Below are 72,089 nucleotides of genomic sequence, written 5' to 3' on the forward strand. Positions count from 1 at the left end.
TGACCTGACTTTCTGGGAATGAACCTTCCCAGGTCTGAAGGAACAAGATCTAATAAAAATCAACACATGAACCAAAGATTTATCATCAGTGCTTCCTGTTAAAGAGATCATGATCAAAACATAAGAAATATGAAAATACAAAGAAAATTATAGTGAAAGCAACATTGAAAGTATTTCTCAAAATGGAGGCAGGAGGCCATTATGAAAGCTGTACTAGCAGCTTCCTGGAATGTGAATTGTGGTTACCCACACACTTTGACCACAGACATCTGGAATGGTCTAAATTATTGGAAAATTAAATTGTACCCAGAGGCTCAAAGTATATATCAAGAGATTATTGGATATTTCTATTCTGTTTATACATTCTTTTTTTAAAATCTCCTATTGGTCACATAACTCATGTTCCTGTTCTTATTCCAAATATAAGCTTCACTTTTCCTTCATTCCTTGGAACACTGATTCAGAAATATCTGAAATCATGTCTCCTGAATTGCAGTTCATAAGATCCCAAATAATGTCCTTTTACTTAAAAATCTAGAGATAATTTATTTTACATTCATGTATTATTACAGCATAACATAGAGAAATCAAAAGAATGTCTTGCTGGCAATGTTCCTATGATAACATCAAGTGAGAGAGTATTTCCTTTTTCATCACAAATTTTAGTAATTTAAGTTTTCTTTCTCTTTTTCTTCTTTTGCATAGTTAAGAGTTTATCAATTTTATTTATTTATTTTTCAAAGAACCTTTCATTTTATCTTTTTTTAATTGTTTCTTTTCTTTTGATTTCATTAATTTCAGCTCTGATTTTAAATTATTTCCTGTCTTTTACTGCTTTTGGTGTTGGTTTGTTCTTCTTTTTCTAGAGCTTTCAGATATAATGTTAGGTCATTCATTTGTTGACTTTTATTATTTTAATGAATGAGTTCAATGCAATAAACTTTCCTCTTAGACTGCCTTCATAGTGTCCCAGAGATTTTTTTTTACATGGACACAATACATTTATTTGGTTTATTTATTTATTTTTTTGTGGTGCTGAGGATTGAACCCAGGGCCTTACATGTGTGAGGCAAGAGCTCTGCCACTGAGCCACAACCCTAGCCCAGAGATTTTGATATATTGTATCAGTGCTCTCATTTACCTCTAAGTATTTTTTTAATTTCCTCCCTGATTTCTTTTGCTATCTATCCGCCATTCAATAGCATGTTATTTAGTCTCCAGGTGTTGGAGTAGCTTCTATTTTTTATTTTGTCATTGATTTCTTGTTTCACTCCATTATGTTCTGATAGAATGCAGAGTAGTGTTTCTGTTTGTTTGTTTGTTTTTTTTTTTTTTTGTATTTGCTAAGAGTTGTTGTGGCATAACCTATGGTCTATTTTAGAGAAGGATCTATGTGCTGCTGAGAAGAAAATGTATTCGCTTATTGATAAATGAAATATTCTATATATGTCTGTTAAGTCTAAATTATTGATTGTATTATTGAATTCTATAGTTTCTGTCGATCTTATTTATTTTTTCAAAGAACCAACTTTTAGTTTTGTTAATTTTTTCAATAGTTTCTTTTGTTTCAATTTCATTGATTTCCGCTCTGATTTTAATTATTTCTTGCCTTCTGCTACATTTGCTGTTGTTTTGCTCTTCCTTTTCTAGGGCTTTGAGATGAAGTGTGAGCTCATTTATTTGTTGGTTTTTTCTTTTTTTGAGGAATGACCACCAGGTGATGAATTTTCCTCTTAAAACTGCTTTCATTGTGTCCCATAGATTCCGATATGTTGTGTCTGTATTTTCATTTATCTCTAAGAATTTTTTGATTTCCTCCTTTATGTCTTCTGTAACCCATTGATCATTCAGTAACATATTGTTCATTTTCCATGTGATGTAGGATTTTTCCTTCCTTCTTTTATCATTGATTTCCAGTTTCATTCCATTATGATCAGATAAAATGCATGGTATTATCTCCACCCCTTTATATTTACTGAGGGTTGCCCTATGGCATAATATATGGTCTATTTTTGAGAAGGATCCATGTGCTGCTGAGAAAAAAATATATCCATTTGATGATGGTTGATATATTCTATATATGTCAGTTAAGTCTAGGTTATTGATTGTGATATTGAGTTCTATAGTTTCTTTATTCAACTTTTGTTTGGAGGATCTGTCCAATGGTGAGAGAGGTGTGTTGAAGTCACCCATAATTATTGTGTTGTGGTCTATTTGATTCTTGAACTTGAGGAGAATTTGTTTTATGAATGTCGCAGCACCATTATTTGGTGCATAAATATTGATAATTGTTATGTCTTGTTGGTGAATGGTTCCTTTTAACAGTATATAATGTCCTTCTTTATCCCTTTTGATTAACTTAGTCTTGAAGTCGATTTTATTCGATATGAGGATGGCCACCCCTGCTTGCTTACGAGGACCATGTGCGTGGTATATTTTTTCCCATCCTTTCACCTTCAGCCTGTGTATGTCTTTTCCAATCAGATGTGTCTCCTGGAGGCAGCATATTGTTGGATTTGTTTTTTTAATCCATGATACCAGCCTATGTCGCTTTATTGGAGAGTTTAAGCCATTAACATTCAGAGTTACTATTGATATATGGTTTGTACTTCCAGTCATGTTTGATTATTTATCCTTTTTTAAAAAAAAAATTTAGTTTGTTTCTCCCTGATTATCTTTCTCCTCGCCCTCTGTCTTTACCGAGGCCCTTCCCACTGATGGTTTTGGTTATTGTTTTTCATTTCTTCCTCGTGTAGTGTTTTGCTCAAAATGCTTTGCAATGCTGGTTTTCTGGCTGCAAATTCTTTTAACTTTTGTTTATCATGAAAGATTTTTATTTTGTGTTGTCATACCTCAAGCTTAATTTTGCTGGATACAGAATTCTTGGTTGGCATCCATTGTCTCTCAGTGTTTGAAATACATTGTTCCATGACCTTCTTGCTTTCAGTGTCTGTGATGAAAAATCCGTTGTTAACCTTATTGGTTTACACCTGAATGTAATCTGTCTCCTTTCTCTTGTAGCTTTTAATATTTTCTCTTTGTTCTGTATATTGGATATCTTCATAACAATGTGTCTTGGCGTTGGTCTACTGTGATTTTGTGTGCTCGGTGTCTTGTATGCATCTTCAATTTGTATATCTGTTTCCTTTTTTATTTCTGGAAAGTTTTCTGTAATTATTTCATTTAGCAGGTTACTCATTCCCTTGGTTTGAATCTCTGTACCTTCTTCTATCCCGATGACTCGTAAGTTTGTTTTTTTTATGTTATCCCATAACTCTTGGATGTTTTTCTCGTGATTTTTTACCAGCCTTTCTGAGTTGGCTAGACTCTTTTCAAGATGATATATTTTGTCTTCATTATCTGACGTTCTGGCTTCTACTTGCTCCACTCTGTTAGTGATACTCTCAATTGAGTTTTTAATTTGGTTTATCGTTTCCTTCATTTCTAGAATTATTGTTTGATTATTTTTTATAATCTCTATCTCCTGATAAAGATGCTTAACTTCTTCTTTTATCTGTTTATGTAATTCATTCTCAATGTGTTCTTTCGCTGCTTGAATTTGCTGTCTTGTATCCTCTTTAAGGTTCCATTCCATCTGTCTAAGGTGTTCCTTGAGTTCTTTATATGACCATTTTTCTGATGACTCTAGGTCCTCCTGAATATTTAGGCTGTCCTGCATTGTTTGTACTCCTTTTCTTCCTTGCTTTTTGAAGCTGCTCATGTTACTTCTTGTTCTGTTTGACTGATGAGTTACTGTTTACTTCTGTAAATTTATTTGATGCTGTAGCCGCAGGTTTCAATGAAGTTATCTCCTCCGCCGCAGTCTGATGATGTCAGTTCTCTGCCATGGTGGTGTCTCTTGCAAATGGCGACAGTTCGTTTCCCTTTGCCGGGCGACCAATGCAACGGGTGGGTCCTTACTGTCTCTCCCAAGCCCCGTTTCAAACCTGTGGCCACTACCTATGAAGGCTCGGTAGGCATTTACCTCTGTAGGATCAGAAGGGCTGACCAGTTGTTTCAGCCAGATGGATTAGTGCTAAGTCACAGCTGTTTGTCTGCGGGAAGCAGGCAAACGGGAGCTTGAATTCAGCCGATCTGGGCTCAGTGTGTGTTCTGAGAGGCCCAGACTGTTCGCCCCAGATCCATGTCAGCTCAGCATTGCCTAGTGATCCTGAGCAAACAGATTTAGGTTATTTACGACTCCCTATGCCTGCACAGCTGTAGAGGTCAGGGACTTGATCTCTCTGCGCCCGCTGCCATGTTGGAATCTCTGTTGCTGTAAGTTTAATTGCTGTATAATATTGAATTGTACAACCACCACAATTTATTCATCTACACTCCAATTGACAGGTATTTGAATTGTTTCCAGGATTTTTCCCTATTTCAGTGCTACTATGAGCAATTTTGTATAGGAGATTTTGTACATGTATAGGCATTTTTCTCAGGTATGTATCTAAAGGAACTGTAGGATTATTGGCTGTACACATAGTTTAAATGTTACATATACAAAATGTATAAACAATCTGTAAGAAATCTTGTGGACAATCCTTTGTATTGTCATATTTTAATTTTGCTACTAAAATTGGTATATAATTGTATCTAATTTTTGGGATTGATTTCCATTTCCCCAATTCCTAATGACATTGAATGCCTTTTTAAATGTTTATTAGCACAGGGTGTGGTGAGGCACACCTGTAATCCCAGAAGCTGAGGAGGTTAAGGCAGGGGGATCCTGAGTTCATAGCCAGCCACAGCATTTTCGTGAGGCTGTACACAACTCACCAAGACCCTGTCTATAAATAAATATTAAAAAGGGCTGGGGATGTTGCTCAGTGGTTAAGCGCACTTGAGTTCAGTCCCTGGTACCAAAAAAGAAAAAAAAAAAGTTTGTTGGCTTTATGGGTTATCTTGTATAAAATACTTATTTATAACTTTAGTCATTTTTTCTGTTGGGTTGTTAATTCTCTTTTTTAATTATTATTTTTAAATTGACAAATAAAATTGTATGTATTTGTCATGTACAATGTGAAGTGTTGGAGTATATGTACATTGTGGAGTGGTTGAATCTAGTTAATCAATTACTTCATATGATTATTATATAATATCCATTCTATCTACATTTTTCAAGAACTCAATGTATCATAATTAACTGAGGTTACCCTGCTGTACAAGAGATATCTTGTGCTTAGAACTAACTAACACTGTCCACAATGCCCCTTGCCCTGCAACCTCTCTTTTTTGTGTGGTGCTGGGGATTAAACCCAGAGCCTTGTGCATGCTAGACAAGCACTCTACCAATTGAGCTATATCCCCAAGCCACTCTGTAACCTCTCCAGACTCTGAAAACCACCATTCTACTCTCTTCTTCTTTTGAAATGAAATGGAAAAACATGTATTAAAATATCCACAGAAGAACAATTGAAAAAGAAAAGTTCAAAAAATAATAATGAACTTATTGGGTTTTTTTTTTCTAGCTGGATACATTTCCATTGAGAAACTAGGTAGTTATGAATTTTAATATCTTAAGTTATTTATTTTAGGTGTTCCCTTACAAATTCACACATAATTTTAAGAGGTCTCATTCTGCCAGTAACAAGTCATGGGAAGGGCAGGTCTGCCACATGGATGTTGTCTACAGCCAGGCACCAGAATGCTGAGGCACAGGGGAAAGGGAAAAAAAATCTAAAGGAGGTGGTTTGTGGAAGTTAGAAGACCCTGGAGTGAGAGACTCCGCTTTGAGATGTTTGCAACAGGGAAGCCTGCCAGCAGACCAAGCGAGAGATACTGGAAGCTGACTGCCTTTGTGGTGTAGAGGGTTTACTGTGAGGGCCTGGAGAAGAAATCTTCTGCCACTAGGGAGAGTGATTACATTACAAGATGTCTGCTGGGACAGGAAGGCAATGAAGTCAAGCACAGGAAGGAGGTGATGTGGGCAGAGAGGGAGAAAAGACTACAAATGTCATTTGAGGGCTGGAGATGTGGCTCAAGCGGTAGCGCGCTCGCCTGGCATGCGTGCGGCCCGGGTTCGATCCTCAGCACCACATACCAACAAAGATGTTGTGTCCGCTGAGAACTAAAAAAATAAATAAATATTAAAAAAAATTCTCTCTCTCTCTCTCTCCTCTCTCACTCTCTTTAAAAAAAATGTCATTTGAGTGTACTCTCCACAAAGCACCAGCTTCACAAACACACCATCTTGGTACCAAAAGAAGAAATTAGGGCTCTTGCTGTGAGGAAGTATCAGGAATGTATAGTTCATTCACAGGAACATCTTACAGAGAATGCCCCCTTTCTCAGTAAAAGCTGTCAGGAAGTATCACATTTTGTAAATGCACACACTTGGACTCTTGACATTTGTACCATTTCCCCCTTAAACATGGCCTTTATCAGCCGCATCATTCCCAAAGTCTCTGGAAGTGTCACTGTCTTGACATGATTTTGAAGAATGCATTCCTTCTCTCTTTCCCCTTGAAGCACATAGAAGAGGTCTTCTAAAGACTGCTATAGTTTTCAAAATGGGTGCAAAAAAGCTTTAGGGTACAAGACAAAGGATATCACTTTGCAGAAATGGCTAAGAGGAGGCCACAGAGGAGGCACAGGACACAGGATGAATGCCTCTGATTCCAGGTGGAATGTGCAGGATGGCCCACCCATTCTTGCTTGCTTACATATACATGTAATAGCAACAGACAATTTCTCAGAAAATAAAAGACTTCATGTACAGGACAGTTAGTTTTAAAACTTCTATGGCCTGTCTCTATTTTATCATCTCATGTACCTTTAAACCTAAACCTTACATTATTACCTTTATAATCCTCTTAGGATTCAACTTTCAAACACTCTCCAAAAAGTGACTGAGGTGGGAAGGAAGAGAAAGCAGCACATGGGGGAGGACCTCAACTAAATGGGAAGAAGCCATTCATTACCTCTCATTCGCACTTATCAACATATTCTATAGGCCAACTAGATGGCATTAATCCCATAACCATGGGCTTCCAGACAGTTTTAATGGAAAAATTATTTTAAAACATTCCTAGTAAAACATGAATACTCACAGACTTTAGGTGGGGAAAGAGGTGGTCAATGGTAGAAAATGAGTTTTGGGGAGAAAAATCACCTCTATTTTTCTTTTTTTAAAAATTTTTATTATTAGTTGTTCAAAACATTACAAATCTCTTGACATATCATATTTCATACATTTGATTCAAGTGGGTTATGAACTCCCATTTTTACCCCAAATACAGATTGCAGAATCACATCAGTTACACATCAACACTTTTACATATTGCCATACTAGTGTCTGTTGTATTCTGCTGCCTTTCCTATCCTCTACTATCCCCCCTCCCCTCCCCTCCCCTCCCATCTTCTCTCTCTACCCCATCTACTGTAATTCATTTCTCTCCCTTGTTTTATTCTTTTTCCCTTTCCCCTCACTTCCTCTTATATGTAATTTTGTATAACAATGAGGGTCTCCTTCCATTTCCATGCAATTTCCCTTCTCTCTCCCTTTCCCTCCCACCTCTCATCCCTGTTTAATGGTAATCTTCTTCTCATGCTCTTCCTCCCTGCTCTGTTCTTAGTTGCTCTCCTTATATCAAAGAAGACATTTGACATTTGTTTTTTAGGTATTGGCTAGCTTCACTTAGCATAATCTGCTCTAATGCCATCCATTTCCCTTCATATGCCATGATTTTGTCATTTTTTTGTGCTGAGTAATACTCCATTGTGTATAAATGCCACTTTTTTTGTCCATTCATCTATTGAAGGGCACCTAGGTTGGTTCCACAGTCTAGCTATTGTGAATTGTGTTGCTATGAATATCAATGTAGCAATATCCCTATAGTATGCTCTTTTAAGGTCTTTAGGGAATAGTCCGGGAAGGGGAATAGCTGGGTCAAATGGTGGTTCCATTCCCAGCTTTCCAAGAAATCTCCATATTGCTTTCCAAATTGGCCGCACCAATTTGCAGTCCCACCAGCAATGAACAAGTGTACCCTTTTCCCCACATCCTCGCCAGCACTTGTTGTTGTTTGACTTCATAATGGCTGCCAATCTTACTGGAGTGAGATGGTATCTTAGGGTGGTTTTGATTCACATTTCTCTGACTGCTAGAGATGGTGAGCATTTTTTCATGTACTTGTTGATTGTTTGTATGTCCTCCTCTGAGAAGTGTCTGTTCAGGTCCTTGGCCCATTTTTTGATTGGGTTATTTGTTATCTTATTGTTTAATTTTTTTAGTTCTTTGTATACTCTGGATATTAGGGCTCTATCTGAAGTGTGAGGAGTAAAAATTTGTTCCACCTCTATTTTTCTTCATCTCATTATTTATCAATTCCAAGTAATGGGAGGGCAGTAGAAAAAAAAACAAAATAATCAGAAAGCTCCCAAATGGGAACTGAGAAGAGAATCTTAAAGTAGCAGTCCTGGGCTAGAGATGTGGCTCAAGTGGTAGCGCACTCGCCTGGCATGTGTCCGGCCCAGGTTCGATCCTTAGCACCACATACAAACAAAGATGATGTGTCCGCCGAAAACTAAAAAATAAATATTAAAATTCTCTCTCTCTCTCTCAAAAATAAATAAATAAATAAATAAACTTTAAAAAAATTCTTTTTTTAAAAAAAATAAAGTAGCAGTCCTAACCCTACGTGAGTTTTAAAAATGGTTTTTACAAAACCATTTGTAGTTGGGTCATCTGGCCCAGTCACTGTGGCTATAAAACCAGGGCTAAGCATAACTTTGAAAGACACTGAAACTGGAGGAAACTTGTCACAAACACCCTATCAGCTGCGAAACTGCTTGTGTCACCAGCAGACTGGTGTAAATATTCAGGGTCTGACTAAGACTCCAGAGCTGCTCAACCTGATCAGCCATGATATTTTTCCCATGCTTGAGAATGCAGAGCTGTACTTCAACATGGAACATGGCTACCTGGAGGGCATGGTGTGAGGATGCAAAGCCAGTCTAGAAAGACTGTATCAACCTGGTCCAGTGTGAGACACTTGAAGATCTGAAAATTCATCTCCAGACTACTGAGTATGGCAACTTCTTAGCTAATCAAGTGAATTCTCATACTGTTTCCAAAACTGACACTGAGATGAGGAAAAAGTTATGCAGAGAATTTGACTATTTTCAGAATCATTCCCTGTAGCCCCAAGGCACATTTTTAACTTACATGATGTAAGTTATGGCAGGAAGCTCTAATAAGCCCCATTGTGCCCATGCAGATGCCCCTAACAGTAACAGCAGGGTATTAGGCCCAAAGGGACTTAAGACTTTTCTCATTATTTGTACATTTGAATGCATTTAAATTTTAGCAATAAGCTCACAGCCACATTTTCACATTATAAAAAATGTATCATAAATTTGTAAAGATTTTGTAGGTGATACTGGCCTCCTTATAAAGACATGTTTTCATTTTAAAGATAATTAAGTGGTACTTTATGCTTAAGGCAAATTTTATGTAGCACTTTTTACATTATTTGTGAGAGTAGGGTTGAACAAACTGTTCTTCATGTTAATTCTACCTCTCCTCATTCCCCTTGGGACAGTATAAGTGTCCCCTGTCATAGTTACATATGTGTTATTTTTATCCATCACCGGTGGTTCCAGCCTTTTAATGTATTGGCTCCTCATTCTAATAAACCTTTGGCAATAATAAATGCTAGAGAGGATGTAGAGAAAAAGGAACACTATTTACACTGTTGGTGGGAATGTAAATTAGTACAACTACTACTATGTATTTTTCAAAAGACTAGGGATGGAATCACCATATGACCCAGCTATGCTACTCCTCAGTATTTAACCTAAGGATTTAAAGTCACCATAGTGTAGCAATACATAAATGCCCATGTTTATAGCAGCAAAATTCACAGTAGCCAAATTATGAAACCAGCCTATGTACAGTGGATGAATCAATAAAGAAAATGTGGTATGTATACACAATGGAGTTTTGAGCCACAAATAAAAAGAAAATTATGGCATTTACAAGAAAATGGATGGAACTTGAGAACATTATGTTAAGTGAAATTAAACTAAACTTAGAAGGTCAAGGGTTGTATGTTTTCTCTCATATATGGTAAAAAGGGAAAGAAAGGTATGGGTACATCTCTTAAAAATCAAAGGGAGATCAGCAGATTAGAAGAAAGGGACCAGGGGAAGGGAGGAGAAGAGGGAAAAGGGAAATATTGGGAAATGATATGGGCCAAATTATATCATTATATTGTGTGCATGTATGAATATGAAACAGCAAAACCCACCATTATGTACAACTATAATGTACTATTAAAAAATAAGGGACAACATTTGAACTCCCACATCATAATAAATTGTACTTCTATTAATCTAATGAATAGATTATATCCAGTGCCTAAATGAGCCATTTGAAATACCTTTGTGCCTCTCTAATTCTCCTAGCTGACAAACTAGGGAAAAAGGTCTGTAGTAGACAGGTTGTTTATTATGTAGATAAAATTTGGATGTGAGGTAAAAAAAAATGATGACTACTAGGTCCAAGCCCTATATTTGTGCTGGAAACCCAGACACTCAATATATTTGTGGAAAGATGTTAACAATGAAGCAAAGGCTGGATTGTATAAGCCAAAAATTAGTCAAAAGGAAACAAATGAATAGGGCTTCCTGGCAAACTCTGGGCTCAGCAGTAGAGATAGGAAATTAGAAAAATGTATATAAATAAAAGAAACTGGGCCTTGGAGCGCATGAGTGCAAGAGGGCTCTGGGAGATGATCTAGGATGTTTAGAGGCAGATTCCAAGAGAAGAGAAAGGCTAAATGAGCAGATTGAAGAGGCACCTTCTAAAGGGTAGTTTCACATCTGCATCTTTAACTGGTATCATGTAAAATAATGGTGCTGCCTTAAGGATCAGGCAGAAGAATTAATTTTTCTGATCAGGAAGATGCTCCTTCTGTTCCCCTATCCCTTCCTCCATCCTTCCTTTCCTCCATCATCCATTCTTCCTTTTTACAAATTTACAAATTCTTCCATTTACAAGGGGTTTGCCCTTGAGTTTGGTAAACAAGAGATTGCAATTAAGAATATCCAAATGTGTCTGCTGAATTGAATAAATATAGATGAACTCTAATTGCTACATATGATTTTAATATTGAGGGGAAAATAATATGCCAGTCAGCAAGATGTCTCACAATGTAGCAGATACTTCTTGGAACCTAAATATGACAGCCAGAAAAATCCGTGGACCAGAACTGAAATCCCAGGGGTTTGGACATGAAGAAAAATCAATGTAAACATTATATTATTCATATTGGTCAAAACCAGAAGGAAAGAAATTCTCTCCTGTTCAGGATTTCATATTACATTATGCTATGTGAGGATCAATTTCATGAATACTATCATTTTAAAGATACGTTTTTCAATTGTAGTTGACCCAATACCTTTATTTTATTTATTTCTTTTTATGTGGTGCTCCTCAGCAAACCAAACCTAGTGCCTCATGCATGCTAGGCAAGCACTCTACCACTGAGCCACAACCTCAGCCCTGAGCCACAACCCTAGACCATGAATACTATCTTTTAAACAAAGGGAGGATTGAGGGTGTGGCTCAGTGGTAGGGTGGCAGAAGCCCCTGCATGGCACAATCTCTAGCACTAACCCCCCCCCCCAAATGATTATAACCTTCCAAGACTTTAGAAAAGCATAAAATTTGTTATTATTCTGCCCTCCCCGACCTAGGCTTTGCCCCCTCTCTAGAAAAAATATTTAGCTTATGTGAGTCTACTGGTATACATTCTATCTTCTCACCCCACATTTCAAATGTATACAAATAATATCATTTTCCTTCTTTACTTTTTCTCCTCTAAATAATTCTTAGAAATATCCTTGCAAACTTCATTTAAAAAAAATAACTGCAGCATTCTGTTTTGTAGGTGTAATGGGTTCATTTGCCAGTCGTCTATTGACAAGTAGCTAAATTATCTTTTCTATTACATTTGCTAATTTCTATGAAGTTATTTTTTTTTTCAGTGCTAGAGATTAAGCCCAGGGCCTCAAATTTATACATACTAGGTAAGCACTCTACAACTGAATTCCAGCCATCTATGCAGGTCTGTCTACCTTCCTTCACTCCTTCCCTCCATCTCTCCCTTTCTCTCTCTCTCTCTCTCTCTCTCTCTCTCTCCCCCTCCCTCCCTCCCTCTTTTCTGTCTTTCTTTCTTGTTGAGAGCCATACCCGAAGGGGCCCCAGCAAACTTTCAGACTGCCAGCTGATGATTGGCTCACAGCGGCCCCAGCAACATCTAGCTGATTGGCTCCTCTGCGGTGATGCTCATTGGGCTGTTTCCCCGCCCTTTCAGACTACTGAGCTGCTAATTGGGGGACTTTTTGGCTCCGCCCACACGACCCAGCCAATCGGCCTCAAGAGCAGGAGGAGTGGGGGAGGTTGAGAGGCTTGTGGGAAGCCGGTGGTGGCAGTTGGGCTCTGAAAGTTTTTCCTGAGGAGCTGTTTTGTTTGGCGTGTGTGGTTCTAAAAATAAAGTTAGTTTCTTTTGACAAGTGGCTCCTGAATTGTGCCCAGCCAGACTGCAGCACTTTCTGATCAAACCCAGGGTCGCTCTTTTATTTCTTCTGAGATAAGGTTTTGCTAAGGCTGGCCTCAAACTTGTGATCGTCCTACCTTTGCCTCTCAAGTAGCTAGGATTACAGGTATGTGCCACAGTCTGGCTGGGCACAATTCAGGAGCCACTTGTCAAAAGAAACTAACTTTATTTTTAGAACTACAAACGGCAAACAAAACAGCTCCTCAGGGAAAAACCCTCAGAGCCCAACTGCCACCACCGGCTTCCCACAAGCCTCTCACCCCCACACAACCCTCACCACCTCCCACAATCCTCCTGCTCTTGAGACTGATTGGCTGGGTCGCATGGGCAGAGCCAAAGAAGTCCCCCAATGAGCAGCTCCGTGGTCTGAAAGGGCAGGGAAACAGCCCAATGAGCATCACCGCAGAGGAGCCAATCAGCTAGATGTTGCTGGGGCCGCTGTGAGCCAATCATCAGCTGGCAGTCTGAAAGGGCGGGGAAACAGCCCAATGAGCATTACCGCAGAGGAGCCAATCAGCTAGATGTTGCTGGGGCCGCTGTGAGCCAATCATCAGCGGGCAGCTGGAAGTTTGGTGGCAGCTGGAAGTTTGCTGGGGCCCCTTTGGCTGTGGCTCTCAACAGGTATGTGCCACTATGCCTGGCTATGCAGATCTTGAATTTATTTCTAAGTTCATTTTATAGCAACAGAAGTGGTGAATCAAAGGAATGTGCATTTTTATTTTGGTAAGTGTTGCTAAATTGTTCTCAGCAAAAGTAGCACCAGTTTGCTTCCCCAAAACTTTACATGAGAAGGCTGTGTCATCACACCATGGCCAACACTGGATACTCTTTTAGGTTTTTGCCAGCCCAATAGGCTAAAAAATGGTATCCTTTTGCTTCAATTTATAATTCTTTATAAGTAAAATTGATTATTTAATATTTTTAATTTGTGTACTTGCTATCTGACCAAATTACCTATTTTTATTGGAGTTTTCAGAACTTCTTAATTGATATGTAAGTTTTTTTGTAAATTAAGAAAGATAGCCCTTCATAGTACATGTTTAAAAATCATTTTCTTGGTTTGAGACAATTTATAGTATTTATTATTATTTTGCTTTAGAAACATTAACATTTTGGTGCTGGGGAATTAAACCCAAGGCTTCATGCATGCTCAGCAGGTGCTCTTCCATTGAGCTGCCCTCCAGGGAGCATTTTTTAATTAGTTTTAGTGATCAGTATTTTCATCTGTTGGCTTCTGGATATTTTATAGTATCCAACTTAGAAAGGCATTTTTAATTTCAAAATCATACATAAATTCACCTGTCTTTTCTTCCTTTCAAAAATACCTTGATACCCAAATATATGTTTATATTTTTTCCCCTAAAGGTTTTTGAGGTATAGGGAAGCTGTTGTGACAGCCAGGCCCTGACTGCCTGATGCTGCCTCTGAAACTTTAGGAGGGAAGGTGATCCTCTGCAGAGTGCACTGGGACACTGGGAAATGCAATCTAGCAAGGCCTGTTTCACTTACTTGGAAGGGAGGCAACTCCTTTCTTTGGCTTCTTCTGTATGATGACTGACTTCAAGCAGGAAGAACCTCAGCAAAGAATGAACTGATACCTTTTGCCTCCAAACAGTGCAGTAATCCTCAAGCAAAACCTGGATTTTCTGCTTTAATCATCTTTATGGTATTGCTCTAAAGTACCTAGAAGGAGGGACCTCTGGCATTTATTATTTGCTAACCTTGCTATTATGAATCCATAAACTGATTTTATATGATTAAAGGGTTAAAATAGGTTTACATAACATTTAAAGCTAAAAGTTACCCCATATTTTAGAAAATCTTCAACACAAACTTCTCAAACTGTCTTCAAGTGGCATAGTTAATTGATGCTCTCTAATAGGTATAACCAAATGGTTCTGACACTATATTAAAGGCCATCCTGGCTATGCTTCCATGGTAGTATTTCCATTCTTCAGTTACTACAAATGTTAAGATTGGTTGATTCCTTCAATAAAAAGCCACATCCATTAGAAATACAAAAAGATCTGCTACAATTACCATTAATGCAAACCGTTTACATAATGGTGATAGGAATGTTTCTGAAATGTCCCAATTATACATGACTCCTAAAACATGTACAAGAACAGGAAGACAATTTATACATATGTAGAATCATACCTACTATATGTCAATTTTTTTCTTTCGTTTCCTATGTTTTGGGGTCATGTCCAGAAAATCATTACCTGTATCAATGTCTTGAAGGACTTTCCCTATTTTTTTTCCAGTTCCAGCACCATTTTTTGATGAAACTGTCTTTTCTTCAATGTATGTTCTCTGTAACTTTATAAAACAATCAGTTTGTTGCAGGTGTGTGGATTATTTTCTATTTTTATTCTATTTCTTTTTTTTTTCTTTTTAGAATTTTTTAAAATATTTATTTTTTAGTTTTCGGTGGACACAACATCTTTGTTTGTATGTGGTGCTGAGGATCGAACCCAGGCCGCATGCATGCCAGGCGAGCGCGCTACCACTTGAGCCACATCCCCAGCCCCTTTATTCTATTTCTTTATGTGTCAGTTTTTACGACAGTACATGCTGTCTTGGTTACTGTAGTTTTGTAGAATGTTCAGTTGTGTTACCTTCAGTTTTTTTCCCCCTAAATGTTGCTTTGTCTATTCTGGATCTCTTGTAGAGAGAATTTTTCAAATGAGTTTTAGGATTGCTTTTTTCTGTGAAAAATGTATTCTGATGGTTATTGCAGGGAATCTCTAGATCACTTTGTGTAGTATGGTCATCTTAATAATATTAATTCTTCCTACCCATGAATATGGGATATTTTTCTATTTTTGTGTACACTTTGAATTTCTTTCATCAGTATGTTATAATTTCATTGTAGAAATCTTTCACTTCCTTACTTTATTACTTTTGTATTTTTATAGCTATTGTGACTGCATTTTTGTCACAGTTGTGAATAGGATTACTTTCTTGATTTCTTTTTCAGCAATTTTGTCATGGTGCTTAAATACTACTGTTTTTGTATGTTGATTTTGTATCCTAGAACTTTGCTGGATTCATTTGTCAGTTCTAATACCTTTTTGATGGACTTTTAGGTTTTCTATGTATAAAATAATGTCATTTGCCAAAAGAGATAATTTAACTTCTACCTTTCCAATTTGAATACCCTTTATTTCTCTTTCTTCCTAATTGCTCATGCTAACACTTCCAATACTATGTTGAATGAATGGTGAAAGTGGATATTCTTGACTTGTTTTAAATCTTAGAGAAACTAGTTCCAGCTTTTCCCTGTTCAGTATGATATTGGCTATGGTTTTCTTGTATATCATCTTTATTGTTTTGAGGTATGTTCCTTTTGTACCTAATTCATTGAGGGTTTTTGCATGAAGGGATGTTCACTCTTATCAAATACTTTTTCTGTGTCTGTTGACATGAACACACACACACACACACACACACACACACACACACACACATTATTTTGCAATGTTAGAAACCAAACTCAGGGCCTCGCACAAACTATGCAAGTGTTCTACCATTGGGCTATTTCCCCAAGCTTGAACATGTGACTTTTGCTCTTCTTTGTGTAGATGTTATGTTTATTGATTGATAAATGCTGTACCATCTTTGCATCCCTGGAGTAAATCCTACTTGATCTTAGTATGTAAACTTTTTGATGTGTTGTTGGATTCTCTCTGCTAATATTTTGTTGAGAATTTTTGCATCTATTTTCTTTGAAGACAGTAGCCTGTCATTTTTTTTTTCTTTTTTAAAAATAATGTTATTGTATTTTTATACATTTATTTTATTTATTTTTATGTGATACTGAGTATTCAACCCATTGCCTCATACATGCCAGGAAAGCACTCTACCACTGAACTCTGTCATTTTCTTTTTGTGTGTGTTTGGGTATCAGGGTAGTCTAGTTTGGGTATCAAGGTAATGCTGGCCTTTTAGAAAGAATTTGACAGTGTCTTCAAATTTATTAAATAGTTTGAGAAAAATTAGAATTAGTTCTTCTTTAAGTGTTTTATAGAATGCAGCTATTAAGCCATCTAGTCATAGACTTTTCTTTAATGGGTGATAGTTAACTACTGCTTCAATCCTATCCCTTATTTTGGCCTGTTCAGAATTTTCTATTTCTTCTTCTTTCAATCTTTGTAGGTTGTATGTATCCAGAAATTTATTTATCCCAGGTTATCCAATTTGTTGGTGTATTGTTGTTTATAATATTTCCAATGATCCTCTAAACTCCTGGTTATTAGTTATAATGTCTCCTTTTTCATTTCTACTATTACTTATTTGAGTTTTCCATATACTTCCTTTTTAGTCTAGCTAAATATTTATATATATTTTACTTATATTTTCAAATACCTACCCATTCATGGATCCATTGCATGATTTTTGGGTCTCTATTTCATTTATTTCTGCTCTTATGTTTAGTATTTCTTCTCTTCAAGTAATTTGGGTTTGGTTAGTTATTCTTTCTAACTCCCTGAGGCACATTGTTTGCTTTTTAAATTTGAAATCTTTCTCTTTTAACTACATGTATTATTGCTAGAAGCTTATCTTTTAGTACCATTTTTGCTATATTCCACAGTGTTTTTAATATGTATTTTTTAGTTGTAGTTGGACACAATACTTTTATTTCACTTATTTATTTTTATGTGGTGCTAAGGATCAAACCCAAGGTCTTGCATGTGCCAGGTGAGTGGTCTACCACTGAGCCACAACCCCAGCCCTATATTCCACAGGTTTTGATATGTTGTATTTAATTTTCATTCATTTCAGGAAAATTTTTTTTGATTTCTATATTAATTTCTTCAATGATCCATTGGTTATTCTGGAGCATGTTACTCAATTTCCTTATATTTCTATATTTTTAAAATTGTTTTCTTGTTATTGATTTCTAATTTTATTTTGTTGTGGTCAGAGAAGTATACAATGATTTTAAATTTTAAAATTGTATTTTGTGGTCTATCACTTGATATATCGGAGAATGTTCCATGTAACAATGATAAGAATGTGTATTCTGAAGCTATTGAAGAAATATTCTCTAGATGTCTGTTAGGTCCATTTGCCCTATAGCATAGTTTAACTTCAGTGCATCTTTGTTAATTTTCTGCCAGAATGATCTGTCCATTAATGAAAGTGAGGTGTTTAAATATGGCTAATTCTGCTTACTTTTGAATTCCATTTGCCTGGAATATCTTATCCCATTCTTTCATTTAGAGTCTACGCATATTCTTAGAGGTGATAATTTATTGTAACATATATTTGGGACTTTTTAAAAAAAATATCCATTCAGTCACTTTATGTCTTTTAATTGGAGTATTTGATCTAGTTATATTTAAGAGAATTACAGATAGGTAAGGTCTTATCACTGCCATTTTAATACTTGTTTTCATAGTTTTATTTCAGTTGCCTTCCCTTCATTCTTCCCCTCTTACAATTTTCTTTTGTGGTTAAGTAATTTTCTCTAGTAGTGTATTTTATTTACTTGCTTGTTATTTTGGTGTATCTGTTATTGATTTCTGCTTTGTGTTTACCATGAGGATTAAAATATCTTGATTATAACAAGCTATTTTGAAATGATAGCAGAGCAACTAATCATGGTGATATGAAAAGAAATGGAAAAGAGGAAAAAATACTAATAAAAACTGGACTTGCACTCCATTCTTTCCCACATTTTCAATTTTTGGTGTACCATTTTACACATTTCTATATTGCTAATTTCTTAACATATTAATATAGTTTTAATTTTTTGTTTTCATTCTTCATATTAAAGTTATTAATCTTTTATGTACTATGTTTATAATATTGAAGCATTCTGAATTTATTTGCATAATTCCTCTGCTAGTGAGTTTTATGACTTCCAATATGTTCTTCTTACTAGCTTCTTTTCTTTTGAAGATATCCTTTTAGCATTTCTTGTAGCACAGGTCTGGTGGTGATAAATTCTCTCAGCTTTTGTTTCGGATTGTTTTTATCTTTCCTTTATTTCTAAACCATAACTTTGCTGGGTGAAAATGACAGTTTTTTTTTTAATTTAGTTGTCAATGGACCTTTATTTTTAATTTATATGCAGTGCTGAGAGTTGAACCCAGTGCCTCCCACATGCTAGGCAATGCTCTACCACTGAGCCACAACCCCAGCCCTGACGATTTTTTTTTTTCTTTCAGTACTGTGCAAATCATATACCACTCTTTCTGGACTGTAAGATTTCTTCTGAGAAGTCTGATTTCACCTAGCAGTCAGAGAAATGCAAATCAAAACCACCCTAAGATACCATCTCACTCCAGTAAGATTGGCAGCCACTATGAAGTCAAACAACAACAAGTGCTGGCGAGGATGTGGAGAAAAGGGTACTCTTGTACATTGCTGGTGGGACTGCAAATTGGTGCGGCCAATTTGGAAAGCAGTTTGGAGATTCCTGGGAAAGCTGGGAATGGAACCACCATTTGACCCTGCTATTGCCCTTCTCTGACTATTCCCTGAAGACCTTAAAAGAGCATGCTACAGGGATACTGCCACATCGATGTTCATAGCAGCACAATTCACAATAGCTAGACTGTGGAACCAACCCAGATGCCCTTCAATAGATGAATGGATAAAAAAAATGTGGAGTACTATGCAGCAATAAAAAATGACAAAATCATAGAATTTGCAGGGAAATGGATGGCACTAGAGCAGATTATGCTTAGTGAAGCTAGCCAATCCCTAAAAAACAAATACCAAATGTCTTCTTTGATATAATGAGAGCAACTATGAACAGAGCAGGGAGGAAGAGCAGGAAGAAAAGATTAACATTAAACAGAGACATGAGATGGGAGGGAAAGGGAGAGAAAAGGGAAATTGCATGGGAATGGAGGGAGACCCTCATTGTTATACAAAATTACATATAAGAGGTTGTGAGGGGAATGGGAAAATAAACAAGGAGAGAAATGAATTACAGTAGATGGGGTAGAGAGAGAAGATGGGAGGGGAGGGAAGGGGGGATAGTAGGGGATAGGAAAGGTAGCAGAATACAACAATTACTAATAGGGCATTATGTAAAATTGTGGATGTGTAACCGACGTGATTCTGCAATCTGCATTTGGGGTAAAATTGGGGGTTCATAACCCACTTCAATCTAATGTATGAAATATGATATGTCAAGAGCTTTGTAATGTTGTGAGCAACTAATAAAAAAAATAAAATAATAAAAAAAAGAAGTTTGATTTCAGGTGAATTGAGATGTTCTCATTTGTTATTAGTCTTTCTCTTGTTGTCTCAGGAATTTTTCACTTTTGGAATTTGATTATGTCTTGTGGTAGAATTGTTTGAACTAGTTCTAACTTGTGACCATGTATGGACAGTTGTATCTTTCTCTGGGAAGTTTTCTGTTATATCTTTGATTAAGCTTTATACCCTCCTTGGCATTCTCAAATTGCTTTTTAACCTTAACAATTAAAAATTCATTCAAAGCCATCCACAATTTCCTGTAAGCTTTCTTCATTTATCTCCAGTCCTTTTTCTATCTTCAGGCTCTCTACTTCTCTCCTCTGTTTGATCTATGCTTCTACTGATGTCTTCTATCACATTTTAAATTTCACTTAATGTATTTTTAAACTCAATTTGCTTGATTTTTAAAATATTTCTGTCTCTATTTTGAATTTTTATATCAGACTATTAAATAATTTCTTTCTTTTTTGAAGTTCATTGTTTCCTTAAAACAACTATTTTTAATTCTTTGAGAATTTTCAGATATCACATGCTAAATGGTCAATTTCTAGAGCCTGATTTTTTTTAGTAAGTAAAGTCATGATTCCTTGTAAGTTTTTGATGAGTGTTGGTATATGTATCACCTGTGTTTTGAAGGATTAGGCACTTTTTCAAGTTTTCATAATCTAGTTTTATTTGTACTTGTTCTTCCAGAAATTCTAAGTAGTATCATTTTCTCTGAGCCTGTGGCTATTTTCACTATTTCAGTACTAGAGGGTACACCAAGTCTAGTTTGTCCCAAATCTGTAGTTAGTGTCTTGTTCAGAATGAATTGAAAGAGTATTTGCAAAGGATAGTTCATTATCACAAATTTCTACCTGAGGCTGGAATTGACCCTGATGCTTCATCCACAGTCAAAAGCCTAAGGTCAGTTTGTATAAGATTCTACCTGGCTCTGAGCCTCATTGGGAGTTAGGCATGTATCAAGTCATATGCAATGACTTGATATTCACCTCTTTTTTCTTTCCCCAAGTAGAGAGTTACTCTCTTCATGTTGTGCTGAGATTGGAGGCTGGGGAAAGGGAATGGGATGGGCAGTCCCATGGCCACTAATGATGCAAAGCTAGATCACTCCTGAAGCCCATACCCTGCCAAGATCATTGCAGCATGTGGATAGAATAAAGGCCCACAATACTATGGGCTACCTGCTGTTGAGGTGAGCTTGCCACCCAATACTACTGCAACATATCCCAGGCTGGGTTATAAGTCCAACTGACAGAGACCATGGGTTTTCACCTGGCACTGAGTTATGTTCATAGATTCACATGTACTGGCCTGGGATCTACCCAAAGTTTTTACCGCCTTGAATGAAGTTCCAAGACACACTCCTGTGCTCACTTTCCTGACCTGTTCCCCTGACATTGGAGTCTTAGTCCTTGCTGTCTTCCAGAGTTTAGGGTTGGTTTGATGGAAGTCTCTTGGTGCTCAGGCTGACACTAAGCTGGGTCACACCATAGTCTCATAGCCTTAACAATGGTTGTATTTCCTAGGCCCATATGTGGCTGGAGGTGATGCAGGCTGAATTACCAGAGCACAAGCCCCTGACTAGTGTCGGGACTTATCCAGAGTCTCTGTGAATTCTGTTCTGGAGATAGGGGCTTCTAGGATTTAGTTAGTGCTGGGTCTCATTATAGAAGGCCTCACACAGGTCAAAAGCAAAGTCTTGTGCTATCTGTCTTATTCCTTAGTGGGTGGAGTTAGCTCATTGCTCTGCTGCCCAAAGTTGGGAGAGGAGTAATGGAAGCAGTCCTTTGGCCTCCTGGCAAAGGAGGGTCCAATGCTCAGTCAACTACTGGACTTAACTGTGGTACTGAATTCTAAATCAAAGGTCTGGACTTAATTCCCTTTCCCTCTCCCAAGTGGGAGATGTCCCTCTTTTTTGCTACTTGGAAGTTGGGGAGGAGTGACACAGGCAACTCTTTCCTCCCTGCCTTCATCATTGCTTCTTTTCTGATTATGCTAATACCAGGCACCGTGGTATCTCACCTGGCTTCTTTAGCTTTTGTGAAAATGGATTGATGCATTAATCACTGAAAATTGGTGTTTCTTTAGGGAGGTGATTGCTGGAACATCTTACTCAGCTGCCATCTTGCTCCCAGTATGTTAATTAAATTTTTTATCTTAGCATTTCATTTTGAATAATTTCTGTTGCTATGATTTGGGGCTTAGTAATCTTTTCTCAATTTTATTTTTAAATTTTTGATAACATATAATAATCAAATTCAGCTATTGCAGGATTCTACCTGGCTCTGAGCCTCACCATGGAGGGACCAACCCAACTCTCCTGTGCAGTGACTTGGTGCCCACCTCCCTTTTCTTCCTCCAAGTTTGTGAAATATCACTGTGATATTTCAACACATGTGTAAAGCATGCAGTTATCAAATCATCTCCTTATCATTTCCTTATGTATGGAGCCTTTTGAGCTCCTCTCCTCGTTTTTCAAGCAAAATATAACAGGTTATTATAAGCTACAGTCATACCACTATGCTGTGGAACACTAGAGCTTATTCCTTCTATTTGTGTGTTGGTACCAATTATTCAACCACTCTTTATCTTCCCTCCTTTCAAACCTTTACAACCTGTGGTAGTCACAATTTTACATTCTGATTGGCTTTTTAGCTCTCACGCATTAAAGAGAGAACATGCAGTAGCTTTTTGTTATTTTGGCTTATTTAATTTAAAATAATATCATTCAGTCCCATTATCAACTTTGCTGAAAATGACAGGATTTTATGCTTCTCTATAGCTGAATAATATTTAGTTGTGTATCTATACCATATTTTCTTTATCCATTCTTCCTTCAATGGGCACCTAAGTTAACTCATTATCTTGGCTATTGTGAACAGTGCTACAGTAAGGCTTAATATTATTTTCTTCTGCAATGTCCAATTTATTGCAAGGTCTAAAAACTAGTCTGAGGGTCTGGGGTCGTGGCTCAGTGGTAGTGTGCTTACCTAGAATGTGTGAGGCACTGGGTTCAAGTCTCAGCATCATATACAAATAAATAAAATAAAGGTCCATCAACAACTAAGAATATATTTTAAAAAACTAGTCTGGGAATGAGTGAAATGCAGATAGAAAAGGGTCTGTTGAACTTGTATAGTGGATTAAATAGATACGGACTAACTATTTGGTTAGTGGAAATAAACTACTATCTGACACGTGATGGAACCCATAGTCCTTCTTGGGAAGCAAGCCTGAAACCAATGTCTATCAAAATTTACCAGCACTTTTATCATATTACTTATTCTATAATATCACTTATCAGTACTCAGTGAAAGATAATGACATATAATAAAATTATTAGTGCAAATGAAAGTTGGATGTTTTCCACTTGAATTTCTGATTTTTCTTTTTACAAAGAAAAAACTCTGAAATAGAAGATAATATTTAAACATTTCAATAAGTGTAAAAAATAGTTTCTTGCAAGATTGCCAAAGTAATTCCAGGATGATAGATTGTGAGAACAGAGAACTTATGCTTCATTTTTAACTAGACATGGATGCTACTCCATCTATTGTGAGAAAAAATATTTTAATGTCATGTATTAAAACAATTTTAATGAGTTTGTTTGTAATGTTTAGCAGTTCTGATTAGAAGGCAACCAACACAGGATATATTTTTTTTAAAACTTAGAAAGGTATTAAATGTCTTTCCATTTCTTTATTTCCATTTCCTCTATTTCCCATTATAGCAAAGTGGTATACATTACTATTTCTGCAGTAACAAAGTAATTACCAGGGCACAAACCAATAGCTGAGTACATTACTTTGAAAAAATTACCATGGAGAAGTTTGGTAAATACATTTTATTATTTGATATGAATGTAAGTTGACATGTAGAATTCATTTTTCTCATTTTGTTCTAAATAGAATTTGAAAATGCTGTTTTCTCATAACTCCAAAAAATTTGGAAAATATTCATTTAAAAAATTAAGGCTGGAAATAGTTTCCACAGAGATTCTAGTTTTGCATATCAATGGAAGTGTTTTTGTTTCTAAAATTATGAATTTTAAATACACATATTCCCTAAGGGAAGAAAATCTCATCTAATGTCACAGTGGATTTCTTGAATATTAAAGGCAGTTCTTTTGCTATTAGGTAAAAGTATTTTTTATTTAATTTTATTTTTTTTTATTGTTGGTTGTTCAAAACATTACATAGTTCTTGACATATCATATTTCACACTTTGATTCAAGTGGGTTATGAACTCCCATTTTTACCCCGTATACAGATTGCAGAATCACATCAGTTACACTTCCATTGATTTACATATTGACATACTCATGTCTGTTGTATTCTGCTGCCTTTCCTATCCTCTACTCTCCCCCCTCCCCTTCCCTCTTCTCTCTCTACCCCCTCTACTGTAATTCATTTCTCCCCCTTGTATTATTTTTCCTTTCCCCCTCACTTCCTCTTGTATGTAATTTTGTATAACCCTGAGGGTCTCCTTCCATTTCCATGCAATTTCCCTTCTCTCTCGCTTGTTTTAAAGAATTTCTACCAAATGAGTTTTACTTTTAACTAAGAGCTGAAATATCTAACAATTACTACATTTGATGTAACTTGTTTTAGAACTTCCTTAAGTGGAGAAAAGGCACAAAAATAGACTAATTGATTAGGAAGTGTTGAATTGCAACAGCACACAGAATGGCAACAAGTGCAAATCCTATCACAAGGATCAGAACAAATGTATCGTCACTCATCTCTATTCTGTGCTTTTCATCTTTCTCTTCACTAGGGTTGTTTCCTCCCTTTCCTCCCCCACCTTTACCAGGCCCCTGCTGTTGCTTATGAGTTGAGAAAAGAGTACTGGGACTATATGGTCCCCAGATTTCTTGCATCCCAGCAGAATTTTGATATTGGCGTCCAGCACAGACCCTGAAGCGATAATGTGAATTTGTGACGAAGTTGGAAAAGGAGAATGAAGTGTTCGGTCCTTTGTAAATCTAAAGGAAAAAAAAGTTAAAATGAAAATTATTCATTTATCTATCTAACTGTGTACCTATATTTTTGATAACAGGAAAGATATGAATCTATTCATTTCAAGAACATTTTCACAACAAAATTAAAAATTCACTCTATTTTCTAATGTTTTAAGAGCATTCAGAATTATTTAGGTTGTTTTGTTCAATGTATGAAATAATAAAAATTTATAATTGTTAAAATTAATTGCATTAGTTTGGAATTGAGTCACTGATTGTGGTCAGTGGAATCAAGAAATACCAAATAATTCAATAGTAATTAGCTAATTAAATGATCAAGCTATTTGTCTAAAATAAGCATTATGTACATAACCATTAGGGAGGATGAACTGGGTAGGATTTAGTTACTTCAAGCATCTTTAAAGAATATCATACTCCTTGACAAAAGCGCAATCCTTAACATGATATAAAACTATACATTTTTGAAGAATAAATTTGCAAGAATTTACCAATTCAGTTCCTTTTTCACTGGTCAGCTGAAGACTGTAAACAATGGGATCTCCTTTTATTGGTTCCAAAGATTCCCATTTGATGTCACAAATATTGTTATTCTGGTGATGTAATTTAGGTGCTAAAAAAAGAAAAATTCAATTTATAGGATTCCATTTTTTTCTAGATGATCTTGGATACACTGAAATTTGTCATACAATTCTAAGACCATTAAACGGCAGCCCATATAGACTTAATTAAAAAATACATAGATACATTTATTATTTTAACTATACCACCACTATTTCATCAGGCATCTTAATCACTAATAAAAAAATTAAGAAACTAAAACTATCAATTGATAATGCATACTTTTTAGTTTTTCTATTAAGATGTGTTTACAACTTTTGTTATTTTTGTTTATTCCCTTCTGGTACAATCTCCTGCATTGTATTTCTATTGGACATTTTACATTTGGAAGCATTTTCATATACATTTGAAAGCAACTGTGGGCAGGCTGTTTATTTTACATTATTAATCTTACTTTTTGTGAAAATGAGGCTTAAATATATAGGGATGTTGTTCAGGAAGAGGGGAAGGTATTACTGTGGTCTAAATCATATTTAATTCCAATATGTTCTAGTTATAACACTTTACTATGAAGAAAAATGGTTTAATAATAGTGATAAAACTCATGTGCATGGATTAGAACAACTAAATTTCACAACTGAGAAGGAAAAAAATCCTCAAATCCCAGGATCTACAGACTAAATTAGACTCATTGTTATGTATTTTGTTTTACTGTTCAAATCAGGAGAGTGAATTTAGAGTTTCTGAAATAAACTAAGGTTACAAGGCCTTATTTTTTAGCTCTCAATTGATAAGTCATGTAATTAACCATTTGAGAAAGTAAAAGGTACAACAAGGAACTGATATCATGACAAAACAGAAGGAGCACTATTATGGGAATCAGGAGCCTATAATCCAATCTTGACTCTGCCACAGATCCTGAGTGCCCTTTAGCTAAATTATTTACCATTTGAGGGACTTAGCTTCTTTCTCTTAAAAATAGTAGTGGTGGTAGAGTGGTTGGCTGGATTACATGATTTCTAAGATATTTAAAAATATGGATTTTTGGAGTCTCATTAAATTCTACATTTGTGTTTCAAATCCATAATTAAATACTGGTCTCTTTTGGTATTATATTACTGAATTTAAATAATCAGTGCTACTAAATTTTATATATGAGCTACTGGAACTCAAATTAAGCAACTTTCAGTGTTATGGCAAATAATACTTACCTTTAAGTGTGGGTGGTGGGGCTTTGGTTGTAGTGAAAGTATAGGCGCCAGAAAGTGGTCCCTCACCAGCCTCATTACATGCCTGAATTTTAAATTTGTATTGAGTATATTCACCCAATCTGTGCACTTTGTGAGTTTGACAAGGCCCATGGTAAATGATAGAGAATCTGGGAGGGAATGGAGATGGGGGAAGTGATATTATTAATCACCTATTACATGTACAAGTAACTCTTTATATAAGTAACTTAAAACCTTTTAAAAATCTCAATAAGGCCTAAGGAAAGCAACTTAAAACCAGAAAGATGAAATACAATGGGGAAAAAAAGCAGATCATAAATATAATGACAAGGTTTTGGTTTTCTTTCTTTCCATACCTTCTATTCCCTGGTATTTAAAGTATGTTAGGTAAATGGAAAAGTGCTTTGGAAGAGGCAAAAATAGAGAGCTGAACTAGGAGAAAAAAATTTATGGTAATGGGTTGCTTTTACATCTAATTAGTTCATTGCAACCACTATGGATTATAGGATTAAGATAATAAAAATTTAAACCATTTTTATTACAATATATGTATAGAAAAATAGTTTACCTGCCAGAATGATCTGCCATTAACAAGTTATAGCTTATAAGGTTGGAAAGTAGTCTTTTGTTTGAAGTGTTACCCCATTTCAGTTTGAGGCTCTGATGTCCATAGACCACACAATCAAGATGTGGAGGCTCAGGTGGTAGTGGCTTGGTTTTGGTTCTTATTGATTGGCTAAAAGGACTTAGTCCATAATGATTGATAGCTTGAATTCTGATTCTAGTGTTAAGAGAAAAAATTAAGATATTTTCACTTATATTTAGTAAAGAAAATAATTTTCTACATATATGCTAAATCCCTAGTAACCCTATATAAGATATTGACCATGATATTACACTATCAGAGACAAGTTTTCAAATCAAAACTCTTAAATTTGCATAATCACTACTGAAAATTATTGATGAGAAAGAAACTGGCTCTTAATAAAGCCAAATTTCTCCGATGTAGCAGAATACTTTTCAAAAAAAAATCTTATGTAGATTAAATAAAATATACAAAATATAGATACACTCAAAATTCTCAAAGCTCTTTCCATTCACTCAAAGTAAGATATAAATGACTTACTTATATGTGGTGTCAGGCTGTAGATTTTTTAGAAGACACTCTGTTACTCTACCAACATTCAAGATTTTTCTGTCTCCATATTCAATATTATATCCAGTGATAGGAGAGCCATGGCAATCTGGTTCCTCCCATTTAATAGCAAGGCAGGATGATGCCAATTTGGCAGGAACTTTGTTTTCAACTTCATGTAACATTGGCACTACTGCTGGCACAGTTGCTGGTGTGGTTACTACGCCAGTTCCTCCAAACATTCCAACTCCGACTATATTTACAGCCTGAAAATGTATATGCTTCGTTAGAGATTCATTATTACTTCGTTTTGTGCATAAACCATGTTGTTACATAATGAAATAAATTTCCATAAACTCAGATGCAAACAATATGTTTCTAAGTTGCTGAAATATGTAAAGGAACTTTTAAGTTGCATAATCAGGAAGGCAAAGAGTGTATATAAGGGAAGATAAATGAAGAGTGTTAATATGGACACTTCAGAAAAAAAAAGTGCTAAAATGGAACCACCATACCAAACCTTTTTTTCCCTTTTGTTCCTGTTGTACTTTCTATTTTTGTTGGTGGTAGCTAGACATTCATATCCATTCAACAAATTTCATGGATTTTTGTAAAATCTTTTTATTTTGAGATCATTATAAACACACATATACCCTTTACCTACTTTCCTCCAAACATAATATTTTGCTTATTTGTAGTATGATGTTACAACCAGGTAATTTTTAATTTTGTAAGAAATTGCCATACTCTTTCTAGAGGGGCTGTAATTACCATCAGAAATATATGAGCGATCCAGTTTCTTTGTTCCTTGACAGTATTTGGTGTTATGACTGTGCCTTAGTTTAGCTGTTTTTTTTTTTTTTTTGGTGAGGGGAGGTTACCAGGGATTGAACCCAGGTGTGCTTAACCACTGAGCCACATCCCCAGCCATATTTATACATACACATATAGTTTGTTTTATTTTTTTAGACAGGGTCTTGGCTAAGTTACTTAGGGCCTCACTAAGTTACTGAGGCTGGCTTTTGAACTTGTAATCCTCCTGCTTTTTAGCCTCCAAAGCCGCTGGGATTACAGGTATGTGCCACCTCACACCCTGCTTAGTTTAGCCATTCTGATAGGTATGCCAACACATCTCATTGTGCATTTAGTTAATAACTGGACGTCTTTTCATGTACTCATTTGCCATCTGTATATCCTCTTCTATGAATTGTTTGTTCATGTCTTCTGCTCATTTTCTAACTGGGTTCTTTGAATTTTTAACTGTTGAGTTTTTAGAGTCCTTCCTCAACCTCTTTTTACTACTTTTGGTCTCTTACAAGTAAAGGTGCTATGATAATTCATACACAGTGTCTTTGTGTGGACTTAAGTTTTCATTTCTCTGGCATATGTGCCCAAGAGTACCTCATTAATATGTACAGATTTTAAGTTTTTATGTATCAGCTTAAATTTATTAAATTAAAGAGAAAAAAACCAAGAAGTTTGCATAGCAAGCAGGGGGACATGGGTTGATCTGGAGGAGCAATGCTCATGGAAATAAACCATAATCTGGCAAAAAATGGAAATGGGCATTAGACCTAAACAGATATTTTTCAAAAGAAGGCACACAAACAGCTAACATATATATGAAAAATGCTAAACAAAGATAACTAATCAGGGAAATGCAAATCAAAACCACAATGAAATTTCACCTCATCCCACTAAGAATAGCTATTAATTAAAAGACAAAACATAGTGAGTGATGATTAGGATGTAGAGTAAAGCAAACCCTTATGCATTGTTGGTGGGAATTGTTACATTGTTAGTGTAGCCATTGTGGAAAACAATATAGGTTCCTCAAAAAGTTAAAAATTGAATTAACATACAAACAAACAACCCCACTACTATTTATCCAAAGGAAATGAATCAGTATGTCTGCATTCATATTCATTGTAGCACTATTTACAATAGCCAAGAAACGAAAAGAACTTAAGTGTCCATCAAGTAATGACTGGATAAATAAAATGTTGTATATATACACAATGGAATACTATTCAACCATAAAAAGAATGAAATCCTTTCTTTTGCTAAGACATAGATGGAAATGGAGATCATTATGTTAAGTGAAATAAGCCAGGCAGAGTAGGAAAACTACTGCATGATCTCACTCATGTGGAATCTAAAACTGTTGATACCACAGAAATTTAGAGTAGAATGATAGTTACCAGAGGCTGGGGAGAGAAGGAAGGGAAAATGTTGATCAATGGGTAAAATAAATAAATAAATAAAATGACATTCAGTTATGAAAGGCAGTGGGAGATGGAGCTTAGATGCCCAGTATTAGAGTTTCTACGGTATTTGGTCGCCCCACCTTTTTCTTTACAGTGCTGAGAATTGAACTTAGGGCTTTGTGTATGCTAGGCAAGTGCTCTACCACTGAGTTATGTCCCTAGCCTCTCCTAGGATATTTTGATGACTTAAATTTTATAGGGAGAACATATTGGATTACTTTAAATTTGGACTCTCTCCAAACCTTTAAGTAATGTTTGCTATAATTCTTAGTTCCAACTAAGATTTTCAGGAACATATTAATGCAAAAGTGTTAAGAGACAAAACAGGCAGATAGCACAGTATGTATTAATGTAGAAGGTATACTTGGGGGTGGTGATTGAGTTGACTTGCTTGTTCAGAATAAAGATTTTATGCATATTTCCTTAATAATTGTCACTGTGGGTATTTATTAAATATACCAATTAGCAAAACTTTGAATTAGAAATTTTGGTTCATATCTGAATGGGTTGTAGGAATTAGTGTTTGTAATAAGCATTTCAGGTGATTGCTAAGTTCAGGGAAATTTGAGAAATACAAAATTGTAGAGGAAATAATGACAGATCAAGTTGGAATGAAAGGTAGATGCCAGATGGCATGTGAAGGAGAGCTCAGAATGCTGTTGCTGAATATTAAAAATATTCATGATTTGGAAGTCCTTTCCTCATGGACATGCTTCTGGTCTACACTGAAAATGCTATCAGTATTACAAATGTGGACAGTGTAGGTTAATAGCTATTTCCCATTTACATTGGAGGAAGCATCAGGTTTACCTGGACTCTGCAAAAATAAGTAGTTGCAGGGTTGAGACCTTTAACTTCATAACGCAGACAAGGACCAGTGTAAATCAAATGCATTGATTCTTCATTTTGTCCCCACTCTAGTCTATAATCAGTGATTTCAGCACCATTGCTTTCAGGAATCTATAAGATGTAATGAATACAGAAATTGAGTTCTTCTCTAAGTGGTCACTACATTAGATACTGTGGAGAGCTACAACATGACCTTTTCAATGTTAAAATTTAGAATCAGATGCTATGAGATAGACACATGTAGAAACAAACACAGGCAGGACACTGTAATTTACATTAAAGTGCTCAATAAAATTTAAGTAAAAGGATTTGCTAAATCCCACATATTAGGTGAATGCCTTTTCTAAAATTATTTTCAAAAGTGTTATTTTAAAAAAGCAAACATATATTAATGTTGTTTAATTAGTATTGGTTAGTGTTTGATGTAATCAGCTATGTAATTTATTATTAACAGACTAAGCTTTTGTGTCAATGCTAAAAACACTTTACTTAGTCTGGGATAAGGGAAGAAAAATATAAATATGCTATATGGCTAAACAATTAGGGAAATTCTTAAAAAACAGAGATTTATCAATGAAATTCTTTTTAAAATACTATTTTGTAAATTGATTTAAATTTATTATCTCTTGTGTTTAAAAAATTTTTTAGATGTCGATGGATATTTATTTATTTATTTATTTATTTATTTATATGCAGTGCTGAGAATTGAACCCAGTGCCTCACACATGGTAGGAAAGTACTCTACCACTGAGCTACAACCCCAGCCCTCTTGTATTGGTTTCAAAAATTCAATTAACTACCTATTGATGGCTTATTTTAGTTTTCTAAATTTATTATTCTCCTTAAATATAGATCTGTAGAGCAGGGTTATCATTGTTGTAGTCTTCCTAACACCATTGGCATTAGGTCCTAGATGTTTTCTAGAAACCATGGTCCAAGATCTTTAGGACCCTAATTCTAATATCTAATTTCTTACAGATTTCTAGGCTTTCCAAAAACTTTCTAAATGTACTAATGTGCCTTTGTATTAGCAAAAATGAATAAAAATAAATTGATAACATACTCCCCAACTAACAACAACACAGGTTGGGCCCCTGCAGTTTAGCACAGGTGTACCACAATGAGAAGGAGGGCCTGGGACTGGTGCAGTTTCACTCGTCACTGAATGAGATCCAAGCTAAAAACAAAGAAGCAAACACATAAATGCTTTTGCAGGTATGGTCATTCCTCACTTTGAAAAAAAACTACAGTAGAAGCATATGTTTATCCAAAGTGAAATGAAATAAAATGGGCCAACTAAGTAGTACAACTTCCCCAGCCCTATTTGCTACTTTTAACCAAAGAACTGTGGATTCCTCAGGAGTTAATTTACTCACTATGCATCCATCTTCCGAGCCAGGTTGCTCTTTTGTGTCATTTTGGTTACCCTTTGCCTTTTTAACATGTACAAGTGCTTCAGAGTTTCCATTAGCAGAAGGATTGTCTGTACAGTACACAAAATAAATTTGACATTTTAAAAAATAAGATTTTTGTGTGCTGAGGATTGAACCCTGGGCTTTATGTATATGCATAGTATGCACTCGATTACCGAGCTACACTCCCAAACCCTAGAAATAATTTTTAGGGTGTTTCTTTAAAATAATACAAAATGATTTAAGACAGTTCTATTTAAAAATGCTTAAAGTAACAGAAGACTCAAAACATTGATTATGTCAATTAACTTCTTAATTTGATTTACAGACATTAAAAATTTTGGGTTTTCAATATTGAGAAACAATTTGCTAAGCAATATTAGATTTTATATTAAAAACTATTTGTTCTGCTATAATAACATTTAATGTGCAAAAAAATTCAGAATAGGAAATTGAGGTGAATTCATCAAATCAGACAAGGAAGCCTCACCACTTTGAAGGTTCCTTTCTTTGGACTTCGTTTTACCATTTAAGGGTGGGTGACGGCAAGATGCAGGAGAAAGAGTTGGTGTTTGAATGGTCAAAATATCTGAAGGCTAAGAGAAATACAAAATACCTTGTGACTTACTAAATTTAAGATCAATTTTATAAAACATTTAGTAATATATTCATTTCCATCTTAATTTAAAAAATTTCCCCTCTTTCCTCACCTGGCTTTGGCCTACTGAAGAAGTACAAAAGACTCTCAGTTTATATGTAGTACCAGGTTTCAAATTGTCATATAAAAATTCCTTTGTGGGGCCAGTATAGATTGTATTCCAGAGATTTTCTGAAGGTATAAAAGCAAATTTATCCAATTTATTTTTATAGGTCACATAAATTTTATAGGTCCTCATGATACATTATATATATACTCAGTAGTAACTGTTTTGGAAATTAATGATTCAATTCTCTATATAGTTAAATAATTGAATTGCAAGTAGAATTAACCATAAAATCATGAGATGTCAGTAAGTAAACATGATTTGTTATCAAGAAATCCAAGCTCTGGGATTTAGTTAATAGGACTGTACCAATGCTAATTTCCTGATTTTGGTTATTGCAATATGGTTATCTTAAGATAATAATATTAGGAGAAGCCAAGTGAAAAGTTTACATGTGAAATCTCTATACCATTTTTATAACTTCTAGGTAAAGTCTAATATTATTTCAAAATAAAATCTTTAAACATGATGATGTCTTACCATTTGAATTTTCACTAATTTCTAAACTATAGCTTGAAATGTTTGTTCCACCATTATCTTTGGGTGATTCTGGAAGGAGATATAAAATTAACTTGAAAAAGCTTGATAAACTTATAAGTGTTTCACTGGAATTTTATCTCACAAATTAATTTTTTCACAGTGGAAAAAACAAAATTATACTTTTTGAATTAATATACAAATATTAAAAAAGATTATAAACTATAATACAAGTTGCATGCTAAGATATTGGCCATAAAGCATTTAAATAATATTTTAAATGCTAGTTGGAAGAGACTGAAATGTCAAGTATATGTGTCATAAAAATTCATTTCTCTAGTTTTGAGGCAAAAATATTTGTATAAATATAATTTCTTGTCAAGGTGATATTTATCATTGATGTGGCCTTCTGAATGTGGCCTCTTAGATGTAATTTTACTTGGAATAAGCATAATATTTAATAACTCATAAAATTCAAAAATTTGTTCATGTGTGAATTAATGATACAGCAATAGAAATTTCAAAAGAAAACTAGAAACAATATGGTTTACACCTAAGTTCATTATATGGCAGAATATTTCATTTAAAAATGATTTAGACAATATTTTATGAAGTTGAGGGCAATTAAAAGAAGATTTGCTCTGAAAAGTGAAGACAGAAAGAGCAAAATTTAAATACGTTAACATTACTTACCCCATCCGATTTTCACTCTGTGTGCATGGATCTTTCCCCTTATGTGTGGTTTTCTAGGTGGCCCAGGCTTATCTGGACAGGTAATATATTTTACTTCCGCACTGGGGTTACTTCTTCCTTCCATATTGTAGGCAAACATCTATTTGAGTAAAAGAGAATTCCTTGCTTGACCATTGGAAATAAATGTCTAGTTTTGTAGTGTACGGTTTGCAAATAAAAAGCAAGTTATTTGAGTGAGAATTTCTGAGAACTAAATGCTAAATAGTTTCAAAGAAAAAAGACTCATTGTCTCCTTTTTTTTTTTTTTTTTTTTTTTTTTTTTGGTACCAGGGATTGAACTCAGGGGCACTGGACCACTGAGCCACATTCCCAGCCCTATTTTGTATTTTATTTAGAGACAGGGACTCACTGAGTTGCTTAGTGCCTCACCATTGCTGAGGCTGGATTTGAACTGTGATCTTCCTGTCTCAGCCTCTCAAGATTACAGATGTGCACCACAGCACATGGCTAAGTCTCATTATCTCTAGTGAAGAGTATTATTTTATGTTAAAATATGACACAAATATATAATTATATCTACATACCCTAAACTTGTATGTAGTACTTCTCTGAAGATTTCTTATAGTGTATGAGAGGTCTTCTCCATTGTATTTAGGTTTAAAACCTAATGCCTGGAAATGAAAGATGATGAATTTAGGAATCAGGAAGGCCTGGGTTCAAGTTCTAACATTTTATTTTCCAGCTAGATAGTGCTGATCAAGTTCCTTAGTCTTTCTGAACCTTCATATCTCCATATTAAAAGATAGAGATGATTTTTTTTTCTTTGAAGGGCTTCTCCTACTTTTCAGATTTAGTAAGATTATATATGTGAAAGCACTTTGCATACTTCTTGCAATATAAAACTAGCTGCTTTATTTCAACTGTGGTAAAATATTCACAACAATTTATAGCTACTTTTGAAATTGACTAGCCTTGTTGGTATAGATTTGAAAGTTCAGAATGAAATAAAATAATTGCCCACCCACATCAGAAATCTAAGAAGACAAAGAAAGGACATAGCTTGATAGCATTATGTTAATGTGCTGAAAATCTGTGTGACCACTCAAGATCATTCAGAAGAGGCTTAAAGTTGAGGACACTAACACATTTCTTTGTGTCTCTATGTTGTCCTTACAGTGACTGCTACATTTAGCTAATTTGCAGGACTTACATATTTGTTCAGGCTTGCATAATTCTGACTCTGCATTGATCTCATCCAGAGTACAGACTTGGGAATCATATAGTCTCTGATTGAACTGAGTAGATAGTAAGCTAAACAAATTTAAGTATTTTTCACACGAGAAATGCATATAAAATGTAACTAACACTGAGGTCAAAGATTAAAACATGTAAACTTACACATCCAGCTTCTTCCATTTCTAGTACATAAGTAAGACTGTCATTTGGGTTTGAGTTAGCTGGGGGACTCCATTCTAGTGACAAGCTATAGATTCCTGCTTTTTTTAGTTTAGGAGGTGAGGGTGTTGGAGGCATAGTTCCTGATGTATGAAAAACTGCTATTTCACTGAAGACACTGAAAAGTAGATTAAGGAGGATAAATTATTTTCAGGTTTTTATGGAAGGGCAGACTTTTAAATACTGTAAATAATTCAATGTACCTTGTGCCAAAGTTATTTTTGGCAGCTAATCTGAATGAATATTTTGTAGAAGCATTCAGTTTAAGGATCTTGTATTGTTTCATGGTACCCACATAACAACATTTGAAGTCTTCACCTTTACCCTTAATGATAGATACAAAGTATTAGAATATTATAAAATTAAGAACAAAATTCATCATAACATTAGTAATTATTCACAGCCAAATGTTTTTAAAGATAAAATTGTGTACCTCATCCCATTCCAAAAGAAAGCTGTTTATTTTGGAACCATTATCATTTGAAGCCTAGAAATATCGGAAAGATGAAATTATGATCAGCAGTTTTTACATATGTTGCATACATATGTATATACATTTAAAATGACATAAATTACTGTGAATGAATCTTCTTATATTGTTTTTAAAGCAATCCTAATTTTAAAGTTAAAATGCATTTTTTACATTCTATAAGACATGTCTAGATTCTATGCTTTGTTGTGTTTTCCAAATTATATACAAAGAAGAAAATTGATACTTAAGTAAATTGTGAGGTAAATTTATTGGTAACTATAATTGTAAATAACTAAATTTAGGTTGTAGAAATTAGTTCTTCAGCTTCATTAACAAAATTCTTATTGACATTTCTCACTTTACTTGAAACTTGATGCAGATAGAAGAGAAGGATTATCGTATAGAAAAAGTGCTAGGGAAAGAGGTCAGATGAGGCATGCATAAATTCACATTTAAAATTAAAGATATAATAAAAAGAGCATTTTAAAATTGTGTTTTGTAAGTACAATCCTTACTTTCCACTGTAAATTCAGGCTACTCTTGGATCGGTTAATCAGTTTGGGTGCAAGTGGAGGGTCCGGTTCACAGCCTGGTGTTGTGAAGCTAGACACTTCAGACACAGTTCTGTGTCCCGAGCCTCTTATGGTTGTAACTCTAAAAATGTAATGACAATTGTAAAAATTTTCAAATACTTATTCTAACGCATGTATTAAATCACAAACTCGGATTTCCAGACACATTTCTTAACAGCTAATTATAAAAAATTTACTAATAGAACACAGCTGGGTCCTTGCAGATACTAATTCCAAAAGCACTCTCTCATCTGTTTTAAATAAAAAAGTGAACTAATGCTGGATTTTGAGTGGTTATTTTGAAGTTTGAAGGAAAGCCCACTTTGCTGGCAAATAGGTTGGTTGCAGAAATTTTAAGTAGTGAACTGGTTCAAACTGGTAAGTTTGGCTGGCTACAGGCTGTGTGGGTAGATTGTGTAAGATGGAATTCTTACCTTAAAAAATAGGCCATGGATGGCTGTAGATCACGTAGGGTAAATATAACTCCATTACCACTGTAAAAAGAGCGTTTTTAAGTAATGTATCTCACACATATTTTTTAAAAATATATGCTAAGTAGAGCAGTCTTAATCTTATCAATTTAATTGACAATCAAACCACAAATCGCCCTGAAGTTTCTATAAATTTAACCCATTTTAGATGCATCAAAAGGTGGTATCAACTTCTATTCAATTTAGTCCTCGAAATACTAGCCAGAGCAATTAGACAGACAAAAGAAATTAAAGGCATAAAAATAGGAAAAGAAGAACTTAAATTATCACTATATGCGGATGATATGATAATATATCTAACAGACCCAAAAGGGTCTACAAAGAAACTACTAGAGCTAATAAGTTAATTTAGCAAAGTGGCAGGATATAAAATCAACACGCATAAATCAAAGGCATTCCTGTATATCAGCGACAAATCTTCTGAAATGGAAATGAGGACAACCACCCCATTCACAATATCCTCAAAAAAATTAAAATACTTGGGAATCAACCTAACAAAAGAGGTGAAAGATTTATACAATGAAAACTACAGAACCCTAAAGAGAGAAATAGAAGAAGACCTTAGAAGATGGAAAAATATACCCTGTTCATGGATAGGCAGAACTAACATCATCAAAATGGCGATATTACCCAAAGTTCTCTATAGGTTTAATGCAATGCCAATCAAAATCCCAATGGCATTTCTTGTAGAAATAGAGAAAGCAATCATGAAATTCATATGGAAAAACAAAAGACCCAGAATAGCAAAAGCAGGAAGTGTGAATCAGGAGGTATAGCGATACCAGATTTCAAACTGTACTACAGAGCAATAGTGACAAAAACAGCATGGTACTGGTACCAAAACAGGCGGGTGGACCAATGGTACAGAATAGAAGACACAGAGACCAATCCACAAAATTACAACTTTCTTATATTTGTTAAAGGGGCTAAAAGCATGCAATGGAGGAAGGATAGCATCTTCAACAAATGGTGCTGGGAAAACTGGAAATCCATATGCAACAAAATGAAACTGAATCCCTTTCTCTCGCCATGCACAAAAGTTAACTCAAAATGGATCAAAGAGCTTGATATCAAATCAGAGACACAGTGTCTGATAGAAGAAAAAGTTGGCTACAATCTACATACTGTGGGGTCGGGCCCCAAATTCCTCAATAGGACACCCATAGCACAAGAGTTAATAACTAGAATCAACAAATGGGACTTACTCAAACTAAAAAGTTTTTTCTCAGCAAGAGAAACAATAAGAGAGGTAAATAGGGAGCCTACATCCTGGGAACAAATTTTTACTCCTCACACTTCAGATAGAGCCCTAATATCCAGAGTATACAAAGAACTCAAAAAATTAAACAATAAGATAACAAATAACCCAATCAAAAAATGGGCCAAGGACCTGAACAGACACTTCTCAGAGGACGACATACAATCAATCAACAAGTACATGAAAAAATGCTCACCATCTCTAGCAGTCAGAGAAATGCAAATCAAAACCACCCTAAGATACCATCTCACTCCAATAAGATTAGCAGCCATTATGAAGGCAAACAACAACAAGTGCTGGAGAGGTTGTGAGGAAAAGGGTACACTTGTACATTGCTGGTGGGACTGCAAACTGGTGCAGCCAATTTGGAAAGCATTATAGAGATTCCTGGGAAAGCTGGGAATGGAACCACCATTTGACCCAGCTATTCCCCTTCTCGGACTATTCCCTGAAGACCTTAAAAGATCGTACTACAGGGATACTGCCACAACGATGTTCATAGCAGCACAATTCACAATAGCTAGACTGTGGAACCAACCCAGATGCCCTTCAATAGATGAATGGATTTTAAAAAATGTGGCATTTATACACCATGGAGTATTATGCAGCACTAAAAAATGACAAAATCATGGAATTTGCAGGGAAATGGATGGCATTAGAGCAGATTATGCTAAGTGAAGCTAGCCAATCCCTAAAAAACAAATGCCAAATGTCTTCTTTGATATAATGAGAACAACTAAGAACAGAGCAGGGAGGAAGAGCAGGAGGAAAAGATCAACTTTAAACAGAGATATGAGGTGGGAGGGAAAGGGAGAGAACAGGGAAATTGCATGGAAATGGAAGGAGACCCTCATTGATATACAAAATTACATATAAGAGATTTTGAGGGGGAAGGGAAAAAAACAAGAGAAAGAATTAAATCACAACAGATGGGGTAGAGAGCGAAGAGGGGAGGGGAGGGGGGATAGTAGAGGATAGGAAAGGTAGCAGAATACAACAGTTACTAATATGTCATTATGTAAAAATGTGGATATGTAATTGATGTGATTCTGCAATCCGTATTTGGGGTAAAAATGGGAGTTCATAACCCACTTGAATCGAATGTATGAAAAATGATATGTCGAGAGTTTTGTAATGTTTTGAATAACCAATAAAAAAAGGTGGTATCAATAATCCAAAATACTTTATTTGAATGCCAAGTTAATATAGCTTTAAGAAACAAAATTTTACTATCTTAACCCCTACATAGTGTTTACACTGTATTAATAATAGAGATTTGTTTTTAACTAGCTTATTTTAAATAGTGTAGATGTGAAAAGTATCAGACAACACATGTCATGCAATTTATTCATTCTGTCACACAGAGCAATTTTTCTGGAGTGGGCTCCTATCTGTTACATGAAGAAAGTGACTGTGTTTCCCATGTCTATATGTCTTCCTGAATAATCACAAGCATCTAGGTGTACTCTACTATCTCAAGGAACTCCCTTCAGGCTCTAGGTCCTAAAACACACTTCAAAAAAGCTAAAAATTGATACTTTAGAGCAAATTCCACTCAGTGATCACTAGGCAAGTTTTTATTTTTTTGTTTTTACAATGTTGGTAAATAAGTCTTTTTAAATGAAAAACAATGATTTTATAGAGTGCATAATACTAGAAAAGACTGACATGTAAATTCATGAAGTTAATTTTATACACAGCTTTTCACATCTTCCATTTACACTACCCAATATTGTGTATTGTATATTGCAATAAAAATTTACCTAATTATAAAAGAAACAAAATTTTACACAATCTATAGTCAAATTCAAATTTTCATTGATTCTCTGAGTACAGATGACAAATTCTAGCAAAGTTTAAGATATGTTTTTCAAAATATTGTGCAGATAGCTCCCTGATCTCTGGATGACATTGCCTAGTTGTTTGATGGGTATAGAAATTTTTCATCCTTCCCCATTTGGATTTCCTTCCCACTATGCCTTCTTACCTCACTCTCTTACAGACTGCATATCCCCATCTAGTCCAGAAACTGTTGGAAATGGCTGAGAGTGTTCTTACTAGTCTTCTAATTTGTCCTCCCTAGTCCCAGTTCTAGCTTTTGGATGCATTCCTGAGCTCATCTGTTACTATCACAGCCTCCATCTTATAACTAGCTCCTATAATGAAATCCCTAGTAGAGACCAAGTCTTAAATTTCTCTGGCAATGTATACTGCTTGTGTACCCAAATGCATTAGAAAGTTATGTGAAACTTTATTTTGTCCTAAAATGACCTAAGTGAAAAATGAGAAGGAGAACTAGAGGTTTACTTTTTCCTGAGTTCAAATTCAGCAAAATAAGAAGTCTTTAGACTGAAAAGAATGGACTGTTGATATTTAAAGTCCCCCTCAGCTCTAATATATTTATAATTCAATGAATTTAGTGGACTGATCTGGTAGCTTACCACCATGTAGAAAATGATTTCTGTAGAAAATGCATTCAAAGCTTAGAAAAAGAAAAACCTTTAGAATTCAGCATAATTGGGGTCTGTATGTTTAGATAGAATATTTTAATTGAATTATAAGAAATGAAAACTGATTAAAAAGAAAGACTTACGTATAAACGATTTTATATTTTCCATTTTTACCACTATTAGATATTGCCAGTTCAAATGTTACAGGGGATCTAGTATGATCACATGTCTCAGAACCACGCAGATGCCACGAAATAACAGCAGATCTTGTTTGGATATCAGAAACCTAAAACAGCAAAAATTCAAATAGCATAATTAAAAAAATTATAAACTGGAATTTATAATATAGTCTTCTTAAATCTTACCTGATATTAATTATATTATTGTTCTCATGTTGGGTACTTAAATACTGTGAATAAACAATGAGCCATTAATCCTATCCTTAACAATGCCACATCAGATCTTCACTTATTGGGTTACTAAAGTAGATTATGAAATAATAACTCTGTAAAAGCTTTAAATTAAAACTATGCAAGACTATAATGCACCAATGAAAATGTGGGGGAAAAACAAGAGAAAAATAAAATACAAGTGAATTTGCAGGTTTTCAAACATCAAAACAAATGAAAAGGAATGCTTAAATATTCACTTTGGTTACTTACAAGGGGTTTCTCACAGATGTAATAGCATTTCTTTTTGTGTCCTGTTTTGCATTCTAAAAGTTAAAAAAAGCACACCAATATAAATATTACATTGGCAAAAAGAAGAAAAAGGGGTTAGATGTCCATTATCCCACTACAAATATATCACCAAGAGAATAAATAAATACCTAATAGCAATTTACATTAAAAGATTTAAAGAGAGCAGTGCCAAGTATAAAATACTAAACAAATTCTAACAAAAGATGAATAAAAGTCCTCAATTTAAAATCATGTGAACTGGTCAGAACTGTAGAGCAATTTGAGTATTTTACTGGCAGGCAACTGAAAAAAATTATGTGGTACACAAATGTTACATGAGGACAGTTATTTCTTCTTGATTTTAAAAAGGAGCTTTTTGTATGGTTTTGTATACTATTAATCTTTAAAACGCGGTGGGGATCCTGTCATTTGCTGCAACATGCATGAACATTAAGCTAAGTGAAATAAGCCAAGCACAGAAAGACAAATACTGCAGGATCTTCCATACATGTGAAATCTAATAGATTCATACTCATAGGAAGTAGAGAACAGAATGGTTACCAGGCTCTGGGGGATGCGGAGGGAATGGGGAGTTTCTAATAAAAAGGTTTGAAATTTCAGATAGGAGAAACACGTTTTGAAAACTATTGCACAGCAGAGTGAGTATAGGCAATAATACTGTATTGAATATTTCAAATTAATGAATAAATTTCAAATGTCTTGCCATAAAAACATAAGTGAGATGACTGATATGCTCATTAGCTTCATTCAATCATTCTTTTTTTTTTAGCTATCAATGGACCTTTATTTATTTATTTGTTTATATGTGGTGCTGAGAATCGAACCCAGTGCCTCACACATTCTAGGCAAGTGCTCTCCCACTGAGCCACAACCCCAACCCCTTCATTTAATCATTCTACACAGTGTACATATATCAAAACATAGCATTCAGTCCCATAAATATATAAAATTATGAGTTTTCAATCAAAAATAATATTAATCAATTTAAAATAAATTAGAAAAATAATTTATAGGTAGCTATATATAGAGAAGAAAAAGGGAAATGGAAGCAGAAAATGGCATCTAAATATTTAAAATGTGCTAAGAGTCCTAAACATTGGAATGTTTATTCATTGTCAACTAAACCAAACTTTTGGTTTTACCTTTTACATTTGATGATTGATTCTTGTTTTCTTTTCCACCTGATTTCTGTTTGTTGTCTTCACCTCGCATAGTATTCAATTTCTTTCCATGATTACTCTCAACCAGAGCCCTAGCAGTGCTGGGTGTTCTAGCAGTATTAGAAGAACTGAGAGCATTATCAATGGTAGGAGTACCAGAAGCATTATCAATGGTAGGAGTACCAGAAGCATTATCAATGGTAGGAGTACTGGAATCACTGTCAATGGTAGGAGTACTGGAAGCACCATCAATGGTAGGAGTACTGGAAGCACCATCAATGGTAGGAGTATTGGAAGCACCGTCAATAGTAGGAATACTGGAAGCACTGTCAATGGTAGGAGTATTGGAAGTACTGTCAATGGTAGGAGTACTGGGAGCATTATCAATGGTAGGAGTACTGGGAGCACCATCAATGGTAGGAGTATTGGAAGCACCGTCAATAGTAGGAATACTGGAAGCACTGTCAATGGTAGGAGTATTGGAAGCACTGTCAATGGTAGGAGTACTGGGAGCATTATCAATGGTAGGAGTACTGGGAGCATTATCAATGACAGAAATGGTGAGAACATTTTCAAGGACAGAAGTGTTGGGAGCACCATCAGAAATAGGAGAGCTTGGTGGACTGTCAATAGTTGATAGCTTGGGAGTTCTATCACAAGTGGTTGTCACGGGAACATAATTAGTGCCGGAAGGGCTTGTAACACTATCAGTGTTGTCAGGGCAAGGAGTACTATCTGAGGTGGAAGTGTTAGGGACATGGTCAGTTGAAGAATTACTGAGAGTTTTGTCAGTGTTGGGAGTGTTTGGAGGATTGCCAACAGTGCTGGTACTGGGAGTATTGTCAGCAGCATAAATATTTAGAGCATTGTTCACAGTATAGGTACTTGGAGCATTGTCCACAGTGTAAGTACTTAAAGTATTGTTCACAGTGTAGGTGCTCAAAGTATTTTCAACAGTGTAGGTGCATGGGACACTGTCCACAGTACAGGTGCTCAAAGTATTGCCAACAGTGTAAGTCCTTGGAGCATTTTCCACAGTATAAATGTTGGATGTATTGTCAGCAGTGTAGGTGGTTGGAGCACAGTGCACAGAGTAAGCACCTGGAGTACCAGAAATACTAGAAAAATCATTAGTTTTGTTTACAATCAAAGAGGTGTTGTTAACCATATAACGATTCTTGTATCCACCAACTTGGCGTTCTCTCATTTTTCTCTTCATATATTCTCCCAGTTTAGCAGCCCTTTCATCAAATTGGTTATAATTTGCTCTTCCATGAGAGTAGGTTTCTAAAAGAGACAATACGATGATGTTTAATAATCACACTAATTATATATTTCAAGTTTTCTTACCTAATAAAAGAGCATCAATAAACCATGCATTACTTGAAATTCTTTCCCACTTTGCCTTAACAGATATTAGGTATATGTCTGCATATTTATAATATATTGACTTATATAGAAAGAAAAACATGAATAAATACAGGGTTTACTTTTGTAGTAACTCCACTTCCAAATTTTAAGGTCTTAAGATAATTGTAATGTCAACCTCACAGTGTCTTTTATATTCCAAGTATGTGGCATTAGTAATCAAAAAATTTTTAATGATTTTTCCAGTCTGATGTTATAATAGACCCAGTCAGTAAAAATTAATGTCCTAAATCACATGCTATATCAAAGTATGACAAATATTTATAGAAAATTGTGTTTAATGAACATTCTGCCCAAGATAAATAAACCTTGGGAATAATAAACTTTTTCCCTATGGAATGACATCAGTTCTACTATATGAAATGTAATCATTCACAGAATGTTACTATATTCCATTTTTTTCATTTTAATAATTGTCCATATATGTTAATTTTAACAAACTCAAAATAGTTCTTATTGAAGAAAATTATAGCTGGGTGCAGTGGTGCATGCCTATAATCCCAGCAGCCTGGGAGGCTGAAGCAGGAGGATGGCAAGTTCAAAGCCAACCACAGAAACACCAAGGCATTAAGCAACTCAGTGACACCCTGTCTCTAATTAAAATACATAAAAAGGGTTAGGGTTGTGGGAGTGCCTCTGAGGTCAATCCCTGGTACCCCACCCCCCAAAAAGAAAATTGTACACTACCGTGATGCTCCTGGTAAATAAATGTTGCCGGTGGAGGTGGCAGTGGTGGTGGTGGTGGCAATGGTGGTGGTAGTGGCGGTAGCTGCTGAGGCACAAGTTCTTGGATGTAAGGTATTGGAAATTCCACATGAGGTTGGGGAAACATCAGTTGAGGGGCTTGTGGATATACAAGAGAGGGTGGTGTTATGAAGTGTGATACTTGTTGTATAGGAGCAGGCATGGGCATGCGATAGTCAATTGTCTGAGGCACAATGATAATTTTGCGAATCCCATTGTCTTCTACTACCTAAGATGGAAGAAAGTCATAATATATATTAGAAATCATAAACATTAGATTTTCCCTACTAAATTTTGATTTATATTCTATGATCTTAATCAAGAAATCAAACATCAAAAACCAATTATTAAATGAAACTATAATGTAAAGCAGAAAGCAAGATTAATTCTTCCTTTTTCCTATATATACATGGCTTTTTAAAGAGGTAGTATTTTGTATTTATTAGTGCATTATATTTATATATAACAGTGGGGTTCACTATGGATATATTCATAAATCCATAATATAATTTGGCCCATTTCAATCTCCAATACTTCCTTTTCCCTTCCGTCCTCCCTCCCCTGGCCCCTTTCCTCTACTCTACTGGTCTTCCTTCTATGTATTTATTTGTAACTGGCTCATTATAATTACACAAAGTGGGATTCACTGTGATATATTTATGAATGTACATAGTATAATTTGGTCAATTCCATTCCTGTTCCTCCCCTTTCCCACCTCTCTTCCCTCCCCCCTCAATCCTTTTCCTAAAAAAGGAATTTTTGACCATGGATAATATATTGACATACTTCAAAACCATAAGGTGAAAGAAATTATAAAATTAAATTTCTCTCTTAACCTTTATCTATTCAATTCCCTCCAGTAGACAACTACTCTAGGCTTCTTATGACTTCTTCCAGAATTTCTTTATGCCTACACAAACAAATAAGAATGTAGATTCTTATTTTTCCTTCTTTTTTACTATATAAAAGTTAACATTAATTGCAGTACTCTGTACTTTCTTTTTTGTACTCAGCAATATATCTTGGAGAGTTTTCTATACCAATATATAGTTTTCTATTATTTTGCTCAGCTTCATGGTGCTCCATTATGTGGCTATATTATAAGGTTGTTCATTGACAGGCATTTAGGATTTTTCCAAACCTTTGTGATTACAAACAGTATTTTAAGGGATAATCTCGTACATTTATTTTCCAAATTTGTAAAAACAAATTTAAGGATAAATTCCTTAAAGTGAAATCGATGAGTGAAGATGTATATGCACTTGTTTTCATTAGCTATTGTCCAATAGATAAGTCTATTTAGAATTAAACTATTGACTTGTTTAGCATATGTTCTTCATCTCCTCAGCTGTGCAATACACAGAACCAGATAGGGTCACTAATAAAAAAAAAATATGAAGAAGCATAAACAGACATATTCTCAATTATTTATTAAATTTCCAAGGCCATGAAACATCTTATTAATCTCAAAAGCCATACATACCTCCCTGCCCATTTTAGGTGCTTGATAAATATTTAAGGAATTTCTTAAATGTGCCTGTAGTAGTCTGTGAATGAAATACTACCAAACAGAAAGTACTAAGTAATTTTAAGGACTAAAGAACACACACTATCAGAAGTAATTACTGTTGCAATTTAATAGGTAATTAAAATGGATTAACTTACTTAGAAACAACCATGAAAAGAATGGAGGATTAAGAGATCCAAATTTATTAGATAAGTTATGCATCATTTACAAGGCAATCCAAGGGAATTTGGGTTAAAAATCAGTCACTTTAAACAATTGCATTTTAAGGTTTGGTTAAAAGCCATTGTTTTTTGGTAATGATGGTAATAGTAAAGTGAATACATAAATACTATTCCAGAAGTTCTTTATTAAAAAGAGCCACCTATGCCTATAGGCTCTTATATAGTGACATAATGAAAAATGGTAAATTATAATTTAGAACACCAAATAAAAACCACACTATCATACCTGAGACATGTAACCAGGAGGAAGATATATTGGTGGTAAAGTTCCACTTGGTGACATCAGAGGTACATCAGCAGGCCCTAGGAAAATTATTATCAATAAATACTGTAATAAATTTAAACAAAGTCCATTACAGGAACCAGTTAAAATTGCATAATGAAAATTAGCACTAAACTTCAACAGAAGCTAGTCATTTTGAAAGTGTGTGTTGTTTACTCACAAAGGGGACTCAGAGCATAAATAAATCACTGTGAATTCATCATAACCAATGGAAAATAACTGAAACACATAATGGGTATTGGGTAAAATTTATATCATAAAAGTGTTGGCAAATTATACTGCTAATGAAAAAGAACTCTCAGCCTTCTGGTAGTTCTTTCTCAACTATGATGGTTACATATTGCTAAATTTAAGTTTTACTCTCTACCACAAAATATCTTTCTTATAGTGATGTATAATAAACTTAAATTAATTTTCATTTTAAGGTTTCCCACCAATAATATTAAAGTGAAATTATCTTAGGAAACAGTACCTTATAAAGGAGGACCCAACATCACTCATCACTCATGTGGTGCTCTATATTTATACTAGGTATTCTTATTGTCTGAAACATATGATTGTATAGTAACTCAAAATATAGCACAAAAGAGACTTTTGTATGTAACCATTCTTTTTTATCTGAAATTATAAATAGTACTTAGTTCTAAATATATATGTGGCTTTAAATCCTAGAATGGTAACTATTTTTAGTAATGGGGAAAATAATAAATATAAGTTCATGATAATTTTTAAATAGTAGCCATATGAAATTCATTGCTAGAGAATAATATTTGTAGAAATTCTTGAGATATATCTCAAAAATCACTTTAGGATACAAAATAATTGTACTAAAATAGAAATCATCTCAATTTGAAATAGGTAATAATAAATCCATAATATCTTTATATAAAAACAATGAAAATATATTACATATAATAAAATTCATATACCTATATGAAATTATATACATAATTTATTATGTTATCTTTCCCTTCCCCTCTGTATATTATCATACCCTAAATGTCTAATACAGTGCCGCTACATACTAGGCACTAAAGAAATGCGTGTTGAATGTATGAATGAATGAGCTGTCTGAAGGTCTTTAGTGGTCTATGGAATAGTCTAAAACTATAAGTGGCTATCAAGTCTCCAAAATATGGACTTCTTCAAATGGGATTCTTGAACTAATCTCTCTTCTTTTTTATAGTACCTTTCTTATGAAGTTGTCTAGTAAGATTAGCAAGATGGAATTAATTGTTATATTAATGCGAAGCTCCTATGAGTATTATATTAATTTATCAGTATTTAATCTAGCTCCAACCATAAAGGTTATTAGTGAGATTTTAGTAATCTCACTCTAATATTTAAACTTAATCTATTTGATATAATATAACACACATATAATTATGCTTTTAACTGACCTTGAATATTCTGAATGGTCCCATCATCAGACTTGATAGTGAGGGTCTCCCCAGCGTTAACTTGCACCAATATAATCTAGAAATAAATTATTCTTTAATGATACACTTTTTTTGGGGTACTGGGACTGAACACAGGGGCACTTGACTACTGAGCCCTATTTTGTATTTTATTTAGAGACAGGGTCTCACTGAGTTGCTTAGCACCTCAACATTGCAGAGACTGGCTTTGAACTTGTGACCCTCCTATCTCAGGCTCCCAAACCACTGGGATTACAGGCGTGTACCAATGTGCCTGGCTCCTTAAAAAGAACCAATCTATTAAAATTTATTATTACCCTTAAAATAATATTCAGACCCACTAACTATGGATGGCTCAAAATGCTCAAGGAGGGCTGTGGGAGTAGCTTAGTGGCAGAACAGTTGCCTAGTCAATGTACAAGGCCGGGGGTTCAATCCCTAACACCACAAACAAACAAACAAACAAACACAAACAAAAAACTCAAGGAGAAGAGTACACTGAATCAATGGACACTTAGTGGGGGAAATTCAATACTCCTTAGTAAGAAAAGGTCCTCCTGCACCCAAGTAAAACTTAGTAGGATCACAGAAAATAGGTGAATTGATGTACAAAGATCAACTTCTCCCTTGCCCCTCTCCCCAAAATAAAGGCTCCATAAAACGAAAAGCACAAAATAAAACTTCTACTCTAAAGGTAAAATTCAGACATACTTGTTGTATCCAGTACTGAGGACAAGAAGGCCATCTGGAATACCTCTTGGGATGAGTCATCATTTGTGAATAATTGGTGGAATAGTGTATTGCAAAAGTGGGGTCTATATGATTACTCTCCATCTAGTAAAAAAAATTAATTTAAATGAAATTTTAACTCAACCACTTTTACTTCAAACAAAATTATAAGCTAGATATCTTTGCTCTTTTTTAATTCAAGAGAAGAAAAGTTAGTAATCTTTGTACAGAACATATTGAGATAGGACTTCTCTTGAATAAAGAAAGGAGAAAATGCTAAATCTGAACTATACTCTTTCTTCCTTTCTGGAAACTGATCATATACATGGAAGTCATTGCTGTTCAAACACAATACTTTTAAAAATTAGGAAGCTGAACTCATCTGTGAATGAATATGAATATGTTAGCGTCATATTTTTCTTAAAATCAGAAGAGATTGTAGGTACTATAGACTTTATTTTTTTTTAATATTTATTTTTTAGTTCTCGGCGGACACAACATCTTTGTTGGTATGTGGTGCTGAGGATCGAACCCGGGCCGCATGCATGCCAGGCGAGCGCACTACCGCTTGAGCCACATCCCCAGCCCAAGTACTATAGACTTTAAAACACAGCATCAGGACTTCTGTACTGATCAAAGGAGTCTGAAAAATCAGCTATATCAACTCCAAAGGAAGTTATATGCGGGTTAAGCTTATGTTAAATGCCTTAAGTGATTTTCAAAAGGCCTACAAGGAAAATAAAAAACGAAAAGATTCCCAAATAAGTGGTCAATCATAAAATATTGAACACTTTTCTAAATAAAAGCTAATGCTAGATTTGAGAATATTTTAAACAGTTACAATGAAAAGAAAAGCAAAACTATTTTTACCTGATACATGAGCTCGCTATTGATAAGTGGAGCTATCAGAGGTATTTCAGTAAGGGTAGGTGCTAGCCAGTGTTCCATCACATCTAAAAAGAGTGACTTTCAAAATGAGTGATGATTCTAAAAAAAATGAAAACTTAGATTAGTCACATAAGTCAGTCATGGCTTTAAATGAAAAAACCTGACACAATACTTCTGAGAAAATCCATCTTAATTTTTTACTCTAGAAATGTTTACTTAAGTAAAACTGTTTTACAGCAACATTTTAAAATACTAATTGATCTACATAAGTGACTGAATATAAAATTTGCACTCAAGGATTTTTGTTTGATGATGTTTGATCTTCATTCACATGAAGACAAATAAAGATACTTCAATTTCCCTGCAGTCTAGAGTTTCTAGTCATTCATTATTTATTTGATCCACTAAGATTGAGTTCAAACACTGTATTTCCAATCTATAGTATTAATTACCAGGTAAGACTTCATACCACATAAATATCTATAAAAGTTAACTAGATTCCTTTAAAAATGATAGGAATAGCCAGGCACAATGGTGTATGCCTGTAATCTCAGCAGCTCCTGAGGCTGAGGTAGAAGGATTGGAAGTTCAAAGCCAGCCTCAGCAAAAGCAAGTCACTAAGCAACTCAGTGAGACTCTGTCTCTAAATAAGATACAAAATAGGGCTCGAGATGTAGCTCAGTGGTTGGGTGCCCTGAATTCAATCCCGGGACTGCCCCCCCGCCAAAAAAAAAAAAAAAAAAAAAAAAAGATAGGAACACAGAAATTTACCTTAACTCTCTCAGATACTAAAAGCAAATATTTTAAACATGATCCAAATCCTTGAAGCAAATCTTTAAACCTAAAATGTTTTCTAGGTTCATGTATAGATGGCACCAAGTGACAAAATATGGCCATAACTGTCCAGTCCTTGGTTCCAAAAACACTTGGCCAAAAATTAGAAAGAAAATTCTGATTATTTTGAAGGTGGAGAAAGAAGCTACTCAAGAGGGAACCTCTCTGGAGCTAGGCAGATCCTCCAAATAAAGTTTACCCTGTGGTTCCACAACTCCATGGTAATACAATAATCACTATGTCATAATTCTAGTCACTATCTGCATCACCTCCTTATAGTTTTAATATTTATATTTTTAGTTTTTGGCAGACACAACATCTTTGTTTGTATGTGATGCTGAGGATCGAACCCCGGGCTGCACGCATGCCAGGCAAGCTGGCTACCGCTTGAGCCACATCCCCAGCCCTAGTTTTAATATATTAGTCTTAGAAGACTTTTTATTTGTGAATACATGTTTTTCATTTAAGATTTGCTTTAAAAAATAAAACTGTTTTAATGTCAAAAAGAAACACAGAGGGGCTCGGGTTGTAGTTCAGTGGCAGCACACTTGACTGACGTGTAGAGAACTGGGTTCGATCCTCAGCACCACATACAAATAAATTAAGATATTGTGTTGTGCACCTCCAATTAAAAAAAATATTAAAAAGAAAGAAATACAGACTACTCTTGATCACACCTTCTCTCACATGTGCTCTCTCTGTGATGCCCTCTGCCATATTATGACAAAGCAATAAGGCCTTCAAAAGAATCTGGTACCTTGATAATGGAATTCCCAGCCTTCAGAATTGTGAGAAATAAATTTCTGGTTTTTCTTTTTCTTTCTTTCTTTATTTTTGGTACAGGGGATTGAACCCAGGGGCACTTCACTACTGAACGACATCCTCAGACCTTTTTGATATTTTATTTTGAGACAGAGTCTTGCCAAATTGCTTAGGGTCTCATTAAGTTGCCGAAGCTGGCTTTGAACTTACGATCCTCCTGCCTCAGTGTCCTGAGCTTCTGGGATTACAGGTGTGCTCCACAGTGCCCAGCAAATTTCTGGCTTAAAAACCAGAAATTAAAAATATACACAAGAGTGGGATCCTAAATAGAATAAGTTATATTCTAAGTATGTATAATTTGCCAAAATACATTATACTGTAATGTGTAACTAAAAAGAACAAATAAAATTTAAAAAATTAAAAAATAAATATGGAGTAAAACTAGCAAGAAAATATGAATGTTCTCATGTGTTAGAGATACAGGAAATAGCTACCAACCTAATTTCTTAAAATATCTACTCAATAGTGCCAAGCACCACCTGATATTAGTTTAAATCTCTTTTATCACCACAGCATTTGTTTCATTCAGGGCAAAAGTCATTATTTTCTTGTTCATTCTAATGGCTGGATTGGTCAAATTTAAAACATAACCTATGATGATGTTTACAAGTGGAAACTAGCCAAGAAATTCTTGAATAGCTATCTATCTATCATCTCCTTTCCCATTCCTTAATGTTAATGTTCATCAGAATTTCCAATAATTTGTGCACACATACTGTGTAAAATTAATAGGAGTTAGTTCTTTACTTCTTTATCTTTTCTACAATTTAGGCCTAGAATTAATTTAACCATCGATTCAACCTCGGGTGACATCTATATGCAAACAGATTCATAGTGGACAGCCTGAGGTAGAAAACGAGAAGGGGACTTTACTTGTTCTAAAACTAAAAATTAACTGACATTAGAGTTTCTGAAATATAAACACTTAAAATTGTCTTATCCTTTAACCGGGTATCATTCTATTATTTTTTTTAGTATTTGAGTTTTCTATGTTAAACTATCTCTATTATATAAGGAATCACATTTCCTTTTTGCAGTTGGCAAACTTGATTTTTTCCCTTATGTTAGGTCATTACTTTTATTATAAACTTAACCTCTAAATTCATATTTAGGTAGATCTTCAATAATAGAAAGGTACTATGACTAATTAACTATATAAGACTCACAAAAATTTAAGCGTAAGAATGGCCTTACAATTACTTTCATAAAGATACACTTATCCCTTTTAGTTTATCCAATAAAAATCCTGCATAATCAAAGTGTAGAAGCTACAGAACTTAACTTTTATAATTTTATCAGCATTATTATAGGCTAGGGTAGAATAAAGGTAATATGACATATAATTTTCTTGTCTACAACCTAATTTAACATCTGCTTTAAATACAGCTTCCATCCATTATATAAAAGTAAGATAAATAACTACATAATGAAGGACAGTTTGACAAAGGCTTGGTTGCCAAGGACTTTTTTTTTCAGTGTAGAGAATTTCTAGGGTTGCTTCATTAAATACCTCTCTCCCAACATAATCTATTTTCCATCTCATTAGATAGGTCAATTAACTACTCTATGAGGTGAAGTACCTTTTTCAATACAGCTTTCATAATTTTGCTTTCCAGGCTCTTGAAATCTCCTGAAAAAATCCTATAGAAGCTTCCATTTTTTGCTGTTCTATTCTCCTCACAAATTTACCATTATTCTGCTACTTTGCACTGTAGTTGATCTATAAATGTAATACTTTAACATGAAACAGCTTTAAAGAAACAAAATGCCACACGAGAAAAAGTACAAAATGTTGAGTGGCATTTCTACAAATGAAAAACAAATCTCCAAAAATTCATCTTAATAAATTTTCTGCATATGAACAAATATAACTAATGGGTGGAACCAAGGAATTATAGAACAGAAATAATAGTTTCCTTAAAAGCAGAAATAGCCTTAGAAGTTGGTGACAAAAATGTTAAAATAGATTTTTCAGGTTTGGTGCTTTTTATACTTTTAATTTCAAGCAGATTCAAAATTTAAGCACTCTCACAATTCTATAAATATAATGTCTAGCTTGATATCAAGCAAATGGGAAGTTATAATACATGAATTTACTGGATAGTGATCAGGTCAGATCAGCATTTCCATTACCTTAAACTTTTAACATTTCTTCATGGTGAATACATTCATATACCTCTCTTCTAAATATTTTGAGATTATATAATTTCATTATATTCACCTTGATGTACATCATCTTTTTAAATAATAGAAATGTGTGCTTATTTTTTTCATAAATGACTTCTCTGAGTATTGCAAGAGGTTTAATCAAAAAACAAATATAAAAAAATAGTAGTAATAATAGATAGCATGCACATGCTACATGTTGTTCTAAGCATTATTCATGCATTAACTCACTTAATCCTTAAAATAGTCTATGAAGTTAGCATTTATTGTTATTACATATTGAGCATCGTTTATGTGATTGGCTTATGCCTGGTATTGTCTGGGATACAGGAAATGCACAGTACTTTCCTTGGCCTTCCATCTGCCTGCTTAGAAATTTCAAACGTGAGTTTCTTTCGAGGAAGGGCATTTAGAAATAAAATGTGGAGGCATTTACTGACCCCTGACTCCTACCCTGCCCACATCCTTACAACCTAATGCCTTGACCTGATATTATCATCTGGTGGCCAAAACAGAGAATTGACTTAAGGTCATTTTCTTTCAAATTCATCCCCTAATCTAATTCATCCTGTAGCCTATAATCTCTATATTTATTTTTATTACTGTGTTAATTCTAACACAGACAAGATTTTTCTCAAATTCTTTGGTCTTCTAAGTCTTGCACAATTCCCAGTGAAAATTCTACTCTAATATGTTAGTCTCAGGAGGGAAACAACCTTATTTTCATCTATTAATAAAGGGTAGTACTGTTAATAAATTTAAAACAAGTGTTATGTTTAGAAGTGAAATTGTAGGGATGGGGTTGTAGCTCAGTGGTGGAGCACTTGCCTAGCATGTGTGAGGTACTAGATTCAATCCTCAGCACCACATAAATAAAAAAAATAAAAAGGTGTTTTGTCCATCTACAACTAAAAAAAAAATTTAAAGGATGTTATCAGGGGCTGGGGTTGTGGCTCAATGGTAGAGAACTTGCCTAGCACGTGTGGGTCCCTGGGTTCAATTCTCAGCACCACATATGAATGGATAAAATGGAGGTCCATTGACAAATTTAAAAAAGCAAAAAATAATAATAAAAAAGAATGTTATCTTCCCACTTATTAAAAAAGGTGAAATTGTATATGAATGATAAATGACATCTACCTGCTTGCCTAGAAGTTTCTTAAGAATTCCCAACCAGCTACTTACTACTGTTTCATTATCTTTTATTGATTTATTTTTTTTAAATTGTAGTTGGACACAATACCTTTATTTTATTTATTTATTTTTATGTGGTGTTGAGGATAAAACCCAGGCCTTCACATGTGCTAGGTGAGCGCTGTACTGCTGAGCTACAACCCCAGCCTCTTTCATTATCTTTTAACTTAGTTAAGTTTTCCCCTCAAGTACCAGCATTCAATTTGCAAGAAAATTTTAATCGTTTCTGATTTTGATTTTTAGTAGTTTCTAATTTTCATTACCAACACTATAAGAATATTATGTTCATACTATATCTCATTGCACATACAGCACTTCAACTGCATTGTGTTGAAGAAACTTTCTGATAATGTTAATTACCACTTTATAGCTTTATTTATTTGGGAAAATGCATAAAGGTTTCAGATTTATAGACTACATATTTTTAGCATACACCTGTTTACTGAGTTGGGGTCACCTATATAAAACAAAAATGCTAAACTCATATAATAAAACATAAAATATATTACTCAGCCAATAAATTTCAGAATTAATCAGGAAATGGAGAGATGAATGATGCTTGAAATTATAGATGAATGGGACTTGAAATGAGCTGTGAAATATGTTATTTATATTAGCAAACCTCAAAGGCCACTTATTATATTCAATTAGGTTTACATATATACACACACACATGCAGTGTCTATATAATAAAATATATATAATTTGTAAAAAATACATAAATATCTAGTTATGCATTGAAAAATAAATGACAATATATAGAAATATTAATGAAACAAACATACTTAAGGATTGCTTTTAAAAGTTAGAACTTTAGTACAGAAAGACAAAGAATGAGAAGGAATGAATACCATTGGAACACAACAAATTCTGAAGACATGGGAAAATATACAAGATACACTTGAATAAAAATGACTGAATATAAAACTATACAATAGCACACATTCAACCATGACTTGTAAGTTTATGCATATATATATATATATATATATATATATATGCACAAACGGACTGAACATAAATATACCTGAACTTTACCAGTGGCTATCTCTGGTTGGGTTACAGGCAACTTATTTTTTTAAGAAAATATTTTCCATATTTTTCATTTTATGTTTTAAAATAAGGCACAAGTTATATCATAAAGATAGGAAATGAGAGAGAAAAATCTAATACAAATTTGCATCTGTACCACACACACTTAAATATCAGAAATCAAGTTCCTCCCTCTACTCCCTTCCATCATCTTGGGGGTCACTTAAACACTTATAGTTTTAAAGGCAAATATAAAAAAGAATTGATACATTGTCCTAGTGGTACCCCTAGCTAAGATTATATATAGAAATTTTGACAGAAAATATGTATGTAAATATATAGTATATGGATTTAAGAAGGAGCTAGAGAAAATTCTAAGATGTCCAATCAGTTTTGTTTTATTAATAGAAGTTATGGATGTATGAGATGCCTATCTAGTCTTCTGGACCTGATGTGATGAATGGCAGTATATTCTTCATGAAATGTCTTGTGGTTACCACAAGATATGGACTATAGGAATGAATGGTCATTGGGCTGACCTAGTACAGCATTTCTACTCCCCACCCCCATTTTTTTATTAAGAAATATTTAGGTTGCATTTTTTAAAAAAAACTAAGGCTCCCAAGAAAAGTCAAAACTACAAATGTCGGTCATAATTAATAAATTGTGTTTAGCTCTGGCAATAGTCTGTGGGATCATACATTGCATGTGTCATAATTCCTTGATAGACACATGAATCTCTATTGGAATGTTGTGGTCCTTTGCCCTTTCATTAAATCAGTGATACATTTTTGGTAAAGCAATTTTAAAGAATGAATATGTTACCAATTAGTATATTAGATTAATAGATCTGTAAATATATTCCTTAGGTTGGTGTTATATAATCTTTACTATTTAAAATTATTTTAATCTCCAAAACCACTAAATTTCTTGTATTGAATAGCATAGCATTTCTGTACAAGAGGAAAAATATATTATCATTAAAAGATTGACTTTTAAATATCATTTTTTCTTTAATTTTCTCAAATTATCATTAAAAACCAAATTATGCTGGGATTTTGGTTCAGTGGTAGAGCGTTTGCCTGGCATGTGTGAGGCACTGGATTTGATTCTCAGCACTGCATATAAATAAATGAATAAAATAAAGGTCCATCAACAACTAAAAAAAAAATATACAAATTTAAAAATAAATCCCTAAAACACACAGTGACTTTTTCATTCATGCATTTAAAAAAAAAACACAAAATTGTGCTAAACATAAAGCATGACAAAAATAGAATATCTTAAGTTAAAATTGCATATTTCTGTTATTTCAAAAATCTAAATTTCAGCATTTTTTAAAAATATGTTTTAGTTGTAGATGGACTCAACACCTTTATTTTATTTATTTATTTTTATGTGGTAGTGAGGGTCGAACCCAGGGCCTCACACATGCTAGGCAAGTACTCCAGCCCTTAGCATTATTTTTGATTGTTTACACTTGTAAACAGAAAGAACTACTTATTTTTAGAAAACATGTTGATATAAGTAAGATGAGTATACTTGAAAGTTTAAACTTAACCTTTTTTTTTTTCTTTTAGCATATTTAACTCACTAAGTAGTATAATTACAACATAACTAGTGTTTCTCAAAACTTTTTGTTTTCACATAGAGGAGAAAATATTGGTGATAATGTCAAATTCTAATTCTAAATCACAGCAAAACAAATAAAAAACAAACAAAATCCACTGCATACACAAACACAAAACCTCTGTTGTATTAAGGTTTTTAAATATCTTGAAAGGTGGCGAGTTTAAGTAGTAGATCATTATAAATTCACTTTCCCTCAAATATTTCCAAAATAAATTCAATTGTGAACTGCAATTTCAATTCATAGCACAGATGAAATATTGTAGAAAGGAAACCGAGATTTAGTTTTCTTTTATCAATCTAATTTTACTGGACTAAAGCACAAGGAATTTTGCCTAGAGCTTAAAACTGGATGGTGGGGGGGGGGGTTCCTTGGATGTCAGGTTTGCATTAATGAGCACAGAGAGAAATTTAAATTAGAAGCTGAAACTGATTTTACAATAAACACTTTAAGGGCTTAATAAAAGAAGTCAGCGCTGAAAAAGGTACTTATTCTTATTCAAAACTCTGTAGCTCAGCAGTGATGAGCTGCATGGAGTCACCTCAGTTTGGAAAGATTTCACCACAGACTTGTTCTGAGAGGGACACAAAAACAGGTGGAAAAATTTACCAAAAAAAGCGATGCTTTGCTAATTCTGCCATTTAGGTTATTATTTAGTGTTGAAAAAAATAGTATTAGAAACTTTTCAAATAAGTCATCTATTTTTGAGGTTGAAAAGCAGTATAATATAAAATAAAGCTTTAAATTTTTGTTAATGGAGTTATTTTAAAGTATCTTCAAGATACAAGTTACCTTTAATTTGCCTCCCTCCATGAAAATTTTATTATTTGATTAAAAATAATGTATATTACCACTTATGGAAAAACAACATAAGTTAAAGTGTCCAAGAATTAATTTTCCATTCTTTGCCAAACAAAAAAAAATTAAGGTAAAAAATGTCAAAAATTGTTATCATTTACAGAAATAAACCATGAAAGCTCCTTGGTATTTCTGTTATCCAATCTATATGACACAGATATTACTTTAAGAATCACATTTCACTTGTATTCATTATGTTTTCAACCTTCTGCGAGAGAGGAATGTCATAGGAAGGGGTGGCGTGCGCAAGAGCGGGGCGGCAGGGGGAGGTTTGGTGCGTGAAGGCTGGAGGTAAGAAAAGGTTGATTTTTTTCCCTTTAAAGTATTGCAAGTTATAAATTAATATTTAAGGTTCTTGATTTCTTTGAATATTTGTCAGAATATTGATACAATAATTACTAGTATCTTAAATTAATTTGGCATCAGCAAAACTCCTTGAAAACAATTAATCTGTCCTATTGTTCAGTTGCTTATAAAAGGACAAATTTGAGAAAGAAAAACTTGCAACTACACGATCAAGAAAGAGTCAAACAACTTGATTCAAAGGATTTTAAGAAACACCCATTCACGTAAGTCTTAATAATAGTAACATTCAGGTAGCAAAAGCAAGAGCATTATATCAGTTAATTTCATTTTAGCTTTAGAACAGTCAACAATTCACAGAAATGATAACAGGTACCTTCAAGGCACGGATTTCCAAACAATCTTTCCATCCTAAGCCACAAACACTGATCCCTTAGGTGGTTAACTAAAAGATGCCTTAACTCTGGGCAACTCACATTTCGAAAGAAATCTAAATTGTCTTCCTTCAATAAAACAAGAACCTGGTTCACTTACCAGTTAATATCTACATCCAAAGAAATTAAAATTTAAAAAAAGAAAAGAAAAATAAAACAAGGCAAGATCAAAACCAGCACTTTGCAGAAATAGACATGACTTCCCACAAGCAGTTCTCCCACCCTAGAAGCTCCAAATTCTATTAACCAACTCCGCACAGAAAACTACAGTTGACGTAAAGATGACTCTCCAAAAGCAAATCACTCTTCAGGTATTTTCCAACTGGGACCGTGCGTTTCAGATAGGAAAAGATACCGAGCAATACTGACCTATTCAGGATTAAGAAAGATAAAAGACTGGTCTGGAAAAGCAGTCACCAAATACAAAGACAAGCGAAGTGAAGCTAAGCGAAGAAAGGGGGAGCGGGCGGGACCTACGTGGCTCATGCGGCGAACGCGCGGCACCGAGGATGGTGGAAGTAAGGTCCTTCCGTGCGGCACCCAACGGCTGGCGGGGAAGTGCGCCTTTTATAGGGTCCCAATGTAAATGAAGGTCCAGATGTAAAAGGAACCTTTGGTCTCTCTTCGCCCTCCCCCACTCCGACCCCAAACTCTGAAACTCTTCCCTCCAAAAATATCCCCTCACCTCCTCTAGCCGGCCCCAGCAGCAGTGTAACCCTATCCATCAGCATCCCAGCAACAGGCGAACTCAGCTCCTGGCCTGATGGCCCCGCCCCACTCCGCCCCCTCCGCCCCCCTCACCCCTTAGCCACCCCTCCTTAGCCGCGTGCTATTCAGCGCGTTCCATCCGGTCACCGCACCGTCTGTGTCCCCTCCCCGCGCAGAAGTCCCTGAGGAGTCTGCTCACGCCCCCTTGGCTAGGCCACCAGTCCGCGTTTCCAAGCACGCCAACAGCCGTTGGGGGCAGAAGAAAGGCACAAAGTTAGGAGCTACAGCAGCAGCTGTTCCGAGCCCAAGGACGGGGAGGGGAGGGGCAAGAAAGAAAAAGTGACAGGAAAAGAAAAACAAGAGTGGCCGAGGGCCTGGGCCCCCTGCCTTCGCCTCTGTGGGGTCACAGGCCCTTGGCCCTGGGCGGGTACTGACAGACTAATCGGGCCACCAGGTCAGGGGAAAGGGGAGGGAAGGGGCGGGGGCAGGTCGTGGCTTCTTAGCTACCCCCCTCACCGGTGCTGACAAAGGTCCCATTCTTTCCCACCATACCCCCACCACGTCAAGTCGCCTCTGCGCCTTAAGCACTTGAGTGTCCCCCAAACCTCTGGACAGTACTTCTGTCGTGTGCACGCGACAAGTTACCTTAGGAAGAACTGGGGGTGGTGGACTAAGCCTCTCCTAGACCTGGGGTTAGCAATGGGCAGAGGACGACCTCGACATGGCACGTCTCTGCTTCTGAACGCCAGGCATTGCCGGGCTGAACCTCAGTGGGCCCCTGAAACACATTGCCCCTCCCCCCTGGAAGGTAATATAACGGACCAAACTTTTTCTGCCTCTCCATAGTCCTTTTGGCATTCTTCTTTAGTTCTCTTAGCGGGGCCAAGAACTCATGAGTGACCGTGGAACGGCCCTCTTTCTTTTGGCTAAGGTCTGTGGAGATTCCAATTCCTAAATCTAGATGGTTCTGAGACTACTGAGACTCGGCAGGTGGTCCTTAGTCCTTCCCGCCTAACAGCCAGCCACTGCAGCCTGGCCTTCTGAAAAGAGGAAGAACTCATCGAGGGACATCAAAAGACATTGACTCAATGTGTGCCTCCCCAAGCCCGGGAATGGAGAGCCACTGTTCCCGAGTCCTTTGACAGGAGGGCCGTTACCTCTTTGTATACCAGTCTATTCACTCATTTGCGCAATCGTGGGACCGGCCAACCTTTTCTTCCGTTCTCTTGAGATTAGCGCTCCCAATTTGCAAACCTATCTTTTTGGCCGTTTCATTGTGTGGATTTTGTTTCGTAAGGGTCTGCAGCAGCTGCGGCCCCAAAGTGAAAGGGTCCAGGAGAGGAAATTGCTGAATCATAGGATTGGACACAAGTGTTCTTTAACAAAAGGATTTGTGAGGGGAAAGGGCAAGGACACTTAAAAAATACTATAACTCACAATGAACGGTGTGGCCAGGCTCCCTCTTCTCTGCCAATCCCCCACCCCCACCCCCACCCTGTCCTCTCCAATAAGTGGATTTGAGAGTCTCCCCAGCCTGACTGTGGCCAGAGTAAACAAACTGTCCTTAAGAGTTGTAGACATGCTAATGTTTGACAGGAGACAAGTGCCAGGAGCTGAGTTTGGGGAATGGCAATTCTCAGAGGGTAGTCCAATCAATTCAATTCAATTCAGCTGCGTTTTTTTGAGAGTCTCTTTGCTGCTGGCATCAGACAGGGATGGTTCTAACAGAGGTGTATGAGTTCCCAACTACCTAAACTGAAGCATTTTCTGTGGTATTGGAGAAATACACTGTGGGGTAAGGAAGGTCTGAAGACATCAGGAAAGTAGGTACAGTTATGAGTAATGGAGTGGGCACTGCCTATTCCAAGCAGACCAAGTAAGACCAGTGCAAAACAAGACGGTAGGCACAGCAAAGAACAAAGCGAGGCCACAGAGTGCTGGGATAAAAGTGTGGATATTGGAAAGGGAGAGATAACAAGAATGTCAGGGGAACCCAAAGACTTAGACTACTATAGGGACCAACACACACACACACACACACACACACACACACATATATATAAGAGAAGAAACAAGGAGGGTCTGGAAGACACTGAGCAGAACAAATAAAATGAGGAATATTGAGAGATGTAATTTACTTACAGGATTGAATTATGAACTATTGAACTCTCCAAACACCTCATTAAAGGGGGAAGTGAAGCTCAGTGAGGTAAGATGATTTGCTTTTTGGAGGAAAGATTGAGCTCCTGGTTCCCAGTCTTATGCTCTCCACTATCCATGCATTCATAGTGTAGATATAAGGGGTCTGCACTTCAGTGTGAAGGGCTACTGTTTGCCCAGGAGATGTTCTAGAATTGAGGAGAGCTGCCACACATGAAAGAAAGTATTTTGAGGGAAAGGGACCATATTTTACTGACATTTCTATCTATTTCATAATCTCCTAGTCCAAATTACCCAAGAAACAATAAGATCAAGTAAAGGAGTCTACTAGGGGCTCCCTCTGAATTGTTTTTGTCATGGAGGGATGTTTATGAGCTTAGTTTCTTTGTGGAGACATTTGAAAGTGCACATGAAGACAGATAACTTATTTGCTAGGCAAATGAGAACTCAGGGATTCATCACTAAAGGAATATCATGTAGCTCTAGGCAACCATGAAAACTGAATTTGAAAAGTAGTATGTAGAGATCATATACTGAAAATACCCTTGGCGAAGCTTAGTGCCCAAGTTGAGCATGAGTAACTCAATAGCCAAGAACTCTTAGAAGCCGGCAGTACTCTATCCTAGCAAATAGTGACATCCTACAAATAGATGCACACACCTCCCTTTAATAGAGCTTGGGTTGGGCTCTTGGAAACGTGAGAGCCTTATTCAAAACAATTTTATAAACAGTGACATTACCCACAGTAATTTTGTTTTAAATGAGGGTTAAATTCTAATGTATGTTTCAAAATTACCAAACTACAAAATGAAGATCTAATTCAAATAATTCTTGGGAGTAGATGTGCAACAAAAAGGCAAATAAGCGTTTTTGTTTAGCATTTCCAACAACTTATTTATTTTAAAGATTTTCATTGCAGCAGTGTGGTTGCTACAAAAGCAATAAAACCAATTATAAATATGCATCAGATGCAATCTTAAGGAGACTCCTTTTAACAAATTTAAGAAAAAAATATTTATCAGTGCCAGTAAATGAAATCCATGGTTCCCATTGCATGTAATAGTGGTTACTTTAAAAGTATTTCACATTATTAAACATGTTTGAATTCAATGGTAAGAAATTTATAATATAAAATTACATATTGAAATTATCCTTTTTTGAGATTGCCTGAAAATTTTTTTGATTGGGAAAAATACAGTATTTTCTTTTTTCTAACTTCATTGAGGTTTAAATGACAAGAAAGATTGTATGTATTTAAGTTGTATAATGTGATGTTTTGATATTTGTATATGTTATGAAAAGAGTCCCACAATCAGGCTAATTAACATATTCATCACCTCATATAGTTGCCTTATTTTGTGTGCATGGTGAGAAGACTTAAAAGCTACACTCTTAGCAAATTTCAAGTACATGATAAATTATTAGTTATAGTTACCACACTGAATGTTAGATCCCTAGAATATATTCGTCTTATAACTGAAAGTTTGTACCTGATGACCATCATCTCTCCATTCCCCCTTGACCTCTGTAATCCACATTCTACTCTCTGTTTCTATGGTTTTGATGTTTTTGTCATGAAGTATTTGACTTTCTGGGTTTGGATTTTTTCATTTAGTGCATCCTCCAGGTTCATCCATGTTGTTACAAATGGCAGCATTCACTTCCTTCTTTTTAAAGGCACAATAATATTATGTTGTGTGTGTATATTCATATTATACACACATAAATATATGTCATATATTTATAACAAAATATATCTATATAATTTTATTTATCCATTCATCTTTCAGCTATTAAGTTGTTTTTATATGTTGGCTATTGTAAATAAGGCTGCAATGATCAAGGCAGATACCTTTACAAGGTGGTGATTTCATTTCCTTTGGATATACCCCTACAAGTGGAATTGTTGGATCATATGATAGTTTTATGTTTAATTTTTTGAGGAACCTCATTGCTGTTTTCCATGATGGCTATACCAATTTACATTCCCATTATAATGTGTAAGTCTTTCCATTTCTTTCCATCCTTGCCAACACTTTTTATCTTTTGGCTTTTGAGAATAGCCATCTTAACAAATGTGAGTTGATAGCTCATTGTTTCTTTGATTTGTATTTCCCTGATGATTTTGGTATATCTGTTGGCCATTTGTATGTTTTCTTTGGAAAAATATCTATTCAAGACTTCAGCCCCTTTTATAACTGCTATTAGTAGCTTTTATTTTTTATTATGTTGCATGAGTTCCTTGTTTATTTTAGATATTAACCCCTTGTTAGATATATACTTTGCATATATTTTTGCACATTCTGCACATTATCTTTATTATTATTATTATTATTTTTGCTGTATGGAAACTTTTTAATTTGATGTGATTCCACTTGTATATTTTTTCTTTTATTGCTTGCTATGCTTGTGCTGTCATATTCAAAAAAGTCATTGCCAATGCCATGGAGCTCCCTCCATGTTTTCTTCTAGTAAATTTATACTTTCAGGACTTATGTTTATGTATTAAATCCATTTTGAATTGATTTTTGTTATGTTCTAATATGAGGATATGATTTTTTTGCATATGTCTATCCAGTTTTTCCAGCACTTTTTGTTGAAGAAACTATCCTTTTCCAATTGTGTGTTCTTAGAAACCTTATCTAATATCAGTTGACTATACACGTGTGGATGTATTTCTGGGTTCTCTGTTCTGTTCTATCAATCTGTATGTCTGTTTTCATGACATAAGCATACATTTTGATTTTTACAGCTTTGTAACATAGCTTCTTGCACAACATTGCTTTAGATATTTGAGGTCCTTTTTGATTTAATTCGAATTTTAGGATTATCATTTTCTGTCAAAAATGTCATTGTAATTTTAATAGGGATTGCATTGAAACTGTAGATTGATGCAGGTATTATGGACTTTTAAACAATATTAATTTTTCTAGTCCATGAACAGAGGATATCTTTTCATTGGTGCCATTTTCACTTTTATCCTTGTTTTTTAAATATATTTTGACATATGTGTGTGTGTGTGTGTGTGTGTGTGTGTGTATATATTCTAATTAGTTATACATGATAGCAGAATACATTTTGATTCATTGTACACATATGGAGCACAACTTTTCATTTCTCTAGTTGTACACTATCCTTGTTTTATATTTGTCAGTGTGTAATCTTTCAACTCCTTTGATAAATTGATTCCTAAGTATTTTATTCTTCTTGATACTACTCTAATAGGATTATTTTCTTAATTTCTATTTTTGCTTTATTGTTAGTTTACAGGATATAATTTATTTTTGTTTATTGTCCTACAACTTTATTGATCATAGATTAGTTTTAATAGCATTTTGGTGGAATCTTCAAGGTTTTCTATATATAAATCATGCCATTTACAGAGACAATTAACTTTTCCCCTTTCTAATTTGGTTGATAATTATTTCCTTTTTGGTGAAATTGGACATCCTTACCTTTTTCTAGATTCACTTTTGAGTATGATGTTAACTTTGGGTCTGTTACATATGTTCTTTATTGTGTTTAGTTACATTCCTTCTATAGCTAATTTGTTGAGGGCTTTTATCATGCAAAGGCATTGACATGATCAAATATTTTTTCCACATCCATTGAATGATCATATGATTTTTGTCCTTCATTCTGCTAATATGATGTATCATGTTTATAGATTTGCATATATGGAAACATCTGTACATTCCTGGGATGAATCTCATTTGATCATAGTGAATGATTTTTTAAATATGCTGTTGAATTAGGATTGTTATTATTTTCTTGAGGATTTTTGCATCTTTTAGAATATTTTTTTTAATTGTAGATGGACACAATACCTTTATTATTTTATTATTTTTATGTGGTGCTGAGGATCGAACCCAAGGCCTCACATGTGCTAGGCAAGCACTCTACCAATGAGCCACAAACCCAGCCCCTACATCTATTTTTATAAGGAATATTGGCTTGTAATTTTCCTTTTCTTCCTAGTGTCCTTGTCTGGTTTTGGTATTAGGGTAATGCTGGCCTCATAAAATAAGTTTGGAACTATTCCTTCCTCTTCAATTTTTTGGACCAGTTTGAGAAGGAGCAGTTTTAATTCTTTTTTTTTTTAAATCTTTATTTTGTTATTTATTTATGCTCTTAATTAATTTATTTATTTATTTTAATATTTATTTTTTAGTTCTCGGCGGACACAACATCTTTGTTTGTATGTGGTGCTGAGGGTCGAACCCGGGCCGCACGCATGCCAGGCGAGCGCGCTACCGCTTGAGCCACATCCCCAGCCCGTGTTTTAATTCTTTTAAAAAAAATTACAGAATTTATCTTTTTTCTTCATTAGCCTGGTTAGAGGCTTATAAATTTTGTTGATCTTTTCAAAGAAATAGTGTTTTTTTTTCATTAATTTTCTGTTTCTCATTCTTAATTTCATTGATTTTGGTTTTAATATTTATTTATCTTTTCTTCTGATTATTTTGGATTTAATTTACTCTTCTTTTTCTAGTTTCCTAGGATGGGAGCTTAGGTGGTTGATTTTAACTCTTTGTTCTTTTCTAATATATGCATTCAGTTTTATAAACTTCCCTATGTAACACTACTTTTGCTATACCACAAAATTTTGATGATTTATATTTTCATTTTCCAAATGTTTTAAAATTTCTCTTGAGATTTATATATTGGCCCATATGTTATTTGTAAATGTCCAGTTTAAGCTCCATGTGTTTTGGGAGTGTTCAGCTTTCTTTTAATGATTTATGTTTTAATTCCATTGTGTTCTGATGCTGTAATTGTATGGTTTCTATTCTTTAAAAAATTTAATGTGTATTTTATTTTCTAGAATGTGCTCTTTCTTGATGTATATTCCACCAGACTTGAGAAGAATGTATTATGTTGTTGTTGATGATGCGGTATGTAGTTGTCCATTGTATCCAGCTAAATGATAGTGTTGTTGAGTTCAGGAATGTTCTTAATGATTTTCTGCCTGCTTTATCTGTCCATTCTTAATAGAAGAGTATTGCAGCCTCCAAATATAATAGTGAATCCATCTGTTTCTCTTTGCAGTTTTATCAGTTGTTGTCTGAAATATTTGATGATGTGTTATTAGGCACATACAGGTTAAGGGATGTTATGTCTTCTTGGCAAATTGACCCCTGTATCATTGTGAAGTGCCCCTGTTTTTTCTTTTTCTTTCTTTTTTTTTTTTTTTTTTTTTTTTTTTTTTTTTTTTGGTACCAGGGATTGAACTAAGTGGCACTTGACCACTGAGCCACATCCCCAGCCTTATTTTTTTTAATATATATTTTTCTTTAGTTGTAGTTAGACACAATACCTTACTTTTATCCATCCATTTTTATGTGGTGCTAAGGATCGAACCCAGTGCCTTGCATGGGCTAGCCCAGTACTCTACCACAACCTCACCTCTCTCCCCCAGCTCAATTTTTGTATTTTATTTAGAGACAGGGCCTCTAAAAAGGCATTCACTGAGGGTCGCTCAGTTGCTTAGTGACTTGCCATTGCTAAGGCTGGCTTTGAACTCGTGATCCTCCTGTCTCAGCCTCCTGAGCCGCTGGGATAACAGGCATGCACCAATGCACCTGGCTCCTCTTTATTCTTGATAGCTTTCCTTAGTCTGATAATATGGCTACAGTATTCCCCCTTTATCTCTGGTTTGATTTTCATGGTATCAGTTATCCAGTCAACTGTCATCTGGAAATAGCAAATGGAAAATTCCAGAAATCAATATTTTACAAGTTTTAAATTGCAACTGTTCTGAATAATATACTTAAACTTGTGCTAATCTGTTCTGTCCTGCCTGGGATGTGAATCATCCCTTTGTTTACTGTATCCATGTTGTATATGCTACCTGCCTGTTAGTCACTTAGTAGCTGTATTAGTTATAAGATTGGTGTGGTAATGTAGTGCTTGTGTTCATGTAACCCTTATTTAATGGCTCCAAAGTACAAGAGCAGTGATGCTGGCCTTTCAGATATGTCAAACATAAGCTGTAAATTGCTTCCTTTAAGTAAAAAAAAAAAATAGGTCTCAACTAAATAAGGAAGAAAATTGTGTACTGAAGTTGCTAAAATCTATGGTAACTTATTGTTGTTAATCTCTTACTGAATGTCACTTGTAAATTAAACTTTACCACAGGTATATACATGTAGGAAAAAACAATACATATATATCAATATATATATATATATATATATATATATATATATATATATATATATATATATGGTTTATATCGATAAATATATATATGCTTTGGTACAATCTGTGGGTTTTAGTCATTCACTGAGGGTCATAGAGCATATCCCTTGTAGACAAACGGAACAGGAAGGGGCAGGTGAGAGAGGAGTACTGTACTACTTTATTATTTTGATTAGCATTAACACAGAATATCTTCCTTCATCCATTTACTTTTTGTCAATATGTGTCTTTATATTTAAAGTGGGTTTCTGTTTTTCCCCCAGTTACCTTGAAGTTTATTTAAACTAAGAGAAAAAAGTCATAATGTTTTCATGTAATACACATCTGGTTCTTTAAATAATAATTGTGACAAATAGAAGAAATAAGGAATGTTGCACTTGTGATCCATATAAGTGAATTTTGTGTTATACAGAATTAAAGAAATAGTTTACTGTTCAAAATTCTAGCCAATACACAGAGGCATACTTTAGGTGGGAATAGGAATGCAGTGTAAAAAAGAAAAAAAAATCACACTGGAGCTACTCAATGTCTTTAAAATCATTGTGCAAGAAAAGCAACATTGAACATCCATACTGATTTTATATAATTTCTATATAGTACTTTGACTTAAATCCAAGAGCAAAAGTCAAGACTCTTTTTTAATTTTTTTTTTTTTTTTTTTTTTTTTTTTTGGTACTGGGGATTGAACCCAGGGGTATTAAACCACTGAGCCACACCCCCAACCATTTTTTAAAAAATCTTGTTAGAGACAGTGTCTCAGTAAATTGATTAGGGCCTCGCCAAATTGCTAACTCTGGTTTTGAACTCGAAATCCTCCTGCCTCAGCCTCCGAAGCCACTGGGATTAAATACAGGTGGGTCTCAGGGCACGTGGGCACCCTGCTCTTCTCTTTTATTTTTGATAAACAATTGCAAGGTAAACTTAGATAACTTTCTTCCCTGGATTTTTTACCTGGGAGTGCCTTTTGCGGGGGTGGTTACGGGTGTTGAACTCAGGGGAACTTGACCACTGAGCCACATCCCCAGCCCTATTTTGTATTTTTATTTAGAGACAGGGTCTCACTGAGTTGCTTAGGTCTCCTCTTCGTTGAGGCTGACTTTGAACTCCAAATCCAGTAAACTTCTTAGCATGTTAACCTGGTGGCATACCACCAGGTCTGGCAGGAGTGGCCTTATAAATATTTTATTTAAAAGAGGGCAGGTTTGGCACTTCTATACTGATATCATTATTGTTAATATTTCTTGGGATTTCAGGAAGATTCATATTCTTTTTTTTTAAGATTCATATTCTTTACAGCTGATACAACATGGGCTAGAACTCCTGCTAAGTCAGCTTCAGATTTCTCCAGTTTGTTTTGTGCATCAATTTGTATAACAATCTCATGCATATTGGTCTCCAATACCGTTCCTCCAACAGCATTTGTGTAAGAATATTGTGAACATTGTCCAGTTCACAGATATTTCCAAACATTTGTCTAATATTTCCATGAATAGTTGAATTAGATTTAAAATGCCAAGTTCACCTTCTGAAGAGTCTACACAGAAGACAAAATATAATGTCGTATAATGTCTATAAATCAGTGTGTTGTCAGATGCCCCAATTAATTAGATTTAACTCCCTCGGTCACAGTAAATTACACAGATTAAGACCAATTATCAAAATCCTCCTTCTAGGAAATTAGGAACATTTTCATCTGTTTTTAATACCAAATGCAGTCTCCCTGATAATTTGCTGTTGTGTTATCTTCAGCGTAGGTCTGGTAGAACTTGGAGAGTTGAGGCTCCCCGTGGCTGTTTAAGATGAGAATTTCCTTGATCATGGCAGGCCAGACAGACAAGGTGAGCGCACTGGGGCCAATTAAAGTGGGCTTCTTCTTTTTTTTTTTTTAAGAGAGAGAGAGAGAGAGAGAGAGAGAGAGAATTTTTAATATTTTTCAGTTTTCAGTGGACACAACATCTTTTTATTTTATTTTTACATGGTGTTGAGGATCGAACCCATGCCAGGCGAGTGTGTTACTGCTTGAGACACATCCCCAGCCCCAAAAGTGGGCTTCTTATATGCAACATTTAGATAGTTTGGTCTTGTTTTTGATAATATTTTTCTTTTAATTGGTGCTTTAAATCACTGACATTTAAGATTTAAGGATTATTGCTGTTAACTTAATATCTGCTACATTTTTTTAGTGTTTTCCATTTGATGCTTAATTTTCAGTGAATTTTTATTTATAGATTTTTTTTAAAATCAGTGCATTATATATATATATATGTATATATATATATATATATATATATATATATATATAGAGAGAGAGAGAGAGAGAGAGAGAGAGAGGTGAAATTCACTGTGGTATATTTATATATGTACATAGGAAAGCAGGGAAACAAAAAAGATAAGAAGGGTGGTGATTCCTAATTTCCTTGTAGTGCTGGGGATTGAACTCAGAGCCTTATACATGCAAGTCAAGCATTCTACCAACTGAGCTATATCCGTAGCTCCTCTTTTTTCTTTTTTTATCTTTCACTTTTTCTGCCTCTTGTAGTTTTAACTGAGTACTTGCTGTATTAGTTGTATTTCTTTTTTGTTTTTTAAAATTTTTAGGCGTTTGTTTTGGAGTTTGCTATAAACATTTACACATAATCCAAGTCCATGTTTAAATAACACTATAACATCTCACAGGTAGTGTGAGTACCTTTTAATAAGAATACTAATTCTTCCCTCCCCTCCCTTGTATCATCGCTGTCTTTCATTTTCTTTATATATAAGCATACACGCACATAGACATATAACACATACATAATTAAATACAAAATCTCTGAATTTCCCAGAACTGTGGTTTAGTGTTTAACATTAATTTTTAAATATATTTTTAGTTGTAGGTGGACACAATACCTTTATTTTATTTATTTGTGTGTGGTTCTGAGGATCGAACCCAGGGCATCACACACGTTATGCGAGCACTCTACTGCTGAGCCACAATCCCAGCCCTTAGTTTCTAACATTAATTTGAGGGAAATTCTCAGTTATTATTGCTTCATAGATTGCTATTATTCCTTTCTTCTTCTAATATTCCTTTCACATGTATGTTATACTGTTTGTAGTTGTTACACAGTTCTTGAATATTTTTTTTCTAGTGTTTTTCCTCTTTGCTTTTCAGTTTTGGCAGTTTTTATTGAGATATGTTCAACCTCATGAATTCTTTCCTTAGCCAAGTCTAGTCCACTAATGAGCCCATCAAAGGTATTCTTAATTTTTTAGCATTTTCACCTATATATTTTTTAATCTTTCCCATCTGTTCTAACATATTGTCTACTGTCTACTTGACCCAGTAAACTTCTTAGCATATTAACCAGAGTTGTTTTAAATTCCATTCCATACATGAGTCTGGTTCTGATGCTCTGTATATTCATCTGTTTTTTGCCTTTTAGTACCAATAAAAGGAATTTGTTGGTTTATTTATTTATTTAATTAATTTATGCTGTACTGGGGGGCCTCACATATGCTAGGCAAGCAACTATATCCCTGAGCTACAACCCACCAGCCCCAAAGAACTTGTTTAAATAGGTTGCTAGTCATGCAGTGGTAAGGTGTGGAGGGAAAGTAAGTATTTTATAGTTCTATGAGTAGGTCTCAACCTCTTAGTTCCCTTGGACTGTGAACTTCACACACATTTCTCAGTTTTTACTCTTCTCTTTGGTGTGACAGTATGGCTATAGTGGGCTAGAGTTGGACATTTCTACATTTCTTCCTCGTAGAAGGCTAGAGGTGGCTAGAATTGTTTATTTACTTTCCCT

General features: G+C 34.9%; 1 protein-coding gene and 1 pseudogene across 2 annotated transcripts; both read right to left on the reverse strand.

Moving 5' to 3' along the window:
* Nucleotides 1-24,232: 24,232 nt before the first annotated feature.
* On the reverse strand, nucleotides 24,233-59,845 carry LOC308639359 (fibronectin type III domain containing protein 3C1-like). Its single transcript, XM_081277628.1, has 27 exons — nucleotides 59,707-59,845; nucleotides 49,939-50,055; nucleotides 49,051-49,173; nucleotides 48,322-48,397; nucleotides 46,865-46,941; nucleotides 44,833-45,118; nucleotides 42,700-44,004; nucleotides 41,519-41,571; nucleotides 41,000-41,142; nucleotides 37,092-37,151; nucleotides 36,601-36,739; nucleotides 36,047-36,100; nucleotides 35,817-35,938; nucleotides 35,557-35,731; nucleotides 34,743-34,829; nucleotides 34,159-34,297; nucleotides 33,469-33,537; nucleotides 32,935-33,053; nucleotides 32,715-32,820; nucleotides 32,189-32,295; nucleotides 31,876-31,989; nucleotides 30,774-30,923; nucleotides 27,688-27,962; nucleotides 27,130-27,342; nucleotides 26,544-26,710; nucleotides 25,263-25,384; nucleotides 24,233-24,777 (listed from the first exon to the last, which is right to left on the reverse strand). The coding sequence occupies exons 2-27, from the start codon at nucleotides 50,014-50,016 to the stop codon at nucleotides 24,439-24,441; spliced, it is 4,698 nt and encodes a 1,565-aa protein (XP_081133754.1). The 5' UTR covers nucleotides 50,017-50,055; nucleotides 59,707-59,845; the 3' UTR covers nucleotides 24,233-24,438.
* A 9,635-nt stretch (nucleotides 59,846-69,480) lies between these two features.
* On the reverse strand, nucleotides 69,481-70,117 carry LOC308639643 (AP-3 complex subunit sigma-1-like; annotated as a pseudogene). The gene is made up of 2 exons: nucleotides 69,955-70,117; nucleotides 69,481-69,900 (listed from the first exon to the last, which is right to left on the reverse strand). The product of its transcript is annotated as an AP-3 complex subunit sigma-1-like (transcript).
* Nucleotides 70,118-72,089: the final 1,972 nt, after the last annotated feature.

This window comes from Spermophilus citellus, assembly GCF_964194105.1.
Source record: "Spermophilus citellus genome assembly, chromosome: X".
In the NCBI taxonomy this organism is placed as follows: Eukaryota; Metazoa; Chordata; class Mammalia; order Rodentia; family Sciuridae; genus Spermophilus; species Spermophilus citellus.

What these genes read in the sequence shown, in the direction of transcription:
- LOC308639359 (XM_081277628.1), bottom strand. Translation starts at nt 50,016, where the DNA reads ATGGAACACTGGCTAGCACCTACCCTTACTGAAATACCTCTGATAGCT. An exon ending in AAATATAAAATCGTTTATAC is followed by an intron (nt 37,152 to 40,999) that starts GTAAGTCTTTCT and finishes CTCTTTTTACAG; the next exon opens with TGGTAATGGAGTTATATTTA. An exon ending in GCCTGAATTTACAGTGGAAA is followed by an intron (nt 36,101 to 36,600) that starts GTAAGGATTGTA and finishes CGATATTTCTAG; the next exon opens with GCTTCAAATGATAATGGTTC.